At 43.3% G+C, this 72,089-nt stretch overlaps 1 long non-coding RNA gene across 1 annotated transcript; it reads right to left on the reverse strand.

Annotated features, from left to right (window-relative positions):
• Nucleotides 1-6,586: 6,586 nt before the first annotated feature.
• LOC142070897 (uncharacterized) lies at nt 6,587-56,101 on the reverse strand. Its single transcript, XR_012666814.1, has 4 exons — nt 56,016-56,101; nt 17,819-17,997; nt 16,135-16,307; nt 6,587-7,579 (listed from the first exon to the last, which is right to left on the reverse strand). It is a non-coding gene; the product is annotated as an uncharacterized LOC142070897 (long non-coding RNA).
• Nucleotides 56,102-72,089: the final 15,988 nt, after the last annotated feature.

The raw sequence follows: 72,089 nt of genomic DNA on the forward strand, positions 1-72,089 counted from the left end.
TTACATCCCTAATGCGGAACAGAGCCTTCAACTATCAACCCTGTAGCTTTCATCAAACAAACCCCCTTTTCACAGAGGCTGAAATGTTTTAGCACTTTCTCTGATAATCGAGGAACTGCAGGTAATAATATACCACACAGTAAAATAAATCAAATAAACTCTACTGTTGCCTGGAGCAGCTCAATTAGCCATTTTACACTTGCAGCTAAAGTGTTTGCAGTAAGGCCTGACTATAGCAGACCTTTGTGCTCTTCCTTCTTCTGTATTGACAGTAGAATCTCTCAAAAATCTCTCAAAGCCAGCTCCTTTTTTTTTCTTTTTGTACTGAACATTTCAGAACAAATAATCTTTCAGCCTGTAATTATTTACCATATAAATCCCTAATCCTTGGTGGAAAGGGAATGCAATGCTATTTCCATCCTTAGTTTTAATGTCAGAATTAAGTTTTTTTCATATTTTAGCCAATGGGGATTGTATTTCCACATATGATGACCTTATTGTTATCAATACTACTATAGTATTCAAATCCCCCAAGCAAGATCTGGGTCCTTTTGCACTAGGTGGTTTTCAAAGACATAGGTAGACTTAGGACCATAACTTCAATTAGTATAAATTCATGAGGTTTCACTGATATCTATAATAACTTGAATACAAGTCCAAGTGTTTAGAAACGCATTTACAGTGGGTGCACTTAAGTCTCTACTGATTTGAGAGCTATCATCAATTCTGCTGGATCCCCTCACCCACATTTTAAGAATAGTATAGGGAACACAGGTCAGCTTTTCCACTGAGCCATTATCAATGGAGCTATGCCAATATATCTAGGCAGAGGATATGATCTTAGATCTCAAACAGTAGAACTTTTCCAAAGGGAAGTGTGACCACTGTAATAACGTTGTAATAGTCATTCATTCCTAATGTTATATGGAAAAAACAAAGAAATCTGCTCTTTGTGGTTTTTTTTAAAGTGTAAATGAGCATATTTTAATTATTGCCTGAAATCCCTTCTGGCCCCATTTTCATTAAACTAACATTTCTGAAGGTGGGAAGGCAGTATTTGTAATTGGAACCTAAATATTTGTTTTGCTGAAGAGACTTCTGGAAAGAGAACCTTCCATTTCCCCCCCCTTTTCGGGTGTGCTCTAGTTGAGGAGAGAGATTTGATTTAACTGGAGTTTTCAGGTGCACACATTCTTTTATTTCTCCTCACCCCCTGTTTATTTTCATCATAGGTAAAAGACTTTGTACTATTTAAGTGAAATGTTCATGTTTCATTGAATCGTACCTACAATCTATATGTTCTACAAACATAAGCTGATTTGCTTAGCTTACTGTAGTATATGTCGCTCCACAATGTGTTTTTTTATTCTGTTGTTGCCTTTGTGACATTTAAGCTTCTCAAAAGAATTTCCTCCCCACAGAAAAAAGAAAACCAAAGAATTACCTATGGAAGGTCTGTTAAGTCACGGGATGATTGAATGATTTTAGAAAACAGTCTTGTCCTTTAATATTCATACTTAACTACAATTCTGCAAAGGGCTTGAGCTTTCAGTTTGACCTGTTTCAAATCAGTTGAGAAAACAGCACATACCCTCCCTAAGACGAAGCAACTGCTTACTGGAAAATAACAGAGTTTTCCTCTAAACCAAGAGAACCTATCATAATCCTTGACCATGCCTAGGACTATGACCTTGACCATGCAGATCTGTCATGCCATTTTTTTCAAATCAAAAGTCACACAGTAGTCACAGTAAATTTAATAAAAGTCATAAGTTTAAGGGGGAAATGATGTAAAATCACAGGAGCACCATTTAAAGTGTGGGGAGGGGGACACCACAGGAGCAGGGGTGCTGCAACAATTTGTATAGTGGGGTGCTGAGAGCCATTGAACCAAACTGTAAACCCTGTATATAATGGAAACCACTTCAAGCCAGGAGGTGCAGCAGCACCCCCAGCACCACTAGTTCCAGCACCTATGCACAGGGGTTAGGTCCTGCCCCAGGGAGTTGGGAGGCCCCATGTCTGAAGGAGGGAGGAGCTGGAGAGCGAGTGTGTCCCACACGCATCCTGCAGGTTGAGGCAGCTCCCATCTCATGAGGGTTGGCCTGGCTCCCTGCTCTGGGCATTGTAACCTGGCACACAAGGTCACAGCACCATTTGGGTTTAGCCCAGCTGCCCAATTTAAGTAAGTGATCCTGCCTCTCCATCTTCAAGGTCTCAACACCACTCACTCAAATTTGGCCCAGCTACCCAATCTCTCTCTCTCCCATTGTGACAGAGGAGCAGCTGGGCCAAACCTGAGCAGCAGTGTGATCCCATGCAACAGGTTGCACTTCCAAGAGCAGGGAGCTGGAACAGGAGCTGCAGGAGCTGCCACTGCACGGTGAGTCTATTAAAATCACAGACATAAAGAAAATTCATGAGCAAACAGAAAAATCACAGTATCCATGACATTTTTATCACCGTGACAACCTTGCAGCCCTAATCATGGCTCAAGTCTGGAAATGGTACCTGGCTTGAGAAATTTTACTAGGGTATAGAATTTTTTTAATTGTCATTTATTCCCCTATGAGTTATATGGCATTAGCTTATTGTTGGGGTTACTGTTCTGCATTGCGCAAACAAAGGAATAACCAATTTCCCCATCTGTAAAATGGAGATGATGCTTACCCCTTTTTTAAAGTGCTTTGAGATCTACGGATGAAAAGCACAATGTAAAAGCGAGGTATTGTTACTATTATTGAATATTCTTGTTCATTTTGGCCTGCACCAGCTAGCTGATGTTTTATAACTGTTTCATAATAAACAACAAAAACAGTAGTTGGTTGGTTTTGAAAAATTCATCCTGACCTTTAAGAATTATCCTTTGATTTCTTATGTATAGTTAAAGTCTATCCTGTAATTACTGCGTTATTTACATGTACCACAAAACATATAAGCAATGTCTCTCATAAGTATGTACTATACAGTAATAGTGAATTAGGCCTGTGCAATACTATACTACAGTGTGCATGATCTGTGAAATTATTGGCCATTACCACAGTTTTTATTCAGGCATAATTCTTGCTGAAATCAGCATTATGCTTATACATGAGAATCACAGTCTGTATTAATGACTATAATTTACCCAGTGCATATGTACTGCATTATTGTGCCAGATACATTTAATTATGCAAGCTTTTTTCCCCTCCTTTTTATTTTTTAAATAGCAAAATAATCTGGGAGACCAGGTTCTGAAGGAAGTGTGAACCTGAGGCTCAGAGCAGGTGGCAGTTGCTTATCTTCACAGAGGTGACAAACTCATCTATGAAGCTGTCCTTTGTAGACTTAGGATATGTCTACACTACGAAATTAGGTCGATCTTATAGAATTTGATTTTTAGAAATTAATTTTATACAGTCAATTGCATATGTCCACACTAAGCGCAAGTTGGCAGAGTGCGTCCACAGTACCATGGCTAGCGTAGACTTTCGGAGCGTTGCACTGTGGGTAGCTATCCCACAGTTCCCGCAGTCTCCGCTGCCCATTGGAATTCTGGGTTGAGCTCCCAATGCCTGATGGGGCAAAAACATTGTTGCAGGTGGTTTTGGGTACATGTCGTCAGTCGCTCCTCCCTCCGTGAAAGCAACAGCAGACAATCATTTCGCCCCTTTTTTCCATGCAGATGCCATACTGCTGTCAGCAGACGGTGCAGTAGGACTGCTAACTGTTATCATCATCCACCACTTCCGCTTCAACTCTGCTCTGCTGCTCTTGTCTCAGTAGCGAATTTCTCCATGTTGTCTATCATGTGCTTCCAGGTACTTGTGTTCTTCCTTGGGAAATGTGCGCGGTGCTAACCGTCATCCTCCACCGCTTCCGCCTCAACTCTGCTCTCCTGGTGCCATGAATCCACCTGGCAGGTCCTCTTGGTCGTTCTGTATAAATATCTATTCTCATGGCATCCATCGTCATCCACCGCTTCCGCTACAACTCTGCCCTCCTACAGACGCCACACCACGGCAAGCATGGAGCCCTCTCAGCTCACCGCTGCTGTTGCGAGCATTGCAAACACCTCGCGCATTATCCTGCAGCATGTGCAGAACCTGCAAAAGCAGGTGAGGAAGCGATGACAGCGTGATCATGATAGTGATGAGGACATGGACACAGACTTCTCTCAAACCACGGGCCCTGGCAATTTGGACATCATGGTGGTAATGGGGCAGGTTCATGCCGTGGAACGTTGATTCTGGGCCCGGGAAACAAGCACAGACTGGTGTGATCGCATAGTGTTGCAGGTCTGGGATGATTCCCAGTGGCTGCGAAACTTTCGCATGCATAAGGGCACTTTCATGGAACTTTGTGACTTGCTTTCCCCTGCCCTGAAGCACAAGAATACCAAGATGAGAGCAGCCCTCACAATTGAGAAGTGAGTGGCGATAGCCCTCTGGAAGTTTGCAAGGCCAGACAGCTATCGGTCAGTCGGGAATCAATTTGGAGTGGGTAAATCTACTGTGGGGGCTGCTGTGATCCAAGTAGCCAACGCAATCACTGAGCTGCTGCTATCAAGGGGAGTTACTCTGGGAAATGTGCAGGTCATAGTGGATGGCTTTGCTGCAATGGGGTTCCCTAACTGTGGTGGGGCAATAGATGGAACACACCACTGTTGGCAGCCAGTACATAAACTGCAAGGGGTACTTTTCAATGGTACTGCAAGCACTGGTGGATCACAAGGGACATTTCACTGACATCAACGTGGGATGGCTGGGAAAGGTGCATGTGGCTCGCATCTTCAGGAACTCTGGTCTGTTTGAACAGCTGCAGGAAGGAACTTACTTCCCAGACCAGAATATTACTGTTGGGGATGTTGAAATGCCTATAGTTATCCTTGGGGACCCAGCCTACCCCTTAATGACATGGCTCATGAAGTCATACACAGGCACCCTGGACAGTAGTCAGGAGCAGTTCAACTATAGGCTGAACAAGTGCAGAATGGTGGTAGAATGTTCATTTGGACTTTTAAAAGGTCGCTGGTGCAGTTTACTGACTAGGTTAGTCCTCAGCAAAACCAATATTCCCATTGTTATTGCTGCTTGCTGTGTGCTCCACAATATCTGTGAGAGTAAAGGGGAGATGTTTATGGCGGGGTGGGAGATTGAGGCAAATCGCCTGGCAGCCGATTACACACAGCCAGACACCAGGGCAATTAGAAGAGCACAGCTGGGTGCCCTGGGCATCAGAGAAGCTTTGAAAACCAGTTTCATGACTGGTCAGGCTACAGAGTGACAGTTCTGTTTGTTTCTCCTTGATGAAAACCTGCCCCTTGGTTGACTCTACTTCCCAGTAAGCCAGCTGACCTCCCCCCTTAGATCACCGCTTTCAGAGGCAATAAAGTCATTATGTTTCAAAATCATGCATTCTTTATTAATTCATCACACAAATAGGAGGAAAACTCGCAAGGAAGCTCAGGAGGGGTGGGTGAGGAGGGAAACACCGGGTGGGGTGATGGATGAGGGGAGGAGGGAAGGACAAGGCCACACTACAGTTCAAAAAACTTAATGAATGCCAGCTTTCTGTTGCTTGGGCAATCCTCTGGGGTGGAGTGGCTGGGTGCCTGTACCCTCCCCCTCACTCCCCACGGTCTTGGGCATCTGGGTGAGGAGGATATGGAACTTGGAGAGGGGGGCAGGCAGTTATACAGAGGCTGCAGCAGCAGTCTGTGGTCCTGCTGCCTTTCCTGCAGCTCCACCAGATGCCTGAGCATGTCAGTTTGCTCCCCCATTAGACTCCGCATTGCATCCTGGCTCCTTTCATCACGCTCCTCCCTCCTCTCATCACGTTAATTTAACGCTTTCCTGGACTCTGCCATTGCTTGCCTCCATGCACTCTGCTGAGCTCTTTCAGTGCAGGAGGACTGCATGAGCTCTGAGAACATTTCATCGCGAGTGTGTTTTTTTCACCTTCTAATCTGCGCTCGCCTCTGGAACGGAGATGATAGGGGGAGCGTAGAAACATTTGCAGCTGCGGGAGGAAAAAAGGGAGAATAGTATTTAAAAAGATACATTTTTAGAGAACAAAGGGAAGACTATTTCACACTGAATCAAGTGATTCACATTACATAGCACATGTGCTTTTGGTACAAGGTCGCATTTTGCCTCTTATATTGAGTGCCTGCTGGTTTGGTGTGAGACATCACACATGCTCGGCTGGGCAACAGAATTTGGCTTCCAGGCAGCCATGGTAAGGCAAAGGGTTTCGGCTTCTTCAACCTTCATAACATGTGGGAACGGTTTCAAACAGCAGCGCCCATTTTCCCATACCAAGCAAAGCCCGTTGGGCTGGCCATTTAAAAGGAGGGGCTGCAGTTTTAGGGTGAATGTGCAGCACAACTCAACCTCCCCCCCCAATTCTCTGGGATGATTGCTTCTCTCACAAACACACACACCCCACCGCATGGCTAGTATCAGGGAAGATCCCTGTCAGCCAAGCGCAAACAGCTCAGCATGAACGGGCCTCTCCGCACTGTGTGGCTAACAGCGGGGATGATTTGTTTTTAGCCAAAGGCAAACAGCCCAGCAGGAACGGGCACCTCTGAATGTCCCCTTAAACAAATTTCCCATATTTGAACCAGGTGACCATGAATGATATCACTCTCCTGAGGCTAACACAAAGAGATAAAGAACGGATGTTGCTTGAATGCCACCAAAGCCCGGGCCAATTTGCTGCAATACTTTGTTCTGCAATGATTCCAGACTACTTGCTACTGGCTTGGCATGGTAAAAATGTCCTACCATGAAGGACAGAATAAGGCTGACCTCCCCAGAAACCTTCTGCAAAGGCTTTTAGAGTACCTCCAGGAGAGCTTCATGGAGATGTCCCTGGAGGATTTCTGCTCCATCCCCAGACACGTTAACAGACTTTTCCAGTAGCTGTACTGGCCGCGAATGCATCCCAAGTCTTCAGGGCAAATTAATCATTAAACACGCTTGCCTTTAAACCCTGTTTTATATTTACAAAGGTACACTCACCAGAGGTGCCTTCTCTGGCTTCATGGCCCGGGAGCCTGCCTTGGGAGGGTTGGGAGGGTATTGGCTCCAGGGTGATGAACAGTTCCTGGCTGCCGGGGAGAATGGATTATCCGCTTGCCTGCTGTGCACTATCCTCAACCTCCTCCTCATCTTCCTCATCCACAAAATCCTCATCCGTGTTGCGTGGGACTCCCCCCTTGCAGATGTCCACAGACAATGGTGGGGAAGTGGTAGGGCCCCCCCTTAGAATTGCATGCAGCTCATCATAGAAGTGGCATGTATGGGGCTCTGACCCGGAGCGACCGTTTGCATCCTTTGTTTTTTTGGTAGGCTTGCTGAGCTCCTTAACTTTCATGTAGCACTGCTGTGTGTCCCTGTTGTAGACTCTGTCCATCATACCCTTGGAGATTTTGGCAAATATATTGGCATTTCGTCTTTTGGAATGGAGTTCTGCCTGCACAGATTCTTCTCCCCATACAGCGATCAGATCCAGTGTCTCCCCTTCAGTCCATGCTGGAGCTCTTTTGCGATTCTGGGACTCCATGGTCACCTGTGCTGATCAGCTCGCCACGCTGGCCAAACAGGAAATGAAATTCAAAAGTTCTCAGGGTTTTTCCTGTCTACCTGGCCAGTGCATCTGAGTTGAGAGTGCTGTCCAGAGTGGTCACAATGGAGCACTCTGGGATAGCTCCCAAAGGCCAATACTGTCGAATTGCGTCCACACTACCCCAAATTCGACCCAGCAAGGTCAATTTTATTGCTACTCCCCTCGCCAGGGAGGAGTACAGAAATAGATTTTAAGAGCCCTTTAAGTCGACAAAACAGGCTTGGTCGTGTGGACGGGTGCAGGGTTAAATCGACCTAATGCTGCTAAATTCGACCTAAACTCGTAGTATAGAACAGGGCTAATAGGCCATAAGGAACCACTGTGATCATCTAGTTTGAGCTCCTGCATAGCACAGGCCCTAGGACTTCCCTACATTAATTTCTGGTTCAACAAGAGCATCCCTTTTAGACGAACATCCAATCTTGATTTTGAAATGGCCAGTAACAGAGAATCTACCACAGCCTATAGTAAATTGTTCCAATGGTTAGTTACCCTCACTGTTAAAAATTTGCACCTTATTTCCAGTCTGAATTTGTCCAGCTTCAACCTCCAACCAGTGGATCTTGTTACACCTTTGTTTGCTAGATTGAAGAGTCCATTATCAAAATTTTGTTCCCCATGTAAGTACTTACAGACTGTGACCAAAATCATCCCTTCACCTTCTCTTTAGCTTAACAAATAGCTTTAGCTCCTTGAGTCTATCACTATAAGGCATGTTTTCTAATCCTTTAATCATTCTCATGGCTCTTCTCTGAACCTGTTCCAATTTATCAACATCCTTGTTCAACTGTGGACACCAGAAAGAACTCAGCACAGTATTCCAGAGCAATCGCACTAGTGCCAAACACAGAGGTACATGAGAAGACACCTCCTCTGCTAGCCATACAATTGATTAAATTACAGTGTGTTATAAATGTGGCAGTTCCTTCTTGTAGCAAGAGGGAAGGTACTACCCAGGTGATAAAGGTGAGTACAGGAACCAGATGAAAGAATAACACGATTTGTTCCTGGGCCCGTTGTTGGAACATAGCCTTCTGAAAATATATATTAAATCTCAATATAGCCTTCACATTTTTCAACTGTGGAGAAAACAAAGATTTACTGTCTCAATAATGTTTGAAGGAATCACCCACTCTGGAAATAAGAAGTGAGTTTGCCACTGGCAAAAAGGAAGAACTCTGTTTGTGACATTTAATTGTCATCATGCAGTGCAGCCAGGCAGCTTTGCTCACAATAGGAAAATCATGTTAATATTAATCCATAATCTCCCTTGTAGGAGTCAACAGATCAATTGAAATGAAGTGTAGGCTCAAGCTGGTTTCCATGGGAATATCACCAGCCCCACCCCTACAAAAACTAAATAATTTTCCACAGAGTCCATTTCAAAAATCTCATCTCTGCATTAGGAGAGTTCAGGAGTTTTTTCCCTGTCTCTTACAAAACCTCAAGTAGATACTTTCTTTCTGCCTGAAAGGAATATTGTCATATTTTCCTCTTGAAAATGTTTATTCCCTATTAAAAGTATACTACAGTACACACATGTCTATCTTTTATTCATTAATATTGTATTAAAATTGTAAAAAGATCTGAGTGTTGGATTTCTGGGTTTTTAACTCAGTAAAGAGGGGAAGGGACATGGAACTGCATGCGCACCTCTGGAAACGATTTTCAGTGATTAGGAAATTAATAAAAGGATAGAAGACAATCATCCTAAATCTTATAAGTGCTCCTAGTCTGAACAGGACAGATTTTACCAAAAACCATAAAAAAACACATTACCTCTGGCTATCAAAACAAACCCATGTGACTGAGAGTTCCACTTGTCAACAGAGCTGGAGTTCAGAGCTATGCGACATTTATGCCACAAAATCTGAGTATGCTGATGCTTTGCCTTGCCTTACGTCAGGGTAAGTCATACCTCTCACTTGAAGTCAAAAGAATTCAGCCTTCCTCCAGCTCTGCAAATGAGTTTCACCGTGCTTATATAATCCTTTAAAAAGAGCTTGAATGCTCTGAGCCTTTGCTGCTGACATGCTGCGTGACCTTGAGCAATGTTAGATTAATACTGAACTCTGAACAGCGTTGTGAAGCTTTACTAATCAACATTTATATAGTGCTTTGACCTCCTGGGATGGAAGGCACAAAACTTGCAAAATGTTATTTTAAGGTCTTTCCAAATAGATGCTTGTTATTGATACATTTATAGCACAGAAACATAGAGGTGTTTGACGTGCCATGAAGACCTTGTTAAATAAATTGTCTTACAGGTAATCAGCTAACAACTATATGAAAACTGTCTCTTCAAGCACCTCTGGAAGGACACTTGCTTTAGCTCACTCTGAAAATGCTGGCATGAGAAAAATACATCTGTGCTTCACTATGATGACTATATTATTTTGCATGTTTACATTTTGTTTTTAACCCACTCCAAATGCATTTTAAAAACTCATCCTCTCAATAGTCATATGCCGCTCACTGTAATGTGCATGCAGAATGGCTCTCAAAATACAGCCATCCAAGGAGAACCCATAGGATCTAGGTCAGTGCCATGTAGCCACAGAACCATGCAGCTGATCAGCTGAGAATCAGGGGCAGCTCACACTTCTGGGCTGTCACAAACTATGCTGATTTTGGCACTGATGTTTTAAGCTTTTCGTTGTTGAGAAAGCACTGTCAATGCTCATGTCAGTCCATGAAGTAACACTGGTGTGCTATGAACAGTAATCTACTGAAGGGAAGCTTGATAAGGCATTGCTTTCTGCCAATAGCCTTCTACAGCCAAAAGAGTAAGAAAACCTCAGAGTGCCCCCATCTGTCCAATGGGGGTTATTAACTAAAGACTGAATGAAAATATGAACATAGCTGGAGTCATCCTGTCTACCTACACAAGCCTCTCTTCTGTATTTCCTTTCTGCTTCATCTCTATGCCTGTTGGACATCCTTTAGGGTTAGACTGTATGTTGTGATGCCCAGAAAGAGCTCCAATGAGAAACTGTGACTCAGGGTATGTCTCCACTGTAATCAGACACCTACAGTTGGTCTGTGCCAGCTGACTCAGGCTTGCGGGGCTCAGGCTTTCAGGGCTGTTTAACTGGAGTGTAGAAGGTCAGGTTCAGGCTGCAGCCCAACTCTGGCACCCACCCACTTTGCAGGAGCCTAGAGCCAAGGCTCCAGCCCAAGTCTGAATGTCTACATTGCAGTTAGCCCAAGCCTCGTGAGCCCGTCAGTTGGCACGGGTCAGCTGCGGGGGTCTAATTGCAGTGTAGACATATCCTCACAGTTATAATTCCTCTCCTGCTCCTCCCAGGAGAAGTAATTTTCTATTGTCCTTTGCTAAGTGCCAGTTTCTTCCCTCCTCCTATCAATACAGCTCTACCGGACGGTGTGTTGGGGTACATGGAGCCCTGCCTTCACTCCACCTGCTCCCCGCCCCCTCACTCAGGTGGAGGAAGTGGTAGTGGACCCCCTATTCTCTTCCCCCATCCAGGCCAAAATGAGACAGAGCCACACCAGGGGTGGAATCGGTGTCCCTAATCTCCCACATGGGTGCGTTAATCTGGTCCTGAATGTATTTTGTGTTCTAATATCATGGCATCACACAGGAACCATAAAAGGCAATACAACAAACAAGATCATGTACAATAAAGGTGGAATTAAATGCACAATTACAGAGACATTAACAGGGAGAATATATTAAGAAAAGATGATTCCTTAAAATTTACTTATATTCCACTCTTGGCATAAAGAGCACTTGCTGTATAGGACTAGAATATGATAATTTATAGGGCAAGCAGCAAATTAATCCTTGAGCAGATAGGGGGTGCACATGGAGAGCACAAAGAGCTCTCCTCCTACCCTGCCTGTCCCTAGTAGGACAAGCCACATTTATGTTCCCAAAGGGGACAAGAAGAGGATACAGGTCTATGTCATGGCCCTATCTCTCTACTGGGCTGTGGATACTAAAATGCTGTAGCCTATTCAGTCCCCCTGGGCACCAGACCATCTGCGGAGAGATTATATTTCTTTATGGGCAGCACGCCTCTGCACTACTCACTCAGGCCAGTGGCTAAATGTCACAGTGGTGTTTGGGCATGAAGTAAGGCAGCCTGGTGCTTAAATCTAATGGAAAGATATAAAAATCCTAATACTTTAGGAAAATGTCTATGGGCATCATGATTTTCAAATGCTCCATAGTAAACTGCCTCGCTTCCATTGCTGTATGAAAATATTAGACAATTCTAAAAGCCTTCTTTACGTTGAGTAATCTGGGATTATTCATCTGAGTTACTGCTACTCGGAATCTATGGAGCTAGGCTGAGTATTTTATCTGTGCACACAACTGTGGGTTTTATAAAATTTTGACTTCTTGAATGCTGCAAAGCCATCTATGGGATGTCAGTAATTTTGCATATTGGCCATGTAGCTATCCCATATCAGTATGCAGGCTTGGAAAATTTCCTTTGTCATAATCTGTATTGCTTGGATTGATTTTTTTTTTTTTGGGGCAGCAAAAGTAAAAAGCCACCAAAGTTTGCTACATTTGCTTCCATGTTTAACACATTCAAAACAGATGTGGTATAGTAAAGGAATATAAACAACATAACCCTCACTAAGTCGCATAATCATCCCATCATACAGTTTGCAATTAACATCTGGTCAAAAAAATAAAGGCGAACAGGGGAATGCATTCCACATTTATCCTTTCCCCCATTTGCAGTTCTTAGCCTACAAATTAGCCTGATGATCAAATTCTACCACTCTTGCTCACACCAAGTAGTTCCTTGCTCTGCACGTTCTGTTGAACATGACTCACGGTGCAAGGGACTATTCACTGCGAGTAAGGGTGGCAGAATCTGGCCCCAAAGCAGAAAGGGTCATGCCTGGCTCCTTTGGGCAAAACTGATAGCAGCAAGTGAAATTTTTTCTCAGCATATTATTTAAGTTGATTTATGCTCCCACCAGACCCCCCAATTCTGTCTGCATAATTATTCAGGGCTTGGGTTATCCACCAAATCCCTCGAGATTAGAGGTTATAGAGTATAGCAGGAAACTGGATCACTTTGGGCCATGGGTGGCAGGTGAAGCTTCCTCTTCCGGGGGCTAGCCCCCTGCCCCGCCTCTTCCGGCCAAGATTATGCCCCGTTCGCTGCTCTCGGCCCCTCCCCTCCATGACCCCGGCTCAGGCAGAGTGGGGTGGAAGGGCTGAGAGCTCGGCTCCTCCATTCCATGGCCCCAGCTGGGATCACAGCGCCACCCAATGGGCACCACCCCGAACATGGCCCTGCCCCTGTTCCACCCACAGCCCCACCCCATTCTGCCCCTTCCCTCCAAGGCTCACCACCTGCTCACTCCTTTCTGCCCTTCCTTCCTCCCTGCTGCGGCCCCGATACCAGAAAAGCTGTGCCCACTCCGCAGCCCCAGGGCCGTGGCAGGGAGCAAGAGCTCTTCCAGACCAGGGGCCATGGCTGGGGGGAGATTTTTCTGGGGACCCCAATTTGGCTGGGGCCCATGCTGTAATCGGCCACCCTCCCTGCCCCGCAGTACCGCAAGGTTTGGGGATGCTTAGCCTGCCCCCGCCTCCATTATGTGCTGTCTATGCTTTAGGCTGAACTGCAAGCTCATAACTCCCACTGGTGAACAGCTACTTACATGAGTAGGCTTATTGAATGCAATAAGAATGATTTTCAGAAAGTGCTGAGCACCCTCCCTCTGAAATTAGGCTCATTTAAAAGCATCTCTAGCTGAACATGCAAGCAAACACACTTCAACTATTACTTTCACCAAGAGTTTAAGAAAAATGCCACAACTCCGACATTGGCCCGCTGTATGACCTTGCACAAGTCACTTTACCTTCCTTTCCCTTCCCACACTTTGTCTTGTCTATTCTAGTTGTAAGTTCTTTTGGGGTAGGGCCTGTCTTGCTATGTGTTTATCCAGTCCTTACACAATTGGCCCCCAACTGAGATCCCTTGCCGCGGTCACAGTATAAAAACCTTGCCCAAATAGAAAAGTTATAGCAATATTCCTCTCTTCCAGGACTTAAGAGTAAATGTCTGCTAATGTTGACAGTTTATATAATAAAAGAACTAGCATCTGCACCATAACAATTCTTCTGAACATGCTTGTGGCAATGGACATATTTGACAGTTCACTATCTCTACAGCTTAATTATGTTTTCCTAAATTAAAGTAGTTAGACTGTATTGTGGGCTAATCGCCACATTTCATTTAAAAAGCAAAGTCTCTAACAAGCTGTACAGGAGCAAAAATATCATATTATGCTAGTAGATATTTAGGATACGATTCTCCTCTCACTTACAGCAGTATAAGTCAGAAGCAACCATTACAGCCTATAGAGTTACACCATTCGTGTGAGAGCAGAATTAGGCCCCAGGATTCAGGATCCTTTTGAGAGCCTATTAGGTAAGTGTGACTCTGGATCTCCGCAAACTGCAAGAGCAATTACATTGTTTTCCCCCTTTGACATGCAAATCTTAGTTATGAGTGCAATTGAACAAAAAGTGGAGATTTTTAGCTTCCCACACTATTTATATTCCCATCAGACTGGAGTACCTGCTGCACAGTTTGTCAATGGGGACTGAGGGCACTTGGAAGAACTGGACCCTTAAACCCACAATTTGTTTCATATAATGGCTAGAATACAAAGAGAGACACATGGGTCCACATGGTCAAAAGGGAATTAGCTGGCTGCTCTACATGTAATAGTACGCATCTTTCATACATGACATGGGGACATGCTGATTTGCGATGCTCCCTGAGAAACTTAGCGGATTTCCTCTCTGAGGTTCCTTTGTGCTGGAGAACAGCTGCACAAAGGTGAGGGTAAATAGTCAAGTCACCTCTGGAGATCACATTACACTTGGTGAGCAGTTCTGGTCTATGGGGTTTCCTGATATAAAGCCCAAGCCCTGAAGGGCAAGAAGGGGGAACTGTGTTATTAAGCACTGAGGGAAAGGATAGGCCAGTGACTGGGTGCTCACCTGTAACTTGGAAGATTGCCAAAGCAGGAGACAGACTTTGTGACCTTGTACAAGTCACTAAGGCTATGTCTACACGCCAGACCTTACGGTGGTACAGCTGTACCGCTGCAGCTGCGCCACTTGAAGGTCTCCTGTATAGCTGCTCTATGCCATCTCCCACCGACTGTGCTGTCCACGCCGACGCTTTGGTAGGTACAACTTATGTCGGTCCAGGGTTCCACATCCTGACCGCCAAAAGTTTTGCTGACAAAAGAGCTAGTGTAAACAAAGCCAGAGCCTCTCTGTGCTTCAGTTCCCCATCTGTAAAACAGAGGCCATAGCACTGCCCTACCTCACACAGGTGTTGTAAGTACCTTAAATAGATTCCAGGAGACCCAGAGGAGCTCTGTCTTGGTGACAGGTGACTCAGTTGAAGGTTTCCACTAAAGGGAGCTGCCTATGTGCAGCTGGTAGCCTGTGCTGTTCAAGGACTTTTGTAAATAAGCAATTACCCTGGCAAATACCTTGACTCTGCATCACTGATTCTACCTCCAACACAAAATGGACTTTCAAGGTCCCCAAAATTGCTAATGCTCTACAAGAAGCAACAACATCCCATATAGATAAGCTATTACCAGCAGGACAGTGGGGTGGGAGGAGGTATTGTTTCATATTCTCTGTGTGTATATAAAGTCTGCTGCAGTTTCCACGGTAAACATCTGATGAAGTGAGCTGTAGCTCACGAAAGCTCATGCTCAAATAAATTGGTTAGTCTCTAAGGTGCCACAAGTACTCCTTTTCTTTTTGCAAACATCCCATATGTAATTATCTAAATATTGAGGCAGATTCTGCCCTCAGGTGCATCAGGGAAGTGAATGCAGTTATTCCAGATACAAACTGGTGCAGCTGAGAGCCAAATCCAGCCCCCCTAAGTAATCCAGGTTGCTGCAAATAACTTCCATGTGTATACTTTAGCATCTTTCCTCCAGAAAAGCTATCCTGTGATAGTTCACTGAGCAACATTTCACAAAAAGTTACAACTGTCTCTCACATTTACAAAATGTCATTTCCATTCCATTTTCTCCCACATGTGATTCTGAAAGAACTACAAAAGGAGAAGAATATTATCAATAACCCTCCAGAGATGAATTGATTGTGTTCCCCACGGAGTCCCAAATCCATGGTTCATGCTAGGTTTTTGCATTTGGATCCCAAATTTAGCTGGGAGATGTGTAAAAATTTATGTCAACTGACAGCTTCATATTAGCCACATATCTAAAGAGCCAAGTGGATAATTTATTCTTTCCAGGGTCAATTGTAATTTACACTTCCTACATTGGCCCAAATCTGCCTATTTCAGAGGGTACTATATGAATAAACGAGAGCAACTGGTGACTAGTGCTAAACCAGTTAAAGCAAAACACGAAAGCCACAGCACATATTTTTTTAGTTCCTATCGCCAGAATCTTTGTACAGCAGGGGAACATATTGCAGACAGCCACCTGCCTGGCCCCTCTTCTCTGCTCCTGCAGGCCACCCACCTGAGATCATGATACAAGCTGGCAGGTAGCTGCGCAGCCTCCTTTTGCTGGCCAGTTCAGGTGCAGTCAATTAGTTTGCATTTGTTCAGCAGACGGAAGACATTGCTTTCATTCCCCATTGCACAGCGGATTGGCTCAGGAAGGAAGCTTGATGATCAGGATGCAGTCAGCCTCTGAAGAAGGGTGCAAGAGAATGCCAGAAAGATAGGGAGAGAACAGAGGGGAGGAATAGACCAAGAATAGAGAAGAAATTTAGAGAAGGAAACGGGGAAAGAAAAAGATAATCAATGCAGGTCAAGCATTATTGTGTTTCGAGTGCTGATCATATGCTGCTCAGGGCTGTACAAGACACTAATAAAGGCAAGAGGGGGAACTGACCCCACCTACACAAAATTCCTCAGCAGAGAGAGGAGAAGATTTCTGCAGGTTTCCTCAAGTAGTTTCAATGAGGGTCTCAGTTTGCTCTTACCCTCTAAGTGGAATAGGCAGCAGTTTGCCACCAACTCCCACCCCCAGAAGTGATTTGCCACTCTGTAATGAGGTCAGCACCCACTCTCACAAGTGTCCCTCTGGTTAGGTGTGACTGCGTTCTTTCCATTCTGGAGACTCCTTTCCATGGTTCTTAGGCAGTTTTTCCAATGACTGAGCCCTTTGGCCAAGTCACACACACTGTCTGCATTGGAATTAGAACAGACCCCTTCCAGGGTATGCCATCCACCAGAGGCCTATCTCAGTACCCCTCTGGTGGTGCCACTCTAGCCCTCCCAGGCTCAGTCTGTAAGTAGTCCCAGCCCTGGTATGGGGCTGTATCCCCAAGGTTTCCTCCCTGGAGACATTATCTTCCTACATCCCTCCCTGGGCTCAGTCCCTACTCAGTCCTAGCAGCCAGCCAGGAACTTCTCGCTCCCACAGTCTTTGCCAGCAGACTGTCTTTGGTCCTGCTGCTCTTCCAGGCACACAGTCCTTCCTTCTCTAGCTCCAAACAGCAACAAACTACTGCTCTATTCTACAGCTCCTTTTATATGGCCCTCCTTGCCTCCGATTGGCCGTTCCAGCAGCACCTCTGATTCGTTGTTTCCTCACCACCCTCTAGGCTGCTTTGGAGGATCTCTCCACTGCTCCTTTTCTGGGATAGGTGTGCCAGAACCCTGAGGTCTCCAGGACGGGGGCTTTGGGCCTCGTCCACCCTATCACACACCCCCAGGTCCCCTCAGAAACACATAACTGTCTGCACAAATCCAGACCTCTCAGCATACCTTCACACAGACAAACACTGACAGCAGGTTCTCCAGAATCCACCTTCAAGGATGGGTTTCCCAGCAGGGAGGGGAATCCATGTAAAATTTAATACAGTCTCAGGCTGTGTAAATTTCGGAGCTCATTTACTGCTGATATCTCTGAGGAGGAGGGATCTTGTCCCTCTCTTGCCCCAGCTCTGGCCCTCTTGCCTGAGCTCTGTTTGTATGGATGTGTGTGACAGAAAAGTCCATAGCTCTAGCCTATGCATAGAAACTCAGGACCCACAGCATTCTGCACAGAGCCAAAGGAAGAGGGGAGAAGTCATGAAGGCAGCTGATCCCATCCTCTCACACTGAATAGATTCTTTGAATGCAATTTCTATGGAGACATTCCCCTCGCTCCATATCCCTAGAGCTTACCATCTAAAACACAGACACACACTCACCTGAGAAGCACAAAAGGTAGGGATAGCTATGAAGATGCATGTGCATATATCTATATCGCTATCAATCTGTAGAGGAGGTGATGTTGTTACATAGAGAAGCAGCATTATTAGGATTTCTAGAAAAGTCGGGGGTGTTTTCGTTCCCAAGATGGATTTGAACAAAGTACCTGGCACAAACTCTGAAAAAAGAAAGAACAAAAATCAGCCAGTGAAGCCTCTTGAGGGACTGTTCAAAGATCTCAGGGTAAAGAAATAAAAACCTGCTATGGAAATACAAAATGGGGAGGCAGCCAAAAAAGAAAAGAGAATCTGAAGAATCAGGTAATGTGTTCAGGGAAAACATTAAGGCACAATGGAAAAAAAACAAGAAAATAAAACAATACAATGTTCCAAAATGTTGGTCCAGATCCTGATCTATTACACTGCTGTAAATCCAAAGTAACTGCAGTGAATCCAATTACACTGACTGACACCTCTATGTAGCTTACATTAGAAAATGTCTCATTGTGTTAATTTATTTATTACACAGATTTATAATGGTAGCCAACACTGTAGTATCTGGATGCACTTTACATGGTTTAAACTGAGTCATTAACATTTCCAAATAAGAGGAAAGACACTACTTTCCTGCAATTAAGATGAGTCAATGCTAACCAAGTACATTAAGGGAAATGGGAAAGGTCTTAATAAATATATTGTGGAGAAAGTAATATTGTAGGGAGGAGTTATAACTAATGACTACAAAATTGCTGAGTACCTGGAACACCTTGAATATCAGGAAAAATGTTGACAGTGATGTCTATGAGATTGCAGAATAGTCTCCCAATGGAAGACATGGGACACTTGAAACTAACACTGGTCAAACAACAGAATTTCCATTCCAGGAGAAAATCTGACGTTTCAAAGTCTGTTTTCATTCTGAATTAGAATGAAAAGTCAAAATGTTGAAATCTGCCATGAAACAGAAATTCCAAATAATTTTGATTTGGAAACCTCAAAATGTTTCATTTGAATAATGCTGAATAATTGTGTTTCAATAATGTTGAAATATTATAATATAAAATATTGACTCTCTCTCTCTATATATATATATACACACACACACATATTTAAATGGATATGTAATATGAAGGTTGAAACAAAAATAATGAAAATGTTGTGTAAAACAAAACATTTTGACATTTAAAAAAACAAGAAAGTCGAAACGGTCTCTGGTTTGAAATGGACACCTTTCCACAAAATGTTTAGATTTTGACAAAATTGCCTTTTCCACCAGAAAATTGTTCCACTGGAAAAAAATGGTGACCAGCTCTACTTAAAACTAGACATTACTAACAACAATTAAAACTAGACTGGACAAAACAATAGAAAATGTTCTGAAGGGAATAGGCCTGAACCTGTAAGGAAGTGGATTAGAAACTAGATGACCTAATGGCTCTCTCCCTTATCTCTAATTTCTATGATTCTGTGATAAGAGTTAAAACTGAGTAAGGAAAAAAGGAGAAAGAACAAAATAAACCAAGTGAAACATGGTTTGTCAACTGTTTTATAGAAAATATAAATTTAAAATATCACATTACATACAATCAAAAGTCTTCTTGCAGTTTAATCAAGTGACATCAGGAAACATGACAGTGTAGAAGGAAGGGGACTTCAGAAGCCTGGCTATGGATGGGAGCTGGGAACAAGAGCCAAGTGTTCATTTGTACTCAGGGGAGGGAACCTGCTTTGGTATGCTGCTGTTGGTTTTATCCATACATTCATATTAATTTGTATACATGGACATAGGCAAGTGCATTTAAGTCTGCCACTTCCATGCCAAGTGGAAGATGGGGCCACCGGGGTGGAGACAAGGAGAGCCAGTGTCATGGTGTGCCTAGGGCCCTAGATTGCCTATATCCATGTTGCCTACAAGGAGGAGTTGCTTTTTATTTTTGTAATTGGCTGCTTTAGTACCTGATTTAAAACAATAAATAGTTTCCCTTGATGGAACCATCAAGAGATGCAAACACATCAACTGAGTAACTTCACAATCTCATTGTGGTAACACCTTGTCATTCTTCACCCCATCCTGCACTGTTAGCAATGCTCACTCATTGTGTCACGCCTAAAGTAGGCCCTAATCCTGCAGACACTTACACACATGCTTAACTCTGCCACTGAGAGTACTCACGTAAGTATTTGCAGGATCAGGCCCTACATTGTAAATTCTTAGGAGCAGGGACCCATTTCTCTTCATTTGTTCTTCAAACTGCCCAGTACACTTCTCAGCAAAGTATAAATAATAAATGATACAAATGAAATACCTACCTAAATATTTTTGAAGGTGTCACAATTTCATGATTTCTGGGAAATTTAAAGCTAAGGCTGTTTGCTTTGGTGTTAGTGCTCACCACTGTACCGTTTAAAATCTGATTATTATTTTAACATGGTATTTTAGGGATAGAGGTTTAGCTTGAACTTTGCATGTTCTGGTTTTCTGTCAGCTGAAGTCAGCCCCTTAATGTTATTTAAACTTAAATTGCTGTATTTAATTATAAATTATGCATGATCCATGAAGCCAAACAGGTTCTCTTTTCAGTGTTCATTAGCCTGTGATAAATGACTACTGAAACAGAAGCTTAGTCTAGATATCTTAAACATTCTGATTATTCAGGGCATAATGAGCCACATTCACAGCTGTAGTTGAAGAGAGCTCGGAGCACTTGATGGAGGGGGCAGGCAGATGGGTCTCTGAGCCACCTTTGCGCTCCCCCAATCCTGGGGAAGTTGTATTCAGGCCAGCCCCACAAGTTCCTGAAGGTTGCCCTAATGTGCCCCAGTTGCCAATGCCACAAAGAGGCTACTGGGGAAGCTAGGGATTGCTGGAGTGCAGGGATGTCACAGGTGCACTGTCTCTCTCCTCCCTCCCCCCAGCAGGATACAGCAGCAGCGGGGACCAGCTTCCCCCAAGTGGTGAAAGAGAGGCTATGACTACTCTCCTAGCCCCTTCTCAGCACAGGAGCCACCACCTGGAACGAGGCTGTCGGAGAGCTTTCCTCTTTTGAGGAAGGAGTCCTCCACCCCCGCCCTGCTCCCCCAGCCTTTGCCACCACCTTGTCGGTCAGGAGGCCACGTTGCAGCTCTAACATGTTCCTAACTGCTACGTTCAATTTCTTTTCCTCTCTACTCTTCATCTCTTCCAAAGCAGGTCAGAGCAATAGGGGCATCATGACAACACAGACAGCTTTCTTCAAGGAAATGGATGTCTGATGCTATTTCCACTTCCTCTTTCTGCTGGGCTTGATGCTTGCTATCTAGTACGACTGTCACTATGCTTATTATTATTTCCATTGCTGTTATACCACCATGCTTCCAGGACACGCACCACCACCCCAGGAAACTGACTGCTCCAGCTCCACCCAGGACTCAAGCAAGTTACAGCTCCAGCATACCAAGTGACAGCTCCCACTGACCTATGTTTCACATGGTATCTGGTGAACCAGACAACTGCATGAACCAGACATGCATCATCCCATGGCACAATCCACTACATCACCTGTTGCAGTTCAGGTTGGGAGGAACTGTCCAAGGAAACAGGAAAACAGACATAAGAAACCAGATTCCTAATAATTATACACACATAGGCACAGGCCAGAAGCCGACAACTCAAAGCAATATAAACTAAACTTGATGCTGTTCAACATAAGATCTGCCATAAACAAACAATACACAATCTCATCAGCAACACAGCAGCACCCAATATAGCCTGCATCTCGAAGACCTGGCTGGATGACACCACAAGCCCTGTGCTAGCCCTCCACATCCCACTTTCTGTGTACTCAGTACATCACTCATGCAGAGAGGACAAAGAGGGCAGGTAGTGCTGCATTCACCTTCTCTACAAATATCAAATCTAAGTGAGTTGGCCTATGTAGGACAACTCCATTCAAATTCACTCCTCTGATGATAGAAACCAGAGACAAAGCTAACAGATTTTATGCTCATTTACAGATCACCACAGACAAACAGATTCATAAAAGAGCTCATTGATACTTCTCGGCCACGGCGGTGATATACCCTAGGCTTCTTGTCCTCTGAGTATTCAACATGCACATCAACCAGGCCGCAGATACAAAAGCCCATAAACTCATCTCCTCAATTGCCTCCCGAGGACTCTCTCAGGTCACCTCTGGGGCAACCCACCCAACAAGTTGCACTGTGAACCCGATCTTCAGCCTAGATATAAAGATAGAGGACATCAACCCAGCCACTGACTTGTAGTGACCATCACCTCATTAAGGCAGTGGTCAGAGACCTTCCAGCTCTCCAGGGAACAAGGCAGACCAATTATCCTGATTTGACCACAAAGACTCCTGGAATCCAAAGCCAGATAAAGGAAAACAGCACTCCACCCACTGGACAAGGGATTGAGCACCTGGTGAATGACTATTCTTGTACACTAGCCTTGATCATTGACACACTAGCCCCCAAACGGCTCCCTCCTCCCCATCACCACAAAGATCTCCTTTGTTTTCTGACACTCTGCACAGAATGGAGAGTGTGTGGTGGAAACTTAAACACCAGTGGTAGAAAACAAAGGCTGATAAAAACAGGATGAAACATAAATTCCTCCAAGTCTGTGCTCCCTATTACAAGCTAAGATAACCTTCCTAAAAGAGATGCTCTAGGATAGGGATCTCAAACTCAAATCACCACGAGGGCCACATGAGGACTAGTACATTGGCCCGAGGGCCACATCACTGAAACCGTTTCATACAACAATACAAAGTATAGTCAAAAATGAAAAAAAATGAAGAGTAATATAGTATGCTATTAAAAGTCAATGTATTAACTTTAAAACTGTAATGTGAAGAAAGGTTTTAATAAAATATAAACACTCAGTAATGCACCTCACTCAAACGACAAAACACGCATTTACTTTTAGAATTACTTCGGTTAAAGCCCGCCCCTCTGCCCCTGGCCCCGCCCCCACTCCAGCCCTTCCATCAGGCCCTGCCCCTGCCCCGCCTCTTCCCACCCCTTCCCCATCCCCATTCCAACCCCTTCCCAAATCCCCACCCCGGCCCTGCCTCTTCTCCGCTTCCTCCCCTGAGTGTGCTGCATCCCCGCTCCTCCCCACTCCCTCTTGGAAAGTCCTAAGTGCCACCAAACAGGTGTTTGCCAGCGGGAAGTGCTGGGAGGTAGGCGGAGGAGCGAGGACGCAGCATGCTCAGGGAGGGGGCGGGGGGTGAGGGGAACTTGGCTGCCAGTGGAGTCAGCGCCTATGGCAGGCCGCAGGAAATAACTCCACGGGCTGCCTGTTTGAGACCTCTGCTCTAGGAATTATTTGGGGAAAGTTCTACGGCCCGTGTTATACAGAAGGTCAGACTAGGTGATCACAGTGGTCCCTTCTGGCCTTGAAATCTATGAATCACTCTCAGCTGAAGCTGCCAAATTCCACTCCATGGAACTACCTAGGATGGTAAATCCTGAGTGCCTGCAATAGGCATCAGAGCTGAGCACAGTGAAAAGCTATCATTCTACTTTGCTGGAAAGTACACACATATGGGGGATAGCTTCCCAAACTACCGAGATCTGTCCCACCTGCACCCACCAACAAACAGCCCACCTGCATTCCCAGAGCTCAGTATTTCCATTCATCAAAAAGTTCTGGAGACCTTAAATTAATCTCAAGCCAAGACATGTGAATCTGATCAATGCCCGTCCTAGCTGGTGCAAGATAGTCATGAACAATTATTGCCACTGAAATAGCCAACACCTAATTCAGAGAAAGAATCTTCCCTTCCTCCTTCAACCATGCAATTGTCCAACCAACATTTAAGAAATCCACCCTGGTTATATCAGTTCTAGCCAACTACCACCTAGTGTCAAACCTCCCATTCCTCAGCAAGTTCAAAGAGAAGCTAGCCAAAGGCCAACTATAAGATCATCTCATTTAAGCTACTATTCTAAACCCAGCGCAATCTGGATTCAGACCAGGACATGGAGTTGAAATCACTTCAATGGCACTGATGGATGATCTCCTCCAATCAATGGACAGAGGGCAGACTTCCATTTTCATCCTTCTGGATCTCTCTGAAGCATTCAGTGCTGTTGTCCATGAGATTCTGCTGTCTTGCCTGAGACAGGTGGCACAAGTTCAGAGTAAAATGATTTGAGTCCTTCATGGAGAGTCACACACAATGAGTAGTGATCCTCTAGACCTCTCACTTGGGAGTCCAATGAAGATCAATTGTCTGACTGGCCCTATTCAACATCTATATGCAGCTAGCCGGTGAACTGATCAGCAAGTGGCAGCAATATGCAGATGATATATCTATTCATCATCATTATATGATTTTCCCACTACTACCAAGATGACCCACTGCTTGGGCAAAATCAGCTCATGGATGGAGAACATCTGGTGGAAGATGAATCTGAGCAAGACAGAGTTGATGCTAATATGCAGAGGAAAGCACCTGGCAGAGTTTGCATCTGTGGTGCAGTCTCCTTTGGTTGAAGGTGCATGCCCACAATTCATCAGTTCAGTCCATAGTCTAGGCGTGCTCTTGGTTTCCCTGCTGACACTAGTCTCTCACATAGCAGCATCCACAAGTAACACCTTTTACTATCTCTGGTTGGCTAGGAGACTGTCCTTTGGGACAATGACCTCTCCTCAGTTCGATGGCCTGGGCCCAGATATCTAAAAGACTGCCTAAAGCTCTGGGATGAAGACTGTGAGCTACCCTTTTCTTGACAACTACCCTTTTCTGGCACAGCAGAACTCTCTACAGTAAGAGTAAAGCTCATCTGTGGGCAGATCTGAGATCATGGAATTAACTCTCCAACAACTAAGCACCATTGCAATGCTCACTACGTTCCGTTCCAAGTGAAAACATATTTCTTTGACCTTGCCTTCTCTAATAAATACATAGCAACATGTATACTTAAAAAACAAACAAACAAGCCTACCAGAACAAGACACTCCACTGTGCATATTTCTCACCCTGGGGAGAGGATGAGAGAACAAAACGTGACAGATGTTAGTCACAATGGTTCATGCCCTACTGGAAGATGCTCAGATATTACAGTGACGAGTACAGTATACAAGCCTATATAGCAGAGAATAGAATTCTGCTGGCTATACTACCTATGTATGGATCTTAAGAACAATGAAAAAGCAATCAGGTTCTTAAAAGAAGAATTTTAATTGAAGAAAAAGTAAAAGAATCACCTCTGTAAAATCAGGATGGTAAATACCTTACAGGGTAATCAGATTCAAAACATAGAGAATCCCTCTAGGCAAAACCTTAAGTTACAAAAAGACACAAAAACAGGAATATACATTCCATTCAGCACAACTTATTTTATCAGCCATTTAAACAAAACAGACTCTAATGCATATCTAGCTAGATTGCTTATTAGCCCTTTACAGAAGTTCTGACCTGCATTCCTGCTCTGGTCCCGGCAAAAGCAACACACAGACCGAGAGAGCCTTTGTTTCTCACCTCCTCCAGCTTTGAAAGTATCTTGTCTCCTCATTGGTCATTGTGGTCAGGTGCCAGCAAGGTTATCCTAGCTTCTTAACCCTTTACAGGTGAAAGGGTTTTTCCTCTGGCCAGGAGGGATTTAAAGGTGTTTACCCTTCCCTTTATATTTATGACACCAGTAAAGGGGCTGGAAGATTATGGCTACCTTTGCACATAATGAGATGGGGAAAGGAAGGGTTTTCTCTGACCCTGACCTGCAACTACCAAGGGCCATCCATAAGTTGGCCCAAAACATGAATTCTGCCCTGGTTCACACCCCATTATGCCAATTTCTCTTCTTACTCACACTAGCACCACTCTTGTTGGAGTCAGTGGGCTCATGCCATTGCAAATGGAGAATTCTAACACACTGACTAATGAGTTGAATGGCTCAATCACAGCACAATTTGGCCCAAACAGTCTAGCTGCAGAATCAGACTGGAGCGGCAAGCTTAAAAAATGTAACTAAAATTCTATAGAGCGAGGGGAAGTATATATATTTGATATTCTTTGAGCATATCTGAGCAAGTTTTTAACAAGTTGCTTTGGGAGTACTTTACTTTACAAAATATCTCTTTCAGTGGGATTTAAGATAATTCTTAATAGAAAGTTAGAACAGGGAAATTACAATGCATCTTCGGTGTTTATTTTGTTGGAAATATTAACGGAGAAAAAATGCCTGTGGAAGCACTCAATGCTTTTTGAACAGATAGACATCTATTTAATCCTGCTTAATGTAACTCAGGTAGGGTTTTCAGATGACCTTCATGTTTACCCATGCTGTCTGATAGATAAGTCCTAAATGAATAATAATAAAATACAATAAGATAAATGATTTTTCTTTTTAGGTAGCTGGAATTAAATATACAACAAAAATTATTAAATTATTAAATCATATACAGCTATAAACATAAGCAACCAAAAAAGCATTCTATAAACTAATCAAACTATATCTCTTATAAGCTGGGAAGGAAAAAGTAGAAAGAGGATGTTATTGTTCTGGTTTTAATTTATTGGGAGTCACTCAAAAGAGTGATCATATATGTACAGAATAGTTATATATTTATCTATTCTGTGTGGAAGGACACTTTTCCAACATTTCAGTTCATCAACTTCTTTGGGGATGGACCTGAAGGAAAGCACTTGTTTGTTTCCTTTCTTTAGCAGAGAATTTGGCATTTGGCTAGTCTTTTCTATATGTATATAAACTCAATACATATAAGGAAGGAAGGAAGCTAAGCTGAATCTTGACCCCATTTTCACCAACAAGTATACAGTTCCCCAGTGACACCTTTTTTGCACATACACTCATGATAATTGTGTGTGCAGTTGCACTTGCACAAATATTGGTACACGTTAACGTTCTGAAGAGCAATATCTAAAGATGCCCTAATATCAGGGAGGAAGCACAATGTGCACTAACTGCCACTGATTTCATTCCATTCCACTGCACTGGTAGAAAAGCCATTTATCTTCATGCTCCAGATTTGACAAGAAAACATCCAGCTCCCACTCACAGCTGGGGAAGACTCACAAGTCAATTGGACACTGATTTTAATTTCATTGCACTGGATGGAGAGCCAAGTTATTTATGTATAAAAGGCAGTTTCAATAAAAGAGACATCTGCCTTGCATACCATCGTAGCTGGACATATTTTTACTGAATAAGACCCTTAAAGACAAATGATTTTGCTGTCAGTACAGTGCAATAAAAATAAAATCGATGGCAGACTGTCTCCGATGTGCCTTGCCCAGACACTTTAGAATAAACACAGTGAATGTCAGTGTGACAATGGATATAAACATCACCGACAATGAGCAATGTTTTTAGGTGTCTTGTATTCCTATCCCTGTTTTTAAAGCTCCCTGTAACCTTGCAAACGCTTCCGTAGCTTAACAACCACCTTTATTTTCCGTTTAGAAATTGTATTTAAAAATAAAATAGTATAGTAAAAATATATACATGCAAACAAAACTTTAAAAAATAGAAGCATAATAGAATCCACTTCCCATACAGAAAAAAGGAGGCTAGACTAAGTTTATACCATATGTCTATTATTTTATCATCCAAAGTGCTAGTGAGGTGTTGAATCATCCAGTGTTTGGAAATATATTTCTGAGCATCAGGCCTGAAGTTAGAGTAGAATGGAAACAAATTTATTTTTCTTGAGTCCCACAGTTGCAAGGGCTAGATTTATAGGACAGAATCCTTCATTGATCTATTTTATATTTCACTGAAAGCAAAGCTATTTACCTTTGTTAATAAAGGCACTGTAAGAGATAAAAATATATAGATTTTAATATTCTGTAGTGTCTATGCACAGTTGAGCACTGATTTAATTTCACAACTTTACCACAGCTAACTCCAAATTCAATCAGTTGCCCCAGCAAAAAAGCTGCCAATGGTACTTCATAGTAATGAGTAATGAGTACATTAATTATGTACTGTGTAACAAAGTATTTTCCTTTATCAGTTTTAAAAGTATTTCCTTTCACAGCAAGTTCCTTTGTTCTTGTTTTATAGAGATTAAACATGAGCGCTCTTCTCCATCCCATTCATGACTTTTTATAGTGTTATCATCTCTCCTCTCAGGTTCCAGCCTTTTCAGTATCTCCTCATGTCTTCAACTTTTATCATCTCTGCTAAACAAGTGTCTGGTTACAAGCCAGTGGTCTGCTTGGAGCAGCTACTCTAACTCCAGCCTCCAAAACTGAGGAAGGAAGACAGCTATATATTTGAAGGTCCCAGCACATTTCTTCACTTCCCCCTTCATCCTCCACTTCCTGTTAGGGAAATCCCACCAAATGTCCTGGGTCCTCCCTTTCCTCCATATTTATGAGACAGAAGTCCCAGATTACTGGGTCAGCATTCCCTATTGAGTGAGGAAGGAGACTCCCCTGCTATACACACATCATCTTATTAAAAACTATTTTGATGACCCTTGTTTCCCATTAATTCCCTTATTTCCCTTGGCTTTCAGACCAAACCACCCAGCTGGTAAGTTAAGTGGGCATCAGTGGAAAACAGCAGCTATACCATGATGCCGTTGACATCAACAGAAGCAGTATAAAGCCCAAGAGGAATTAAGGTTGTTCAGATTAACCAGGTGGCATTAAACACCTTGAGGGGTATCTGGCATCTTGTAGGATCAGAGGCAGAAGGAAAATCTATTGACCCTCCTTGTAAGGCTACTGCTCGGTCTGGTGTCTATGTAGTGCAATCCATAGAAATAACACCACATTGATGTCTGTCCATGCTGTCTGCCAACAGTGGAAACAACTCAACCAACCAGTTTTATTCCCTTCTCCACCATGTAACAACATGGGTAAAGACCAAGTTCTGTTGTGAAGATAACAGCCAAAATCTTGTAACAAGTGGTACACTCATTCTGCCACATAAGGCAGGCCAGCTGTTCATGTTCAGTGGTAATTCCCAATGGCTATCTATGTGGTCTGGAGAAAACTACACTAACAATAAAAACCCAATACACAGTCAATAAACAAGGCAGTGAAAAATGTAATGAAGGAGATTAAAAAAAGAATAATGAGAAATATAAAATATTGGGTCTAGATTATGTATACAGGGCCTGTGCCTTTATTTAGGGCCACTGGTGCCCAGGGAGGGGTTCACCAGGCGCTCACAATCCCCGCTCCCCCAAATGGCCTTTGACCAACTAGTGCAATTAGACTGCAATTAGAACTGGTTGAAATGTGTCCTGTTTTTCTATCAGCTCTGTCAACAATCCTGCAAAGGCTGGAGAGGAGGGGTTTGATCCAGATACCTGGGGAAGGGAGGGGGGTGCAGCTTCAGAGCATTCCCTGGGTAACCTCTACAGATACCTCTCTAGAATCCCAGGCCACAAATCAAACTACCATCTCTGGTGTAAAACTTCAGGGAGAACAAAGGATCAAACACTGCCTTCTCCCCACTTGCGGTGAATCTCCCCCCCACCCCGGGGTGAACCCTTCCCTGCTGGCATTGAGCAATATTGTTTGCACCCCTGCCACAAGAAGAATTCTGCAAAGAATACAGAAAAGTGGATTAGCTTGTTTTCCTTAACAGGCTGGCTGCTGATTGTACATGTCTGCATTTTTATTCCTCAGATATGACAGAAACATTTATACTGTGCAGCAACTACATTAGCTAGTGATTGTTGGGTGCTCAGCCTTTGCTTTACACAATCTCCAAAGTCAACGAAGCAACGAAAACACAAATCTCCTTACCAGAGATTTGCTTGCAGGCAGGTATTGCACAGAATTTATGTATGTGCCTTTCTCCCTCCATATTACCTAGCCTGGGGCTGAATGCATTTTCTCTTTCATCATGATGTGCAATGCTGCCACCTAACTAGGGCCTGTGTCCAAGCCTGTCTGTAGCTGTCTCTCTAACCTTACTGCCTTGAATGTTATTGTCTCCCCCGCCCCGCTACTGCCCACACAAAGTCCTTTATTCACTAACCTCTTTTACTTATCTAATGTTAAAAGGAAGAAGATGATGGATGTGGGTGCCAAGCAATCTGAAACAATAGCAGAGGCACAATCACATCAGTAAAACTAACTGAAAATTGTATAATACATATCACTAAGGCTGTAAAACAGTTGTGGGGTTTTTTTATTCAAAAATTGCAGCTACGGTTTGTTAAAGTTGCAGTTCTGGGCAACAGCACAGAAGAGACACCACGTGTCCCCTTTGGCTCTCGAATGCAGGCATGACAGAGGGCCAGCCAGGCCAAATTTGAGAGGAATTCTGACCCTGTGGGCCTGGTCCAATGCCATGCACTCAAATGTAGCCCAGACACCCTTCCACTAGGTGGCCAGGCCACACCTGAGTGAGTGGCTGCGACAGGGTGTGCCAACCCCACACTGGGCCGATGGGGATGGACCAATCATTGTGGGCCCAGGAGGCCACACCCCCTTTCCCCTGCTGCACATGCTCCAAGTGGAGAAGACACACAAAAGGAGGCAGCCCAGCTCAGTCTGCGCTGGCTGCAGAGGAGGAAGGAAACGTCCTGGGGGCTCCTCCAGAGGTACAAGTGGTGCTCCAAGCAGCAGAGCCCATGGATCTGGACTACACTGTGGATAAATCACTGACTACAGAGACTGACATTATGCCGGATCACTGCCAGCCAGAGGAGGCAGCGTGGTATTGTAGAGAGGCTGCAGGGCTCTAAACTGTTTGCTTTGCCCTGCTCAGTGGCTGATTGCTGCTTTGCTCTGCCCAGAGGGCTGGTTCCCCAAATGCTACTGACTAGCCCAGCCAGTAGACTGCGGGGCCCCAGACTGTTTGTTTGTTTTGCCTGCCCTCAGACCCATGGACTATTCATCAAAGTGACCCTGTCAGAAAGCTGGGACCCACTAGACCAAAATCACCCACTTAACGGGGAATCCCGATGACCGTGTGACAGGGTGTACCAACCATGCACTGGGCTAATGGGGGCGCTGCAGCTGGACACACACAGTGTGTGGCACCCGTCACAGTGGCATTGTGCCCTGGTGCACCGGGTCACAACCAGTCAGACTTGCAGCAAGTATAAAAAGTTGTGATGTGTGTTAAAGTTGTGATTTCTGCAATAAAAATTGCAGCCGGCAATTTTCTTAGTCTTGCATATCACCCAGCATAAGTATGGATAAAAGAATGTCATAAAAGAAAGATGTAGTTTTGCCAACATAACCTCCCGTGTAGATAGGGTGACCAGATGTCCTGATTTTTTGGGACAGTCCTGATTTTTGGTTATTTTTCTTATATAGGCTCGTATTACCCTCCACCCCCATCCTGATTTTTCACATTTGCAGTCACCCAATGTGTAGATGTAGCTCCCATGTCAATGGAAAAATGCTTCCATCAATGTAGCTACTATCATTTGGGGAGGTGATGTTCCTACACAGGTAGAAAAATCCCTTCCATCAGTGTCGGCTGTGTCTACACTACAGGGTTATGCCAGCACAGCTACGCCAGGATACTCTCCATAGCATAGACGTACCCAAAGGTACATAGTTACTCCCTCTGTAGAGGTCCTAAGGTAGAAGTGCAGGAAGGTAACCTGTTCCTGTGCTCCACAGCTGAGGAAGCAACCTGTCCATGGAGCTACTTAAGCTCTTCCCAGACAGTAGCTCTGCTCTGCAGGCGCTTAGGATGTACACAGGACAGTTGCCTCCCTCTGCAAGCTTTGCCAGTTCCCCTATTTCATTTGGCAACTGTTGGCCTCTTACTCTTGTTCTCCTTCAAATCCTCCTGCCTCCACACTCAGCATATAGACTGTGACTCCTTACAAACAAGCCAACCAACCAACCAGAAAATGATATGACCATGTAGTGATGTTGTACAACAGATCTTGCTGGACAGTTAAACCTTTGTATAGCTTGAACTGTATTATACCAAAATCTGAAAATATTGATTAGTGTTTTGCATATCATTGCTAATAAAAGCAATAGTGCAAATATAGTTTATAAAACAAAGCTTCACCACAGAAATACATTCATTAGCTTTCATTCATTATCACAATTCTAATAACTCACCTAGCAGTCATTCCCTTGTTCTCAGCATTATTTCTTATCCTGATGACTACTTCATTCTGGAAAAACAAAATTCACTCTCAAATAGCCAGCACAAAGCCAAAGCACTACTTAAAGCCTGCTTAAGCCCTTCAAAATGCAGGGCAGTGTAAACATGTACAACATGTGTGTGTGAGAGAGAGAGAGATGGAATACCCTTTGATTTATTTCAGGCAGAGACCATCTTTTTGTCCTGTATTTGCACAGCCACTAGTACAATGGGGTCCAGGTCCATGACAAATAATCATAAAATAAAACATGAGAAAGTTAATAATCGTGGTAAATTTAGATATCCAAACATTAGTCCTGTGTGTCAAAACCATGAATATCATACAAGTAATTCCAAATAAGTGCCAATAAAACCTCTATATCACACTAGTATGTATTCTGTACATGCCACATATGGCACAGAAACTATATTAGGAACATTTGGGGATTTTTAAGTTTTATTACTGGGACTATTTTTTGCGTCCATCTCCCTGTCTGTTTTAGCTACCAACAGTCAAACTATACAGGCCTTGGAGAAAGCCATAAAAATCCTCTAAAAACAAACTTAAAATGTCACCATTTCAAAGCACAATATCTCAGGCCCTTCCTGAGGTGGGAGTGAGTATTAGGTCCCATTGGGATTCTCTACTTTCTGATGGGATCCAGCACTCGCTTCTAGCTCTGAAAGTTCTAAAAGACTGGACATTAAACTCATGACATTTTAATGTATATAGAATCTGTCACTGAGCCAGGACTGCACATCATCTGTCTGGGAATTCAGGCATATTTAAAATTGGTCGGGGAGAGGAATTTGAGGGGAAAAGAAGGAAACAGTTCTCTGACTGATAGATTTTATGTTTAAGATGGCTGAAGCTGCTCAAGGGTCTTGACCATTAGAATAAATGCCAGGGAGATGGGGTGGTAGGCAGAGTGAAGGCAACGTATCAAAGGAGTGGGATAAATACTTCTAGCACCATGCTCGGTAATTTATCAGATGGACACCACCTCCACATATATAAATATATTTCATATAAATATATGAAATCAGAGCTCAGCAATCTACAGTCCAAGGGTTACGAAAAGAAACCTGGCTATCTACCGTGCCAAATGTCACAAGGAGAAAGGTACACTTTTAAACAGAGCTATTTTATATTTATGAAAGCCTTGGTCCTGCCCATTTTTCATTCTGAGCGGCAGGGTGTGCAAGCTTGTTTCACCCCTGGACAACTGAAAATAAAGACTACACAAGTAAGGTTAAGTGCTGAACAAAATCCTTCCGAGGGAACAGTACTAAACCACAAGTCTCCTGCACACTGACTCTCTCACATGCAAGTGTATGTGATAAAGATGGCAGGGACATGGGTGGAAATCTCATGTAGGTGAGAAGTCATGGGCTAAGCATAATCCTCGCCATATTAATGAGGCTTTTAGGGTATGTCTACATTGCAAATGCACACTTGGGGATGGCCCGGGCCAGCTGACTCAGGTTCATGGGGCTCAGGATAAGGGGCTGTTTAACTGCAGTGTAGACATTCAGGCTTGGGCTGGAGCCCGGGCTTTACGACCCTGCTAGGTGGGCAGGTCCCTACGCAGCCCAAGCCCAAATGTCTACACCACAGTTAAACAGCCCTTTAGCTCAAGCTCCACAAGACAGAATCAGCTGGTGCTGGCCAGCCATGTATGTCTAACTGTAGACATACCCTCAGTTACACATTCCTTCTTAGGCCTTACTCCCAGCAAGCAGCCAGGAGTCATTTGGTAGCTTCATTGCATTTTCATCGATTCGTGCTCATGTGCCCATGTATTTCCTGTCCTCCTCACCATACTTTTATCCAGACTGCTCTCCACCTGCACTGAGAAGGATCAAACCCTAAACATGTTGCAATTCTGAAAAACATGAACAGTTTTACAAAAGGACTTTGAAAAATCAAATAGCTAAGAAGCTAATTTATTTGAGATGGACTTTAGGTCCCTCTAGTGGTTTGGTAGGGGTGAAATTACATAGCAAAACAAGAGAGAAAGGAAAATTATAACATCCAAAAGGCCTACAAGAGACTTCTATCCCACCGACACCAAACCACAGAGTGGCAACACAGCTGCTCCATGGCCATTACTGCAATTGCAACATCACATTCTTCTTCCACCCACCGCAACTTGCAGAGGGTGTAAGCAGCAACTTGTATCCCACTAACGTTTTCTGAGACACCAAAGCCAGATCTAAATCTCAGTTACAACAGTGTAAATCCTGAGTCACTCCACGTCAGTAGTGTTTTACATGAGAGACTTTGGACATTTATGATGCTGGCTTGTAGTGGGTCTTTACAAAATATTCAGTGTTGGCCTAACTGCTCTCATTCAGATCAGTTTCAGTATTGCCAAACATGGAAATATCACAAGTCTGCCTCCTCCCCAAAATCATGAGATGTGTTTAAAAATAATAAGTTGTTTTTAAAGAGTTACATTTTGAGTTCTGCTTATTTCTCTTCTGGCTTTTGAGCCTTTAGAGAGCACTTTGGTCATTTTTCAAACTTTTTTCTACACCCTAAGGGCTAGGAGCTTACCTTTATTTATGTGAGAATCACACCTCTCATTTTAATCACATGATTCCAGGAGCTGGGGCTTTAAGAAAAAACACCAACTGACATAAGACACTCAAAACTCTATAGGCAACTCTGTATGAAACAAGTGGCCAGCATAAAATTAAAGATGCAATGTAGGCAATCTGGAGGCATTTCTTATTTTAAAAGAAATCATGATGCAGCCAATTAGTTCATTTTATCATCCATTTATCATTGTGTTATTTGGGGTTATGGTCAATTCATATGCTATTTCATATACAATCAATGTATACTAAATAGATTTAAATTGTAGGATTATAGACGTATAAGACTGATAAATATATAGGAGCGATGAGCGTATATTAGGTGTGTAAGTAAACAATGACTAGAATGCAAGGCCTACAGCAGGGATCTCAAACTCAAATCACCACGAGGACCACATCACTGACATCTTTTCATACAAAGATACAAAAGCTCTCCCCATCCTGCTCCTGGCCCTGCCCCCACTCCACCCGTTCCATGAGGCCCCCCCCCTGCCCTGCCTCTTCCCACCCCTACCCCGCCCCCCTTCCAACCTCTTCCCCAAAGTCCCCAGCCCAACTCTGCCCCCTCCCTGCCCCTATTCCAACCCCTTCCCCATATCCCCGCCCTAGCCCTGCCTCTTCTCTGCCTCCTCCCCTGAGCATGTCGCATCCCTACTCCTCCCCCACTCCCTCCTGGAAAATGCTAAGTGCCGCCAAACAGCTGTTTGGCTGTGGGAAGCGCTGGGAGGTAGGCGGAGGAATGGAGAGGCGGCATGCTCGGGGGGGCGGGGGCGGAGGCAGGGGGTGAGGGGAGCTATGGCAGGCCGCAGGAAATAACTCTGTGGGCCACGTGTTTGAGACCTCTGGCCTACAGGTTGAGACCTGTAAGATCTTAGCGTAGTCATAGTAGGCCATAAGCTGAAGAATGCTTGACATGAGTGGGTGACCTAGGAATAACCCTGTGCCAGTAAGGTCCCAAGATTACTGTAAAAGCTGACCCAATAGGTGATGTTACAGAAAACTAGATTTCAATAAACCACAATGTATGTCTAAGATCCATGAGACACCTGATTGTAACATCACAGAATGTCCTGTCCTGACCACAGGGTACATGTTGTGCCTAGATGCTAATGACAATCAGAGGAACTAAGAAACAAGCAATGAAAACTGGGGCACCACAATATTCATGGAGTGTTGAAGTACAGATAAGGAAAAGAGGATTGAAACCCTTATGCATATGCATAAGGTGTTACGTGTGGACAGAACAATATAAAAGAGGTTTCCTGGTAGGGTAAAATTGGGAAGTTCTTAAGGGATGACCTCACAGGAAATCCCAGCAGGAACCATCCCTCTATCAATGATTGTCTGTTGAGAGGGACATTGGACCCTAAATCTCTTTGAAGATGTGAATATGATCACAGTCTTCGTTATTACATGGGTTTTTGTAGGATTTCTATATGCATGGGTAATTGTAACTTTACTTATTGCTGTAATAAAACTTGTGGTACAGATAAGACTTTGTACTTGTGATTGTGTCTGTGGTCACTATCCTTGGTCTTCAGGTATTCCCGGAGTCTCCAAACTTGAGAAAAGCACCAAAGGTGATATTCACTCTGTTGAGCTTGTAACTTTAGCAACAGGAGCTGAACCCATAGTAGTTTAATACAAAATTACAAAATTCAAGTTAAATAAAAAAGGCTACAAGGGATATTTTAATTTAATATTGATGCCACGTTTCAGGGGAGATATAAAAAACCACAACACATGCTTCGTAATACATTAAAATGCAACTATAGAGCTCCCGTTTTGCTAAAGCACTTCTCCTAATGTGGGCTGCAGCTCTCACTAATCCCTGCTTTATCACATACACCAGGAACTGTGGGATAGGTACCTCAGGAGACCCATAATGCACTGGTACGATGACAATTAGAGGAAGTGCTGTGTGTGGACACAGTGAAGTGGCTTACACTGACACATAGCAGAGTGACTATGATTTAATAACCGTTGTAAAGGAATCTTGAGAGGCCAAAACTTTTGAGATTATGGGCCTCATTCTCCACTTCCTTACACTTTGTGCAAGTCTTTTACTCCCATGCAAAGATATGCAACATACAAAAGGACTGTCTATACTACAGAGCCTTGGCTGGTATAGCCAGGTAGGCAGAGCTCCCATTAGTGGAGATGCAGAGTAAGCAGATGGAAGTTCTTCTGTCAGCATGACTTTATCACCGCCCCAAATGACTTTACCACCACTATGCTGACAGAAGCACGTTTATGTTGGTACAGTTGCATTTGTCAGCACAGTTATGTCAGCTACCAGCTGTGATTTATTTGGGACCTAACCAAAATAGCTATGCCTGCAAAACTTTGTACTGTAACATGCATTCTGATTTGGCTGCATTTTATACACACACAGTTCAAAAAGAGTTCAAACTTCACGGAAGTGTAAATGACTACACAAAGTATGAGTCAGCAGCAAAGGAAGCTCTCTCTCTCTCTCTTTAATGAATGAACTGTTCCTTATTTTCTCTTTAAAACCTAGTCTACCTTCCCCCCCGCCCCCCCGGAGGAGTTTTTGAAGTACTCCTTTTCCTGATAACTCGTTACCATCTATTCCACCCCTATTGTTGCCTATGCTTAGATATTAAAGATTAAGTTGCTATTAAAGATTAAAGATCATCAGCCTCCTATGGTGCTTTTTTGACACTCCATTCATTTACAAGGACCATAAAACTAACCTAATTAGCCCAGTGTAGCGCAAATCCCAGAGTGACATAGGGCTTATCTACACTATGACGCCACAGCTACGCTGCTGTAACCCCACAGCATAGATGTACCCGGCAGCAATGGAAGGGGGTTTCCCACCGCTGTAAGAGCTCCATCTCCCCGAGAAACCATAGCTAGGTTGACAGAAGTTTTCCATTGACGTAGCTGCATCTACACCAGAGGTTAGGTCATCCTAACTACAGCACTCAGGGCTGTGAATTTTTCATACCCATGAGCAACATAGTTATGTGAATCTAAATTTTTTAGAGTAGACTAGGCCATAGTCTCTGTACATCACCTCTCTCCTGAATCCCAGGGTGAAGGAATATCACTGAGGAAAAGGGGCCACAGCATCACTGCAATCTTCAGCTGCTGTAATGGTTTTGAGCCCACTGCATGCAATACATAACAGCCCTGAGGCAGCTATAAGTGGTGCCCTAGGCAGAAATAGCCCCAAAACTGGGGGCAGAAAGGCATAAAGGTGGCTTAGGTATATCTTTGCCCCTCACCCCTTCTACAGTCCTTCCCTGAGCACAGCTCAGCTGGAGTGGAGAATCTGGTCTCACATGCCTTAGTTCAAGTAATTCTTTCTTTCAGACAGCAATCTTAATGAGAAACCCCCTGTACTGTAATATTAAATCCATTTATATTTGCATTTTCACAATTACTGCATTCTAGGAGAATACTGTTAATGTCACCTGTCTCTAATATGTAAAAAAGTGATTGGTCAATACAATTGTACACATATTTTATTTAAGTTTTAGTGACAATACATAGAGCAGCATAAGGGACTAATGACAGCAATCAATACCAATTAAAATAAGTGTCATTTTCTGCAGGGTTCTGGCATCTGTTTGGACTCCAATGGAAACCTAAACCGAACTGAAACATGATATGGGAAAAGCACATGTAAGGAGTCTGAATGGACCACAGTTAGGTGAAATATACAACATTTTACATTTCTCTTGCACTGATAGGGGAAGAAATGAATCTGTGGGATATCTTGGAAAATGTTGAGTTAGTTGACATTTCAACCTACACAAGATATTTTCTTTTTAAATCACCCATTCAATGACAATGTTTTTGGTCAGTGCCTGTAGCAGTGTATTGTTTGTAACATTCTTTTAAGGACTTCATCTGGAGCCCACTTTGTTTAAAATTATTTCCTTTTGCTTGAGATCTTACACCATACTGTTTTGTATTTTTTCCTGAGTCCCTATGTTCCTTGTTATCTTCATTGCCAATTTCAGATGATGTGTTAAGAGATGCTGTGATAATCACTCTAATTGGAAACCTCCACATGCTGTCAATTATTGTTATTTCTCAAAAGTTAACGACTGTACAGTGATATTTAAAACGAAGATTATTAAAATGATAAAGAGCAGGAAAGAGAAAACTTATTTTAGAAAATATTCTACACAAAATATATACTAATTGGGCATGGTTTTGCATAATGTCCATCATGAGAGCTTAGGGCCTGATAGAAAACCCACAGAATGGCAATGGAAAGTCCTATTTATTTCAGCAATATGTTCTTCCAAAACATCCAGTTCTTGCCACTGCCATAGACAGGTTATCTGGCTGGATGAATCATTGGTCTGATTCCCTATGACATTTCCTATGGTCGGAAAAGCTAAAACACTGATATTCTACAATGCTGACCACATGGCCATTTCAAGTATGCTGCTTTCTGGTAGTGACAGAACATGAGCATATCCAAAAGACTCTCCTGAAAACCTTTGCTCAATGTGCAACTGCCAGCAAAAGAATGAACAAAATGCTATGGTATATGAAGATTGGGATGGAAAATAACACCAAAAACATTAATCTTACCTTGAATAAAACTGGCCACTTAACAAAACTGGCCACCTAACCTCCAAATGAGTATAGGTGATTATAAAAGGTGTCTAGAGATGGACAACATAAATAATTAGAGGCATGAAAAGACTTCTGCATGAGGGGAGACTGAAACAATTGAGACTTTAGGGAGAAGACAAAAAAAGTAGACTTGATCCAGGTATTGAAAATAATGAATGACAGAGAGAAAGTAAACTGGACTCTCCAGTTTACTCTCTTTCATAATACAAGAAGAAGGGGATTTCTACTGAAACATGACAATTTAAAATGGACACAGTGAAATGCTTTTTATGCCCTGCATAATTGAATGGTGGAACTAATTGCCACCCCATTTTACATATGGGCAACTAAGGCACAGAGAGAGATTAAGGCCTGAATGCACAAAAGGAGGCAGGCGTTGTAATGCTCAGGATGATAATGCATAACTTTTAGGCTGGGAAAATCACTGCAATTCACAAGGCCCGAGTTAAGTGCCTAAGTTCCTACACAATGAATAGGGAGAGATCTATGCCTTAGACTGCAATTCACAAAAAACAGTATGCTAAACAGGGAGTCACCTCAATTAGTCAGTGGGAGATGAAAACAAGAGGGGTGAGCGCTAAACCCCACCCCTGTCACTGGGCACCGATATCTGCTTAGCAAGAAATGTGGGGAATCCTTCACTCTCTCCTGTTGGAGCTGTTGCACTGTGAATAAAAAATTAAATAACCAACAGAGTAGGGGGACTGGATCCTGGGTCTCCCAGGTCTCCCTTTCACTCTGGCTCAAATGACTCCTGAGAGAGAAGAGCATAAGAGAGAACACACACATGAGAATGAGTCTTTAGCCTGGTGGTCAGAGCACTCACCCAGGATGTGGAAAACCCAGTTCCCCTGCTTCAGTGATGCTAATTCTTTTTTCACAGTGCAATAGCTTCAGCAAGGGAGACTAAGGGAGCCCCACATCAGAATACCCCACAGCCCAATGGTCATGGCGTGCACCTTAGAGGTGGCAGATCCCTGTTCAACTCCCTTCTCCCCATCAGGTGGAGGGAGGAAAGACTTGAACTGGGGTTTCCCACATCCCACATGAGTGCCCTAACCACTGGGCTAAAAGTTATGAGTGAAGATCTCCTCTTTCCCAGCCCTCCCGGGCTGTTTTGTGTGAATTTGCCTGAGGGGCCCAATCCAGTGGGCAAGTTAGATCTCTGAATGACTATCTTCCCCTGGTTTGTGAATTGCTCTGGGACTTAGGCAGGAAATAGGTACCCAGGGTGCCCACAAGGAGGCAGCAGTGTGAATGCCCAGAGGCAGAGGCAGAAACATAGGTGCCTAGAGAACTTTTACTGAAAAAACGTAGGTGCTGAGTAAGTTGCCTACAAGGTTTCAGCAGGAGTTTTGTGCATCACAATAGTCCCAAAACTAAGACTCAGGCACCTAACTCTTTTTGTGCATTCAGTGACTTACCCGGGATCACACAGAATATCTTTAGCACAGCATGAAATTGAACTTGTGTCTCCATGTCCCAGCGAGTGTCCGAACCACTGAACCATCCGCCTTCTCTTATAGCACATACATTAAGTTATGATATAACTTTAAGCATGTAAATATTCCCATTTGAAGTGACTGGGGCTATAGAAGCAATTAAGGACCTGATTTAATCCAGGTCTACAATCCAGTGTTGCTCCTCACACTCTACCAGGACTACACTTTCTGCCCTCAGTAAAAACCTATCTTTATTCACAGCATGTGCCTATTTACGTAATGTGGTTTACCATCCTCTTACTCTGCATTACTGTTAGAAAAAACACAAGAGCCCCATATGGAGATTTTTCTCTCCAATCATCTCTCAGTCGCTCTAAGCCTGAGGCTTGTCACTCAACCCTCATAACCAAGTCATATTCATTGTGAGGTAAAAAAGGAAAGAGCTGACTCTTTGTCCAAGTACACTTACAAGCGTACGTTCTCAATGACTTTTCAGCTCAAATGTCCATGTTTTCTTCAAATATGTTCCTCAGAGTAAGCTTGGTCATTTCCTTCAGGAGATCCAAGAACAAAAACCTTGCAAGATTTTATTTAAGAGAAGTCGAAAAATGGCTTGCTGCAGCTGCACTAACTGTAAACCAGGTTTGTGGAGATAGGAAGAAAGCTACAGAACAGGATTTCAAATGGGTGTCTGTAATACGTACATTTTAAAATAACATACTACAAGTTCTATGTCTTGTGCCAAGAATACAGACTGAAGCTGAGAGATTAGAAGCCTGAATGTGTGGCTAAAAATATCAGTACAGATAGGAGGGTATTATAATTCATGATGCTTCTTTTGAAACAGATGGAGCATACGCAGTATTGGAACTAATTTTTTTGGAAAATACTAAGCCATGCAACTCTAAATTAAAGACTAGGCACAACAATACATGCAACATTTCATTATTTCAGTAATCAGACTTTTTTTGATAGACAAATATAGGAAAGCATTTAAAGCCATTTCTTTAGGAGCTTATCTTTGCTCTCATGAGTAGTCCACAAAGGGCACTACATCCACAAAGGGCACTTTCGGTGGTGCAGTGCCTAACTTTAGGCATTGCAGCCTGTGTTAAGCAGAAATGAGGCTTTGGCCTAAGTGTAAAGGTGTATGGGAAATGAAGGTTCCTAATGTAAGAAAAGTTAGAGATAAGCTGGAGACAGTAAGATGGGAAAATTGAACTTAGCAAAGACATGACCCTAGGTTATGTTGTGGCTATATTTTGGTTATAGCTGGTTTTAGAAAGGTTTTTAAAGAGCATTTTTAAGAATTATGAATGTTTAATAAAATGCTATTTATAGGAATAGTATTAGAAGGACATGGGTGCTGATGTTAATTTAAATAATGTGTTAATATAAAGAACCATCAATGAGGTGGTGGAAATGTGAATATGGTAATTAGTATATTAATTAACATCAAAACTACTACTGATTATAAAAAGAGTAATTTTGTTAAAATTAGAGAGAACGCCAATTAATATCAAAGGGGTACTGTTAGCTTCTAGGTTTAAGTATAACTGTAGTATTGTGTACGTGGTAACTGCATGCCTGTTTGCTTAGCTAATCATTTTTCTTCTGAATAAAGTTTGGTTTTATCATTTGAAGTGTCACCCAGTGGTCATTTACTAAAACAAATTGCTCTCCTATATCCCACATGAGTGCCCCAACTACTGGGCTATAGGGGATTTCAGGGTAGAAGAAGTATCAGAAGGGGAGCCGTGTTAGTCTGGATCTGTAAAAGCAGCAAAGAGTCCTGTGGCACCTTACGGACTAACAGATGTATTGGAGCATAAGCTTTCGTGGGTGAATACCCACTTCGTTGGATGGCCCACTAAAGCTTATGCTCCAATACGTCTGTTAGTCTACAAGGTGCCACAGGACTCTTTGCCACTAAGGTAGAAGAAGGTTTCCCAGTCTCTCCTGTTGAAGCTGATCAACTTTGTACAATTACTTAAATATTCACTGGAGCAAGGAGACTGGATCCTCGGTCTCCCAGGTGGGTGCACTAACTGAGCTATAGAGCCATTCTCCCTCTCTCACTGGCCCAATGACTATTTCAGTTTTTCATACAAATTGGAACCATTTCAACAGGAGAAAATGAGAACAATTCGCCACAGACAATGCCATAGGTCAGGGAACTCACCCGGGGGGGGGGCAAGGAAGGGGACCTGGGTTCAAATCCCTGCTTAGAATTAGGCCCAGGGGGGACTTGAACATAGATTTCTAAGATCCTAGGAGAGTTCCCTGTTCATGAAGGGTATAAAAGCCATCCCATTACCATTGTTTTGTGCAGGGTCCTGTCTGGTAGCTGTTTCTTGAGAATACCTACAGATTAGGTCTTTCCAGCCTATCTTGCCTACAAGGCCTAGTTTCAGTAACCTGCTGGGGCTTAGGCATGAGTGAGGTGCTGGAAGTCAGAACTGATATGCTTTGCGCATGTCCACCAGCAGGAATTTAAATGCTTATAGGGTTAGACAGCAACTGAGCTAAATTTTGAACTTACAGGCCTAAAGTGGTAGTTAGCTCCCTAAATGTCCCTAAAATTACACATATGCTTAAGTCTTTGCGGGACCAGGACCTTAATCACCCATTAGCTCCCTTCAAGCATTAACAACTATATTCCTTTTTTTTTTTTTTTTTAAATATTCCCTGACTCAGAACTTGCCTCTCAGCCTTGCAGGGTGATTTAGGGTTTGATCATGAAGGATAATATGATAAAATTTGGAAAGGAAAACTAAATGTTAGTTTGGCAGAAAATCTTGAAAAAGCTTCCTGATAATGAAATCTTTTTGACCGTAAAACAGTCTCTTGTGGGAATTAATAGGAACACCAGCCCCTAGGACAAAGCACTAGGCAGAATAAAATACTGGCATACGTCATACATTGTAGGGAACATTCAGGGCTATGAAATAAACGATGTAATGGGTTTTTCCCATCTGGAATGTCTGTGATGCAGTGATTACCATTCCAAATCTGGCTACAACCTAGTGACACATAAGTATGTGACCCCACCAAGAGGTATCATAACAGGCATCATGAGAAACCCAGCTACAGCAAAATGAACAGAATGCCTTTGTTTTAAAGCTATGAGAAAAATCCTTAAAGCTAGGGCTGGCGAATCTAGCTAAGGGCAACACTGGGGAGCCTGGAGTCCTCCCTCTGTTCCCTGGATGGGGGTACAAAACTCAGGGCTTTTCCAGACCAGCATTATGGATAAACAAACCAAATTTTCTTCCCACCTGCACTCCAGAGATGAGCTCCCTGATGAGCTCCTACAGACAGCCTGAGCGGCTCAGCAACTGGTCATTAGTGGGAAAGAGGAAGGAGGAACAGCAGCCTGTGCCATTCCCCTCCCCAGGTCTAAGGACTGAAGTAGTCTCTTCCCCCTGTTATCTTCTTCCCCTTCAGCCTTGTGATACAGAAAAGCTGCATAACGGCATCTTTTCCATCCCTCCCCCGAAGAGATACTGAACAGAGAACCACTCCAGGGATATGGTCTATAGCTATAGCCATATAAAGAACAGACCTCCCTTGCATGGGTTCCTAGCACTATGCTCCAGCCAGCTTCCAGGACTGCTGTATCAGGGGGCTACAGATGTGAACCAGATTTGGGCAATAGGGCAACATGAGCTGGTGAAAGGTGATTTGCTCAACCAAACTCATAATTTTGGGGTTTGATTTATCCTACTCATTTACAGCTTGTTCAAGTGGCTCAGAAAGATCCTGCAGAACAGATGCATATCGTCCATTTGCCATTATTGGTGCCATGAAAGGAATCATTCTGTGGCACAGTTAAAGCAAGAGCCTAAATGCTGAAGTGCCAAACTGAAATACCTGCCCAATTTGATAAATCTCTCACCGTTTCAACTATGATCAAACAGTTGGTAACTGATTAAACTATATTAGAAAGAGAATTCTTCCATCTTAAGGTGTTCGGGTCACCCTACAGTACATGTAAGATTAACTTTTCATTATGGTATTTGGCCTGCAGATATACCTTTTTCAAAGTTATTTCATCCATTACTAGTCTCCAAAGAAGAATGAAGGCAACATGAGTTGATTTTTGCTCAACTTAATTCTGTAATTAAGTTGAGAAAAATTCTGCTATTTAATTAAAACCTTTTGTGATTAGATTTTTTTTAAGATTTGCCTCTACCTATAGAAAGATGTGAGATATTCCAGCCCATTCAGATTACTCAGTTGCCAAATCAACAAACCATTATTTAATATAGTAAATATAACCCTTTGTGCTACCCTTCAGATTGTCACATGCCTCTTTGCCCTCAGGACACATGGCTGTTAATAAGTATAGCCACTCATGTCTTACTGTTTTCTGTTCACTGAACCATTGCTATCATTCCGGTCCTGATAATTGCTGGGAGCATTTTGCTTACAGACACACTTATTGCATGAATACAACTACTAGTGAGTTGCATCTGAAATATGGATTGGATGACTCATTTGTTTGTGTATTTGTCAGGAACAGTGGCATGAACAGCTTTTCTAGAAACCTCATCATCCAGATAGATATCTTATTCCTTTCAAGGATAAATAATCATTTATGCATTGGGCAAATAATCTGATCTATGGGATATCTGTGATTCAGCAATGACAATGCAGCACCCTGGATTTAAAATAAATAATTCATAACTGGAACTGCAAAAAATGCTAGAAAGAGAAAACTAAAGAGAATACACAGATCCCTAGAGAGCATCATACAAGGAAAAGGAAATGTACATACCAGTAGAGCTGGTCAGAAATTTCAAATGAAAGTTTTCACTGAAATTTCAACCTTTTTTAACACAATAAAAAGAAAGAATTTGGGACAAAAGTATTTCAATTTTAGGGAGATTTCCTATTATTTGAAGTTTGACAGAATTTATTTTTAAATGGCCTGTTGGTTGTCTTCCAATGTTTTTCCTTTGTTTTGGTTTTCGCATTGCCAGCTTTGACTGGTCAGCTGAGTCACATGATGATAACATTTTCAAAAATTAAAACATTCATTTTTGAAAGTTTCTCATTTTGAAAAAATCATTTTTGTTTAGGAAAAAACAAAATAGGATAGGAAGCTGGCTAGATTGTCGGGCTCAATGGGTAGTGATCAATGGCTCCATGTCTAGTTGGCAGCTGGTATCAAGTGGAGTGCCCCAAGGGTCGGTCCTGGGGCTGGTTTTGTTCAATATCTTCATAAATGATCTGGAGGATGGTGTGGATTGCACCCTCAGCAAGTTTGCAGATGACACTAAACTGGGAGGAGAGGTAGATATGCTGGAGGGTAGGGATAGGATACAGAGGGCCCTAGACAAATTGGAGGATTGGGCCAAAAGAAATCTGATGAGGTTCAACAAGGACAAGTGCAGGGTCCTGCACCTAGAACGGAAGAATCCAATGCACCGCTACAGACTAGGGACCGAATGGCTCGGCAGCAGTTCTGCAGAAAATGACCTAGGGGTTACAGTGGACCAGAAGCCAGATATGAGTCAACAGTGTGCCCTTGTTGCCAAGAAGGCCAATGGCATTTTGGGATGTATAAGTAGGGGCATTGCCAGCAGATCGAGGGACGTGATCGTTCCCCTCTATTCGACACTGGTGAGGCCTCATCTGGAGTACTGTGTCCAGTTTTGGGCCCCACACTACAAGAAGGATGTGGAAAAATTGGAAAGAGTCCAGCGGAGGGCAACAAAAATGATTAGGGGACTGGAACACATGACTTATGAGGAGAGGCTGAGGGAACTGGGATTGTTTAGTCTACGGAAGAGAAGAATGAGGGGGGATTTGATAGCTGCTTTCAACTACTTGAAAGGGGGTTCCAAAGAGGATGGCTCTAGACTGTTCTCAGTGGTAGCAGATGACAGAACAAGGAGTAATGGTCTCAAGTTGCAGCGGAGGAGATTTAGGTTGGATATTAGGAGAAACTTTTTCACTAGGAGGGTGGTGAAACACTGGAATGCGTTACCGAGGGAGGTGGTGGAATCTCCTTCCTTAGAAATTTTTAAGGTCAGGCTTGACAAAGCCCTGGCTGGGATGATTTAATTGGGGCTCGGTCCTGCTTTGAGCAGGGGGTTGGACTAGATGACCTCCTGAGGTCCCTTCCAACCCTGATATTCTATGATTCTATGAAAAAAAGGAGAAAATGAAGAAGTAAACTATAATGAAAACACTGAATTTGCTAACATTTCCACAGGCTGGTTTTTTGCTTCATTTATGTTTGTTTTTATTATTATTATTACTCAGTCAACATTAATTAGCAGTGACACATTCCTCCCAACATACTGGGTGACTTCCTGACCCCAGTGAAGTCAACAGAGTCAGGATTTTAATCACTGCTTTTTCATTGCACACTGGAGGAGTTATGTGTTATGCTTCACAAGTCCCAGAAGCATTTTAAAAGCAGTATACCATGGAGGCATGACCAACTCAGTGCCCAGCAAGATAAACTGATCTTCTAAAAGCCCTGGGAGATTTTTTTCTCAAGCTGCTTGAAACTTCAATAAATTCGAAAGAAGCAGAGTAGAGTAAGTGTATGGACTATATATTCTGAAACTTCCAGTTATTGGTAAGTAACATTCCATTCTCCTTTCTGATCAGTTCAGCACTGTAATTAAACATGTGACCATCCTCACTGAATCAGTGGAGCTATTGTTATTACTTGTATTGCCATATGCCTCAGTCATGGAACAGGACCCCATTGTGCTAGCCACTGTACAAACCCAGAACCAAAAGACGGTCCTGCCCCAATCTAAGTATTGTAGTCTGTAATCTAAGCATAAAATAGGACACAGTAGATGGATACATACAGACCTTGAGAGAGTAACAAGACAATATCAGTCAGCATGATCAGCTGTGGTATCAGTGCACCAGCAGTCTACTGACATGCTTAAAGTTAGGTATGTGTTTAAATACCTTGCTGAATCGGGACCGTCTTGATTTGCCTTTCCAGAGCCATAAAAGGAATCCTGTACTTCCTGATTCCTACTCCAGTGCTTAAATCGCAAGACAACACCTCTCAAGGGGGAAAAAAAGGAATCAGCTATTGATAAAATCTTACTTTAATGAGCAGTCTGTACGCTTCCTCAAATATTGTTGCATACAAAATTGCCACATGCTTTACCAAGTGAGAATCTTTTTGCCCACAGACAGAAGAATTTACTGCATCTTGTTTGTTGGAAAAGAGCAATATGCCTAGGACAGACATGGCACAAGCAGACATTTCTCCTTTATACCTGCTCCTCTGGTTGCTCTCTTTACCAGAAGTTCACTTGCAGCATCTAGTATAATTTGTTTGTCCTGTCACTTGGTGCTGCCTCTGTTAAATTAAGACATTTTTTGTAGGTTCCATGTCAGTGCTGTAGGAAAAGATTCTCATTTCCCCAGGCCTTGTTTCCCCCATTTATCCTGGGAGGAATGCACTCCTATGCTGCAGCCATTATGAGCCAATGGAACATACACAAGGGGGAGAGCCCTGGTACCAGAACTGCAAGTGTTCTAGGGTGCACCAGGGACAAGAAGGCCCATCATGGAGCAATCTTTTCCCTGGCTACTGTTCAATTGCAGCAAGTCCTACAGGAACCATTGCAATCATGCCTCAGGTTAGGATAGTCCTTGCGGCTGGTGTATCCTGCTCTGAGAATGTAACTGGTCCTCTACAGGCCCACGATCGGGGATGCACAAGCCACATCCTTTCTGGCCCTGCATCAGATAGGAGAATGAATTCAGCCCTCTCTATTCCTTGTGTAACCCTTCTGCCAGGTGGAGCCAGCAGCAACAAGGGCCGGGTTCAGTATCTAGGGGTTCTGTTTCAACACTACAACACAAAACCGGCTCAAGCCCCAACCCAGTGACCTGGGACAATTACACATCACCCCCTGGGTGCCTCTAAGGTGCCCCTGCCCATTTGTGTGTGTGACAATTAGTACTGCCCAGTCTCCCAAATTTACTGGGAGCTTTCACACCCCACATCTGCCTATCCCCCAACCAGCAATAAATCCTGTCCCCCACCAGTACAGCCACAGCCCCCTCAGTTTGGCGCCCACACCATCAGTTCAGCCCCCAACTCCCATTCCCATCAGGCCAGCCTCATTCAGTTCAACACACCCAGCCTCACCACTGCTCCTCCTAGGGTTCTTCATACCTGCCCCCCATAGGCCGGGGGTGGGGGTAGCTCAGGGGATCTTTATTCCCCTCTACCTCTTCCTAGCCAGCTGCTAGAGGCAGGAGGAGCAGAGGCACCAACTTGGCTGTCTTTCTCACAGAAGAGTGGGAGGAGGGAATGGTGCCACACTGGGTTCCAGACTCTTTGCTCAGGGGAGAGACTCTGCTGGCTTCCAACAGGGTTGAACTTTGCAAGGAAGCTGGAGCTTCTCCCATCATCACAAGATGGGCTCCAAAACCCTTTGAAATTTCATCACTGGTGATGGAGTCCCCAGAGTTGGCAATACAGTATCAGGGTAAAGAGAATTTATCCCTTAGTTCCAGCTTCCCCACCCCTCCACTGCTTCCTTTTTGTTAACTGGTCCATTGCTCCAAAGTCATCTTTGTTAGGGTTGAGAAAATTCAAAACTGCATCAACTAAAAGCAAAGTTTTACCATTTTTGTGCAGTCAGATAAGACAATTCACCAATTTTTCTTTGCATGTGGAGCTTTGCCCCACATATTTTACACACCCCAGTTATGGTTTTTATTCAGTGGGAAAGTGAAAGATGCTGTTCCTCCTTTTAAGAGTAATTAATGATCAGCCAGTCAGAATTCCCCAATGTTCCTCAGCCCTTATTTTGCTAAGAGGACCAAAGATGCAAGTTTTAAAGCAGTGGGGGGTGGGGTTGTCCAGATTGGCTGTTTATGGCTTCTGTCGTGATGATCTGGCTAGATTTGGTTTTGATGTTGATGTAAAAGCAATGTGTCAACTCCCAACAACAAACAGCTGGGATCAAAATTGTTAGAATAATAATATTCCATATACCTGTTATGCTTCATGGAGTCAGCTTAAAGGACTTACCAGTACGCCAGAATCCTGAGCGGGGGCGTGGCCTCAATGGAAGGGGCATGGCCTCAACCGGAAGAGGTGGGGCCTTTAAATCACCCCCCAGAGCTGCAGAGGCAGCTGGGAGCTCAGGGATGATTTAAAGGGCCCAGGGCTCCAGCCACCACTACCACAGTGGAGCTCCAGGCCTTTTAAATCACTGCCCGAGCCTGGCTGCCGGAGCCCCAGGGTAGCAGTGGCAGGGCTCAGGCGGTGCTTTAAAGGGCCTGGGGCTCCTGCAGCTGTGGGGAGCCCTGACCCTTTAAACCACCGCCTTAGCCCCACTGCCTGAGCCCCAGGGTAGTGGCGGCAGGGCTCCAGCGGAGATTTAAAGGGCCCAGGGCTCCTCGCAGTGGCTGGAGCCCTGGGCCCTTTAAATCACCACCAGAGCCCTGCCACCACTACCCCAGAGCTCTGGCAGCTGGGCTCAGGAGGCGATTTAAAGGATCTGGGGCTCCGGCTGCTGCCCTGGGCCCTTTAAATCGCCAGCCTGGGGAAGCCGGTCCAGTCCGGCACAGTGTACCGGCTGTTGTTGGTACGCTGTACCAGACTGGACCAGCTTACTTTCACCTCTGCATGGAGTGATGGGTATGGGAGTTAAAGGGGGAAAGATAAAATGGTTTTTAACTATTCTCTTATTTTCAAAAGTGTACTAAACAAAAATCTCAGGCTTTAGGTCCAACTGTACCCCAAGCAGGAACTTTTTTTCCCCACTTCAATCCTTGTCCCCCAGAGGATGGTGTTCTGTGGGTGCCAGAGCCAAACTAGCAGATGTAAGCTGGATCCACTGACTTTGTAATCTTATTGAAATTGATTTGGGACCTTTCATCCAGCTCCTGTTTCAGACCTTTCAGCAATAGTTCAGTTACGAAGAGACCAGCTGCTTCCTTGGAGGGGCAGAGCACAACTGCTGAGCTGCAAAGTGTCTGTAGTGTGTCTCCAGTCAGTGTTTTAGAAAGCAATTACCACATCCCCTAATAGCCTAGGCATGGTACTCTGCAGTACTTGAGAAATGGCCAGGATGCCTCTAATTGAACTATGACTTACAACAGTGTGGGCTCATAAGAAATTGGAGAAGCAAGAGATATGAATAGTCTAGAAAAACTAAAGAAAAAGAAAAATGTTTAAAACAAATCAGACATTCAGAATAACAGAAAAAGATGTTTATAACCTTTCCCGTAGCATTTCATTATGAACTATTTTTCAAAGTGGAAACATCCTTCTGCATAACCACCCCTCTTCACATAATGGTTTTAGAAAGGATTTTTAAAATTAAAGAGCTATTCTCTAATAGCAATACGCCTCCTCAGCATAGGTATTAATAGGTTATTAGTGAACTTAGAGCTGAAGAAGCAGTTTATCTTTGCCTTGTGCTTGACCACACATAAAAGGTGCACCAACAACTTACTAACACATACTGAGCCAAACTCAGAGGTGGTGGGTAACTTACATATTGGTAATTGTGTGTGAGGCTATAAATGTTTAGGAGTCAAAATTAGTCTAACATACACTTTGTTTGGTGGGAGGGAGGGCAGAAAAAGGTGCAAGTTATTCTAATTTACACGCATCTCTGAATTTAGCCCGGTTCATGCTCATTGCTATATTAGCTAAGAAGAAGCTACAGTCATTTTTATTTCCCAGATGGAATGTTCCATTTCAATAGGTGAATTAGGTGTGCTCTCACTTTTGAAATGATATATGATTTACAAGTTACCTAACAGCCAAGATATGTTATCCAGTGTAAAAGTATTGATTTGTTCTGTTCTCACGTCTGTTCCACTCACAAGATGACATTGTAATACTGTACGAAATAACACTTAAGACTTCAGACAGTTGGATCCATACAGGCATCCCTGTGTTTGAGTGATGCTCCCAAGTCAGCCCCAACACAGAATTTGCTCACAGAAAACCAACTGCAGGATCAGAATTTAAGAATTTATATCAATGAATGATCACTGGGAATATTTTAAGAGTATTTTTGTTAATAGATTGCTAGCATCAATAGTACAAGAATTAACTAACATTTGTGTGTCGTGCATTTGTGAAGTGCCTTTCTATTATAATGAGACTTCATGCAAAAACTGTACCAGAGCATTTACTATACCACTAGATGGTGCACTAATAGTGGTTATACACATCATACAGTTATCATGAGATCTTTCATCAGGCATAATATGAAATATTACTTATTTGTATATGTACATACTAACAGAGATTTGTAACAGTATAGGCCAATAGTACTGAGGAATAGTAGTTTAATATTCTTAATTTGTAAGATTTTACTATCACAAATAAAACACAGCTCTTGTGAGGTAGTATCATAAATGTCTCTGGCTCTAACATGGCACCATTTACCTTCCTCTTGTTTTTGATCCTATCATAAAACCACACACAGCCTTCATGTTTTTGAGTCTAAAGATCAGCGAGATTCATAGAGTACTTAATCTAAGAATAAGTGGGTAAATTAAAAAAAATTACCACAAGGCAACTGAATTAAGCCCATGTCATAAAAGATTTTGTTGGAAAGTGTGACGACAACATTGCTAACAATCAGAGTCTATTACAGCACATTCATATAGCAGAGCATGGGTTCTAACAGAGTATTATTAGTGAATTAGGATAAACTTTGATACTCAAGATTGCACTCAGCATCTTCCCCATTTTATTGTCTTTTGAATTCATATATATGCAGCAGCTCCGGAGAATCATATAAAGTAGAGGGGGGCATGGTGCCCTCCCCAATCATACCACCATCCCCACCCCCCACCTGTCCTTCCTCTTCCCCTCTCGGCTGCATCTCATCCTACCAGTTGCCTAACCCCCCCCGCCCCCCCCCCCACACACACACCCCATGAGCCTTTATGCCCCACCCCTCCCAGGAACCTCAGCCCTCAGCCCTCGAGGGATGCCCCCTTACTGTCCCTTCCCAAGAACCCCTGCTTCTCCCACCCTGCTCCTTACCTTATCCTACCTCCCTGCTGGCAAGCCTCACCCTGGGGTGACAATTCTGACCAGCTTCACAGCCAGTCCCCACTGCTGACAGGAGCCTCTGTGGTTTTTGCACCTGGCAGGTGAGAGTCTGGCACTTAGCACACTGCAAACACTGTAACTTTAGAGGCGGTGTGACACCATGATGTGTTTGGTCACACTGCCACTCACTCAAATTTGGCCCCACCATTATGATCATCACTTGACTGGCATTGGGACTCCACATGCTAAGCCACAAAGCCACATTATAACCTGACCAGGCCAAAAAGCATTTGGGCCATGGCCCTTGTGGCCCACCGTGGCTCTGCAGCCTATGAAATGTATATTTGGGTTGTGTACAGTATACATGTTTAATCTAATAATTGTATTCCTCCAGGGACTTGGAAGACCTCTCAAGTGGGCCCTCAGTTCTGCCATCTCCTCCCAACCAGGTGGCCCGGACTTCTATTCAAGTTATTTGAATAGTATTTCTATTTTCATTCTGTCCTCAGTGAATGTAGTATAAGTCTCCTGCTCTTCTCATAGCCTAGCTTATAAGGTTAAACAAGTATATTTTGATTCACAATAGCACAAAAGGTTAAATATTGTTACCCTTTTTGGCCCATGTCGTTGGCCAATATTTGGGATCTTCCGAGTTGTTTCTGCTGGGAGGAAAAATTAATGATAGAGTCAAATAGCATTTCATGAGTGCAATCCTACTTGGTTACAAAGAACGTGTGCAAAGTCCTGTTCTCCTGAACACAGCAGGATCAAATGTTAGGAGGCAGTTTTCTTGCTCACAATTCTAAGCCTTTCTTTCCAGCCAGCACTCTGCCCGAAATGCTCTCTCTTGGCTTTCTCTGAGACCCACACTGCCAGTACTTCTCTGGCTGTCTCCTCACTTTCTAGCTCACACACAGCTCCACCAATTAATCCCCAGCCCTTGCTTTTGTTATCAGTCCCCAGGGAAACCACTTAGCCTGCATGGCCCAGCCTCTGCCCAGGCCTTGGGTGGTTGTTTCCATTGTTTCATCTGTCAGTAAACAAAGGTGTTGTTGTAGCCATGTAGTTCACAGGATATTAGAGAGACAAGAAGGGTGAGATAATATCTTTTATTGGACCAACTGCTGTTGGTAAGAGAGACAAGTTTTTGAGCTTACACAGCACTCTTCTTCAAGTCTGGGAAACTAACTCAAAGTCTCACTGCTAAGTACAAGGTTTGCTAAACAATCTGTTCAGTTCAAGCCTTGTATTTAGCAGTGACACTTTGAGTTAGGAAACATCTACATTGGCAAAGTTACAGCACTGGAATTTACAACGCCTCTCAGAGAGCACCAAAGGAAAACTGCTGTTGTGTGTTCACACTGACAGCTGCCTGTGCAATAGCGTGTTCACACTTGCGATGCTATTCGTAGTGGTCAGCTATCACACAGAGCACCTCTTTCTCTTTTGCCGCTAAGACTTGTGGGAAGGTGGAAGAGGTCACAGGGCACCCTGGGTCCTGTCCCAATGCCCCGTGATGCATTGCTTCACATCCCACCGATCCCTGTGCTTCTGTCCATATTTGGCGCCACCTTTCAATAGTTTGTGTACTGCACGCCCTGCCCTGCCTCTTTCTGGCTGCAGGAATGGATCCCGAGCTGTTGACAAGAATGCTGTTTGCACTGACCAACACGTCACGAGTGGCAGTGGAGTTATTCCTTAAACTACAAAGGCAAGAGGAATGCGACATTGATCTCGCCACGCATAGTAGCTGTGATGCGAGAATGCTTGTGGCATTCACGGAGGTGCTGACCATAGTGGAATACAACTTTTGGGCTTGGAAACAAGCATTGAGTGGTGGGATCACATTGTGATGCACTTCTGGGATGACGAGCAGTGGCTGCAGAACTTTCGCATGAGGAAAGCCACATTCTGGAACTGTGTGAGGAGCTCGCCCCAGCCCTGCAGCTCAAGGACATGAGAATGAGAGCTGCCCTGTCGCTGGAGAAGCGCGTGGCGATTGCACTGTGGAAGCTGGCTACCTCAGACTTCTACCGATCGGTCGCTAAACAGTTTGGAGTGGGAAAGTCGACCGTTGGAGTTGTGTTGATGGAAGTGTGCAGGGCCATTAATCGCATCCTGCTCCGAAAGACCGTGACTCTGAGCAACGTGCATGAGATTGTGGATGGCTTTGCAGAAATGGACTTCCCTAACTGCGGAGGGGCGATACATGGCACGCGCATTCCAATTCTGGCACCAGACCACCTAGCCACCAAGTACATTAATCGCAAGGGGTATTTCTCTATTATTACCTGGAGCATGTCTGCTTGGCACTCCATAACTGTTAAGAGCTGCTCTGTGGCTTTTCTCTGGTGTGTCGCTTTCTCCTTTTGTTCCCTCTTCTCGCTGTCCTACCACTCCTTCAAATTCCTTTTTCTCGGTGGCGGAGTGCATCATAACCTCATGCATAAAGTCCTCCTTAGTTTTTCTTGGACGCTTCCTAACTGTTTAAAAAAAAGGAGGACTTATGGCACCTTAGAGACTAACAAATTTATTTGAGCATAAGCTTTTGTGAGCTACAGCTCACTTCATTGGTGAGCTGTAGCTCACGAAAGCTTATGCTCAAATAAATTTGTTAGTCTCTAAGGTGCCACAAATCCTCCTTTTCTTTTTTGCGGATACAGACTAACATGGCTGCTACTCTAAAACCCATCTAATTCCTAATTTTTTGCAACCATTCTGCTGCCAATCACAAAGAGGGAGGCTACGCTCCCAAGGTCATCTCTGTGAAGTTTAAATACAACGTTTTACAGAGCAGTATTGTTTGCAACAGAGACAACACTGTTTCAGTGCTTTAAAACACAGCCAATACTCACACACCTGTCACTAACTGGCTGACCCCAGGCAAGCACACATAAGCCACAAGACCCCCAATATAGTGAGTAGCCACAGGGACAGGATACATCACTGTTCTCTGACCCTGCTGTACACTGGGCACATGGCTCTTGGGCACTTAGGGAGAGCCAGCACTGTAGGGTGGGTCTGATAATCATTCCTGTCCCCACACTTTCCACAGGAGGTGATCATTATGGAAGATATCTCGCTGCTGAGGGTGAGCAGGGAATCAAGGGAGGGTCTTCTCCAAGCCTGCGGCTTGCGCCCTGGCCGCTATGCGGCTAGCCTGTGCGCAGCTATGGTTCCCTTCCCATGACAGAACATTGGTGCGGGAGAATTACCCTTAATGGGGCAAGAAACAAAGCAGCTCTGCTGAGGAACCTGCGGGAGCAGATTGCCCAGTATCTCCACGATAGTTTCCTGGAGATCTGAGGGAGATTCCCGCAAAGTGAGGGCGTGTATCAACGGCCTGTTCCGCCGCTCAAACTAGGCATGAGGTGGGAGACAAGTCTGCTTTCTGCAACCCTCCTGCCCCTAACAACTCACTTCAGCAATTCCCCAAATCAGATCCACTTACCAGGGGCTTCCACTCCTGTTTGCGCTTCACCAAGATCTGACTGCTGTGACAGGCTAGGCTCCTCCAGGGTAAAAAAGAGCTCCCTGCTGCATGCATCTCTGGTCTCTGAGTCATCCTCTGCCTCTGGTTCCCCCTCCCCCTTTTCATCCAAGATTGCCTCCTCCTGGCTCAGTCCACTCTCAACTGGCATATGAGCCAACGAAGTATCCACAGGGGCCTTTGCAGAGGAGATGGGGTCACCACCAAGTATCATGTCCAGCTCTTTGTAGAACCAGCAGCTCATGGGCACAGCACCGGAGAGGCAGTTTGCCTTCCACACCCTGTGGTAGGTGTTCTGCAGCTCCTTCACTTTGACCCTGCACTGCAATGTGTCCTGGTCATGGCCCCTTTCTATCATGCATCAAGAAATCTGTCCATAGGTATCATAATTCTGATGGTTGGAGTGCAGCTGTGACTGCACTGCCTCCTCTCCCCAAATGCTGATGAGGTCCAGCAGCTCGGCATTGCTCCAAACGGGGGATCGCCTCAAAAGCTTGTTTCTCACCAACAGAAGTTGGTCCAGTAAAAGATATTACCTCACCCACCTTGACTCAGTAAACAAAGGCATATTTACTTGTTCCCTCAGTTTAACCTGAAGGGAATGTGGTTAGAATGCCTATCAGTTTCATGCAGTGTAGCTGTAGCTCTGTTGGTCCCAGGATATTAGAGAGACATGGTGGATGAGGTAATATCTTTTATTAGAGCACCTTCTGTGGGTGAGAGAGCCACACAGAACTTTTCTTCAGGTTTCTGATTGCTCTAGTTCAACAGTTCTCAAACTGTGGATTGGGACATCAAAGTGGGTCGCCACCCCCATTTTAATGGGGTCGCCGGAGCTGGCATTAGACTTGCTGGGGCCCGGGGCCGAAGCTGAAGCCCAAGCCCCACTGCCCAGGCCAAAGCCAAAAGGCTTCAGCCTGGGGTGGATGGTCTCAGGTTACAGGCCCCCTGTGTGGGGCTGTAGCCCTTTTGCTTTGTCTTTGGTCCCCACGCCCAGGGCAGGGAGGCTCTGGCTTTGGCTTTGCCCCCCACCTCCGCCCAGGGTGGTGGGGCTTGGCTGGACTCAGGCTTTGGTCCCATCTCCTGGAGTCATGTACTAATCTTTGTTGTCAGAAGGGGATCGCGGTGCAATGAAGTTTGAGAACCCCTGCTCGAGAACAAAGACACCTGCCTTCCAGCATAATAACATTCTTCCGGGGCTTCCTTTATAATAGGATAAGGTTTCAAGGCTTTTAAAAAACATAATACCTACTTTACAGTTGTGGACTGCAATAAAAATGCTCACAAACAAATGACTAAAATTATGGATCAGGGGTTTTTTTTCCTCCCTTGGTAGGATTTTTAACAAAATGTTAGATCATTGATACAGCACACAGGGGCTGTGTCTTCTTGTACGTTTGGAAAGTACATTATATATTATGAGTGCTACCACTAAAAAAATCATACGGCATTAAGTGAGCTGAAGTTGGGTTAAAACAATGAGATTGTAATAGCTTCAAAAGCTTGGACAACCTGAATCTTTCTGGTAACTGCAATTCACATTAACCTCTACTTGAATGTTACTCAGCGCACCAGGGAGTTATTTGTATGGTCTCCTACCACTGTATGTCCCTGCAGGATTTTGAACTCTTCTTGATCAGTGGAAAATTCCATGTCCTTGCATAAACTCTAGTACTGCTTTCCTTTGGTTCAGTACTACTCCGTACTATGCTAGATAGAAATTTGCAAACAATACCCTCACAGACTGGAATAATTCCAAACCATTTAGCAGGCTTTTAGTCAATCTTCCTTTGTATAATGAATGAAGAATGCAAATGTAACAACTATTCACAAAAGCCATATTGTGAGACAGTGATGGCTTACGTGCTGATGTGATCCATTGTTCACACACAGAGCACAGTGTAACATGTTTTATAGGGGAGTTTTGTTTTCTGTCAGTGTGTTTCCTTACATCTTCCAAGAAAGAGACTTCTATATAGGTATCGAAGCCTACAGAGAACATAGTACTACAACTACAATATAGGAGATTAAAACTGAGATTAGTTGGATAAATATACGAAAATTAATGAAAATCCAGTGAAGAGATTAGCTGCACAAATACACAGAAATCTATGAAAGGTTGTCAAGTTTATTTGCTCATTGAAATAATGTTAATCTGGTTAATCTGGTTGAGTTCATTGTGGGTAACTGTAACATGTAATACTGTATATTGTAATTTAGCATAAGCTTGGATGAGCAGGTACCATCTAAAGCACTATTATGAAGTAGTAAAATACAGCATGGTAACAAAATGTGCAGATTAAACCTGGTTGGGAGGAAAGAGGGAGACATTTTCACAATTTCCCACCACCTTTTAAAAAAATTCTACCGTCTGTCATTGATCCAAAAATGAGGATTTTTTGTCATTTTTAATTATGATTAATTATCATTTATTATTATTATTATTTCAAATTTATAAATGTGGATACTGTGAGTAAAGAGAAACAAATGTCTGCCTAACAAGAACAACAGTGGACCCAATCACACCTTCTTATGCAAGCAATCCCAGGAAGGATAGTCTTGTGATTAGGGCACTGGATCTTGAGGAGGTTCTTTGCTTTCTATGTGCCTCAACCCAGCATCAGTAAAATGGGGATATTATTTCCTTTCTCCCAACCTTTGTCTTTTTTCCCCTCTATTTACACTGTAATCTCTTTGGGGCAGGGAATCACTCTTATTCTTTTTCTAAATAGGGCATAGCACAATGGGGCCTTGATCTTGATCAGGACCTCAACCATACTATTATGACAGTGATGGCAAAGGAAGAGGAAGGGGATTTGAGGGAATAAACTCTGCTAAATAATGTTTTAGTTAAATATTACTCTGTTATTGTTTTCGCTTTCTTTTATAATTACTTCCTATTGTGGGCTAATCTTACTCATGTCTGTAAATCAACTGTGTAGGGCTAGCATGCCTGTATTATATTTACTGCCTTGCCTTTATTATGTTCTGCCTTTATTATATTCAGCTGTAATGCAGGAAAACTATAATGCGGGCCTGTACCCTGTAAAACTTTTAGCTTAAGCAAGCTAGCATATGTTTGCATAAGTGTGGTTATGTGGGTCTGTAACCTTTGGCATAGATAAATGGTTTAACGGTTACCTTTAGATTTTAGGAACTAAGGATAGCTTGCTCAATTGGTAGGAGTTAGAATTTACCAGTAAATGCTACTGCAAGGAAGATGGAAGTAATTGCTGCAATTTGGGGTAAGCAAGAAGTGACAGGCATGACAATGAGTTAAGATGGCATTTAGACACATCAATATGTTAACCTATAGAATAAGTACATCTCAACATTATGTGAGTGAGGAAGCTAGATTTGGGCATGGTGGGTTGGACAGTAGCTCAGGCCCGATAACAGGACCACCTACCATGTGGAGGAGATTTTTTTGCAATTCTCCATCTTTTGCTCTGCGCTTTCTACCATCTGACCCTTCAACTCATTGAGGAACTTGGGCCATTGGAATCACTAGTATACGAGAGACAGGGCAGGTACTTTGTCTCTTCTTACCAGGTCCTCAAGGAAGGGTGTGAGTATGCAGATCTAAGAGCTTATGCATAGAATGAAACCACAGAGAGCCTCAGTGCTGTATTCCTCTTATCTTCTGATGAGGCTTGGAGCTTTTCTGGCTTTGTCCATTATTCTAAGAAAGATATCTAAGGCTTTACTTTGTCCTCAAGGTGAGTGTCCTTGCCATCCACCCCGAGGCTCCCCACAAGATATTGAGCTCTGTAGTTTTAGTTCTGTGCAGCCTGATTCTGGAGCAGTCAGGTCAATTGGCCAGCAGTACAAACATTATTAACCTCTAAAATGTCAGGCAACAACTGAACTCAAAGGAACTGTTACAGGGCTATAAAAATCAGGAGACTATGGCAACACTTGGATTAGTAAAAGAAGTAGAGTTTAATCCATAATTAGACTGTAAGCTCTTTGGGACAGAGGCTGGGTTTTTTTGTTCTGTGTTTACGGCACCCAACACAATGGGGTCCTAGACAGTGATTGGGGTTCAAAGGTGCTATGGTAATTCAAATATTATTATAATTATTACTTTTTCCTTTCATTCATTAGAGGATAAGACTTGTACTGCTACTGTAACTCCTGCCGATTTTCATGCTATCCATTGCAAGAATGGTCATAGGTGTATTTTACATTAGTTTAGTTCTGCACAAAACTATAACTTCTGCCTTCAGCCACTAGCAAGCACTGGTAATATATACTCCCCTATGCCTTCTGCCAATCAGAAAAACACTGAGTGAGGCTGCTTCATTCTTCAAGGAGGAGAAAGGATTTTTGTGATGCATTAAGTTCCTTTATCTGTGAACATAAACGTCTTTCGGTAGCAACAGTATTTTTATTTTAATGTCTCAATTGTTTTTTTAACTGCTTCACTCTTTGACCTAATGTTATATTTTTTTTCCTGTAACACAACAATTATTTTATTTTTTTCTCCTCTCTCTGGAGCCATCTTCCTACATTTACTTTTCAACTCCTGAAACTTGAAGGTTAAGTTACTGTCCTTATTCTCTCCTCCCCTTACATGATATTACCTGCTCTTCAAATGAGAGAACATCACAGAACCAGCCTGGATTGCAAACTATACTCACTTTCCTCCATCAAATCCTTGGCATCTCGAAGTAGTATAAATATAAGGCAGAGAGAGAGGGAAATGACCATCTGTGTACAACTTCCGAGGGCAGTAGAGTTTGGTGTGATCCAAAGACAAACCACTAACATTTACTGTCCAAACACAACTACTTCCTGGAATGCAGGAAGCCTGAACAGACCAATAAAAAGATCCCAAATTCTTCAACATCTTTTTTTTTAAAAAACTAACAGATAATTATTTACTATTATATTCCCAGAAACTTTCCTTTCTCCCAAGAAGTGAAGTAAGAATGTGCTAAGTGGGCTTCCCAAACTTTCCTTCATACAAACAGTGGAGCTGTGGCGTTCAGATAATTAGAAACACCCTGTTCAAGTATGTAAATAGCTGGTACCTTTGTATTAGTTGAGGCATCCACAAATACAGTGTACATGATCACTGGAGGCATCTACAATCCCAGCAGAATTCTCACCAACATTTTCTAGAAAACAGAATAGATAATGGTCCTCTAAAGGAACGTTTTGGTAGGTACTAGAATAATATTGTGGACCGATTTACAGACCACTCCAAAACCCCTCCAGAAAGTATTACTCCTTCTCCTCATTGACACATCATGGGAATCTGTGAACTTGATTACTTCCTGCTAATAAGCAATCTGTTATCAGCCTTTCAATCATTATTTAACTATGTCATCGGTTGGGCAAGTTCTGAGCCAAGACTTCAATTTTTCTGCTAAATTCTGTTCATTTTGTCCCTGGGGCCAAATTAAGTCCTATGTCTGGGACCTCAGTCCCTGAAGTCAAGCAAGTACATCGGGAGAGAAGCTTTTTCACTTAAAAAAAAAAAGCAATTTTCATGGGTGCCGAGAAAGGCTTAGACCAAGTCTAACCGATATTGTAGAGTATTCCTGAGTCTGCAGACAGCCTGGACCAAAATCTCAAAGAGATATGAACTACCCCACTCATCTTCATGGGATATCAATTCCAACTCCACTTTTCTGGGGGCCTCTGCCAAACACACCCTTGCAGAGGACTCTGAATAGCAGGAGAAGGAGAAGGAAAATGCAGTGGACCCAGCCCTCTCACTCAGATATATTCTTGCTGCTGGAGTAAAAATTGGTGCGGGTAGTGGTATCTGTACAGAGAAGAAGGGGAACCCATACTGCTTCCCCTGCTTCTTGGGCACAAGAGGAAACCCTCTGCCAACACCACTCGAAGCAGGGGCATTGGCATAGGGTGCAATGGTGGGGCCCTAGGTGAAGGGCCATAGGGGACCTCACAATGCCTTAATATGGCACTCTTTGTTATCTCATCTTCCCACATTCCTGGATTCTGTCTGCTTTGTCCACTAGTTGTATCCTGTCTGATACCTAGACTGTAAGCTCTCTGGGGCAGGAACTGTCTTTGTTATTTATCTGACCAGTGCCAAACACAATTCATAGATTCATAGATATTTAGGCCAGAAGGGACCATTATGATCATCTAGTCTGACCTCCTGCACAATGCAGGCCACAGAATTTCACCCACCACTCCTAAAAAAGACCTCACATCTATATCTGTGCTATTGAAGTCCCCAAATTGTAGTTTGAAGACCTCAAGGAGCAGAGAATCCTCCAGCAAGTGACCCGTGCCCCATGCTACAGAGGAAGGCGAAAAACCTCCAGGGCCTTCCAATCTGCCCTGGAGGAAAATTCCTTCCCGACCCCAAATATGGCGATCAGCTAAACCCTGAGCATATGGGCAAGATTCATCAGCCAGATACTACAGAAAATTCCTTCCCGGGTAACTTGGATCTTACCCCATCTAAAAACCCATCACAGGCCATTGGGCCTATTTACCATGAATATTTAATTACCAAAACCATGTTATCCCATCATACCATCTCCTCCAATAGGGTCCTGATCCTTCATTGGGATCTCAGGTGCTATCGTAATAGAAATAAACAACACCACCCTAATAATCTCTGGCCAATCAGCCACATCCAACGAAAGGGTGACAAGCTGTGTTATGCCTGGGTTGGACGGAGTCTTGGACCAGCTTCAGGTAGCCAAAAGCCAGCCCTTTGTAAGGGAATGACTTCTCTGCCAGTTCATCTACAGGGACTGCAGGCAAGCTGGATGAATACTGTGCTTCAAAACATTCCAGAGGAATAGTTACCCATACAAATGTATCCATACAAACGTACTTGCATTTGGGCCTAGAACACTCAGAGTTGCATCTGTAGCTTTACAAGGCATATCGGAAATGGGTAGGATCACACATGGATTTGTTAAGGTGCCACATGGAGTCTGCCTGCCACAATCAAGTATTACCTTTCCTATGGTCTCTTTGGAGAGCGGTTTCTCTCTTTCCATGGAAATCGTAACCCAAAGCCACTTCTTAGACAGCCTTCCAATGCCCCTCTCATTACCACACTCAATGCTTTGGGGTACTCACTCTTTTAAGACAGGTACTGCCACATCAGCCTGTACTAGAGGATTTAGGCCAGTGGGTTTCAACCTTTTTTCATTTGCAGACCCCTAAAAAATTTTGAATAAAGGTACAGACCCCTTTAGAAATCTTAGACATAGTCTGCGGACCACAGGTTGAAAGCCACTGACTTAGGCCATTTGTCTATGGCAGGGATTGGCAACCTTTGGCACACGGCCCATCAGGGGAATCCGCTGGCAGGCCGGGACAGTTTCTTTACCTGCAGCGTCCGCAGGTTCAGCCAATTGCAGCTCCGACTGGCCGCGGTTCACCGTTCCAGGCCAATGGGGTCTGCAGGAAGTGGTGCGGGCCGAGGAATGTGCTGGCCACCGCTTCCCTCAGCAATTTAGTAGATGAATCAGATGTTAGTAAAGTGAAATAGGACAGAACTACACACAGGCATCTTTCCCTTTGTCCCAATGTATTATGATATTATTCTAGATTTAATCTAGATTTAGGTGATGTCCCTAAGTATCTTTTCTCATCAGCCCTGCCTGATATTGTTTTAAACTCAGAAAAATAACTAAAGTGTTTAGCCAGTTTCTCCCTCAGAAAGTCTGAACCTTCATAGGGATCACAAAATAAACCTCGATTATTCCCCTGAATCCAATAGTGAGAAGAGTATAAAACTCTAAATTCTCCATTGATATGTTTTATTTCTAGTTGAAAGAACCAGAACTTTTTCCTATAGGTTATAGTTGCTTGAGTCACATCAGAGAGCACAAAAACTTTATAGCCTTAATTAAACTTCAGCATCGCTGTCTGGTTTGTTAATCTTAAAAATGCAGTCACAATCAGATGACACTACAGAAGACAAAATAAAATTATTCTTTAAAAAAAATGGACTAACCCTTGCCAAGCTGGATCAATTTCAGACAGTAAATCCACCTGTGCTGACCTGCATTATTGGTGTAGATTGCTTTGAAAGTCTTGTTAGAAACCTTTTGCTGTCAGTGGAAAGATTTCTCATTGATTGCTAGTACTTCTTCAAGTGAACTGTTAAACATCTCCAGAGGCAACTTATCACTGACCTCCCCCAAATACCTGTGATGATTTTCCAAATGTTCTCTATCTCTCTCTTTTGAGGGTTCATGATTGAATTCATTGAAACTCTATACTGGTACAAGGTGTGACGGGTTGGGTCACAGAGATGCCCTGCCACCTGAGACTACCTCTGAGCCCACTTTCCCTGGCAGCTTGGGACTTCAGTACCCTGTCTGGTTGAGCCAGACGTACTAGCCTGCTACAAACACAGACCCAGGTCTGAACCACGTCCCCCACAAGCTGCAGACTTAACTGAAAACAGCTTTAGAAGTGCTCCTGTCTCTAGCACTCAGACACCCCATTCCCAATGGGATCCAAACCCCAAATAAATCCGTTTTACTCTGTATGAAGCTTATACAGGGTAAACTCATAAATTGTTTGCCCTCTATAACACTGATAGAGCGATATGCACAGCTGTTTGCTCCCCCAGAAACTAATTACTAACTCTGGGTCAATTAATAAGCAAAAAGGGATTTTATTAAGTATAAAAAGTAGAATTTAAGTGGTTCCAAGTAATAACAGACAGAACAAAGTAAATTACCAAGCAAAATAAAACAAAAACACGCAAGGCTAAGCCTAATACAGTAGGAAACTAAATGCTGGTAAATCTCACCCTCAGAGATGTTCCAATAAGCTTCTTTCACAGATTAGACTCCTTCCTAGTCTGGGCCCAGCAATCACTCACACCCCCATAATTACTGTCTTTGTTCCAGTTTCTTTCAGGCAACTCTTTGGGGTGGAGAGGCTATCTTTTGAGCCAGCTGAAGATAGAATAGAGGGATTTCCAGGGCCTTTTATATTCTCTCTCTTGTGGGCATAAACCTCTTTGTTCTCCTGTGCAAAATCACAGCAACAAGATGGAGTCTGTAGCCACCTGGGCAAGTCACATGTGTATGAATGATTCAGTTTTTTGCAGGCTGACGTCATTGTTTACATGTTAGTTTGAACGTTGCCAGGAAAGCTCAGATGTGGATTGGCATCTCCCAAAGTCCATTGCTGGTTAAGTACTCCCAATTACTTGAATAACCCCATTCATACTATGTTGACCAAATCTGCCTTATGTGTGTCCTACATCAAACACTTTAAATACAAGAATAACTTGTATTTAACTCATAACTTCAGCTATAAAAATGATACATGCATGCAAATAGGATGAATATATTCAGTAGATCATAATCTTTGCAAAGATATGTTACATGGCATATCTAGCCTAAAACATATTCCAGTTATGTCATATTTACACTCATAAGCATATTTCTATAAAGCATTATGGGGTGCAACATCACACAAGAGTCCATCCACATGGTTCTGATTGTGGGATCAGGGCCTTAAGCTCTAGTCTTGTGACATGATGCCTGCAGGTGGATCTCCGGGCCCTGGTGAACCCCAGTGAATTCCGTGGATCTCTGCAGTTACAGTCTTCAGTGGCTCTGCCCACATGCAACTAGTTGCAAGATCGGGGCCTTGGTTTGTTCTTATGTAGAAGAACTAGGAGGATATGTCACTTTTTTTTTTTACAACTCTTGAACTTTTCCCCAAGAAACCAGCTATATACTGACACCTGCTTCTGCTTTACTCAAAGAAGGACAACAGACACAGGACCTAAAAATAGACCATTAAACTGTTAGACTAAAACTATCAGAAGTTTCTGTTTCTTGAACTTGTCAGAAAGATGAGGGGCACAGTCTATGTGTCCAAATTCCTCATGGAAGCAGGAAGCATGAACTGGGATAATTTGCAGGATGGGACTGGGGCAAGAAAAGAAGACAATTTCCTCAGAAAAAGAAAGTAATACAGCAAGAAATTGTATTACTTTTTCTACAGAGCCCTTGCTATAATAGGGATACCTGGGGCAGTTCAGGTTTGATTAGACTAGAGATAGATGAAGATTTGGATTGGTTCTTATTTTATCTGAACCAGCTGGCTCTGCTCTAGTCGGGACATGATTTTGTTATTCACTCAGAGACAGAACTGTGCAACATTTTTCACAATTTTGACAATTTGTGTTTTAACAGTTATAAAGCTTTAACTTATTGAATCTCAATGTCATTAAATAATTATTGTCTGACCTCCCCCATAATTTCTCACCACTGTGAAAATTTCAACTGATAAATATTTTTAAAAATGATTAAAACTCATAATGTTGTACAACTGTGAACATTTAAATAGATGTAAATTTTTAAACAATGCTTAAAATAAATTGTGATATTTTCCATCAAAATTGTTTTTAAAAAATGAATTCTGCCAAGTCTATAAATAAACCATGTATATGAGAGAAATTCCCACACCATTCATGATGACACAGCTGCATTCATGTCTCACTGAATTAAAAAACCACAGGAAGCTACAACAAGCAGCAATTCCAATTTTTCAGTATATGAAAAATTTGAATCACTTTGATACTGTCAATTAAAGGGCTATTTAAAAAAAACCTTTACAATTTCAACCAGCTCTACCCAGCTGGTTCTGGTTTGACATTTCATAGATTCATAGAGTTTAAGGACAGAAGGGACCATTAGATGATCTAGTCAGGCCTCCTGTATAACACGGGTCATACATTTCATCCAGTTCTCCTGTATTGAGCCCAATCACTTGTGTTTGACTTCAGCATAACTTGTGTTGGCTAAGGCATAACGTCCAGAAAGATATCCAGTCTTCATTTGAAAATATCAAGAAACTGAGAATCCCCCACTTCCCTTGGTAGTTTATTCCAGTGGTTAAATCATTGTCACTGTTTAAAATTTGTGCCTTATTTCTAATTTGAATTTGTTTGGCTTCAGCTTCCAGCCATTAGTTCTTATTGTGCTTTTCTCTTCAGGATTAAAGAGCCCATTAGTACCCAGTATTTCCTACCCATGAAGGTACTTATTCATTGTAATCAATTCATTCCTCAGTCTTCTTTTCCATAAGCTAAATAGACTGAGCTCTTTAATAGGCTCTTCCTGTAAGGCATTTCCTCCAGCCTTTGAATCATTTTTGTGGCCCCCTTCTGCGCCCTCTCCAATTTTTTAACATCCTTTTAGAAGCATGGACACCAGACTTGTATGTATTCAGTATTCCAGCATTGGTCTCACCACTGCTGTATACAGAGAAAAATCACTTCCCTACTCCTATTCCCCTATTTATGCATCCAAGGATCACATTAGCCATTTTTGCCCCAGCATCACACTGGGAGCTCAACATTGAGTTGCTTGTCCACTATGACCCCTAAATCCTTATCAAAGTCACTACTTTCCAGGTAGGGTGACCATAGCCAGTGTGAAAAATCAGGACAGTGGGGGGGAGGGAGGCATAAATAGGCACCGATATAAGAAAAAGCCCTGAATATCGGGACTGTCTCTGTAAAATTGGGACATCTGGTCACCCTATTTCCAGTATACTGTCCCCTATTCTGTAGGTTTAGCCTGAAGTTCCTCATTCCTTAGGGTGACCAGATGTCCCGATTTTATAGGGACAGTCCCGATTTTTGGGTCTTTTCCTTATATAGGCTCCTATTACCTCCCACCCCCTCTCCCAATTTTTCACATTTGCTCTCTGGTCACCTTATCGTTCTTAGATGTATAAATTTGCATTTGGTTGTATTAAAATGCATTTGGTTTGAAAGGGCCCATGTTACCAACTGATACAGATTGCTCAGTATAACTGTCCTGACATCTTTATTTACTACTTCACCAATCTTTGGATCAGCTGCAAATTTTATCAGCCATGATTTTGTATTTACTTCCAGAACACTGTTGAATGTTCTGTTTGTTCGCATCTCTGTGAGGAGCATGTGGCTCAAACCCTTGGCTGTATGATAAGACCCCCTGTTTGAACTCAGAGATTAATCTCTCTATGTCAGCAAAGGGTTGGAGCTAAGCAGCAAGGTTTAACATATAAGTCAGTTGCCAGGTAAACAGAGGGGCAAACAGGACAGTTTCAGAGAAAGTTTGGAGATGGAGTGTTCCTTCTAGATATGGCTCTGCACCAGGGAGTGGATATGGATGATGAGGGAACCACTGCTGCAGCCTGCCTTGGATGTGCTATGTTTTCCTTTCTGCCAGAAGACCTGAAGAGTTTTCTGGTATATGAAGTGCAAGTTGGTAGCCATATTGGAGAAGAAGGTATGTGGTCTGGAAGTGTAAATATCAACACTGTGCAGCATCCACAAAACAAGACTTTCTAGGCATCCAGATTCAGAAATCCCTGCTACAGGCACCACAAGAGGAAGGATCGATATGAGAACTAGAGAATGTTGAAACCAAAGAATCCAACTAGTAATTTGTGACCAAAAGGGCAAAGAGAACCAGAAGGCTTTCAACCTGACAAGAAGCACTGAATTATTATCAGATAGTAACCTACTAGGAACCACGCTCTGGAGGAACAGAACAGAAAGTTAAAGGGGACATATTGATGGGTGTCCTTGTGGTATGAAGGAAGCAGCTATCTAGAGAGGTTTTTCAACTACCCTTATTTTCAAGAACTCAGCATCCAAAGGTCTCAGCTCTTTTGAAAATCTGGCCCCATATATTTAAAGTAAAATTAGGGACCATATGTCTCCATTTCAGTCTACTTTTGTTGAGAGTTAAAACAATAGAAATCAAATAGAGTTTTTGTTTAAGCTAGAAAATAGCAATACAAATTTAGGGCATGGCTAATCTTCCTTTTTTTTTTTTATCTGCCAGAAGCAGTCTTCACTGATTGGGGTGTAGCTATTAGCCCAAGTAAATTTAATTATGTGTTTAGTATGATTTAAAAAGAATCTGCAAGGATCAAAACAGATAAATAAGACTAGAATAAATATTCATTTTTAAACATGGTTATTCATGGTACCATGAAAGATATGACCTGCAGTGACCAAGCTCTTTAATCAGTATAGCAAGATGAGAGCTCTAATTTAAATGAAAGAGTCAGTGATCTGAACTCCACAGTCTTTATTGCTTTGCGTAGGGATACTTCTCTTTTAAACACTGAAATAATTTGAGGAAAGGAAATTGCTAATGCTCCCCCTTTTTTGCAAATTCCATATAAGCCCAGATATTTTCCAAGACAGTTGCAAAGATCCATTAATGGATTTGAAATAGGATTAGTTATATTTTAAAAACATAGTATTATGAACATATTGTACAACTTTGTGTGTTATACCATTAACTTCTGTAACTCCTACCATATTGCTTGGGCAAAGAATTCCATAGTGACAGTGAAAAGCAGAGGTTGAAACTGTAAAGATTTATACTGAGACTGTAAACCCTTCATGGCAGGAAGAAAAAGAGTACTTGTGGCACCTTAGAGACTAACAAATTTATTTGAGCATAAGCTTTCATGAGCTACAGCTCACTTCATCGGATTCATGGCAGGGACCATCTCTTTGTTATGGCTCTGTGACACTGGGCCCACGTGATGGGGTGAAAACCTAATCATAGGATAGAAAGATTTAACAACCAATTAGTTACATCTACTGCACCTGTGCTGTAATTAATTAGTTCCTTCTTAGCCAGAGGGGCTGGAATTGAGGCATCAGGTAATAACTTAATGGCCACCTGGGCCTCATAGAAGGGAGAGAGTTCAATTTGAAGAGAGGAACCACAGGAAGCAGAGGGACTCCTGTGAAGGAACCTGAGCCAGAGTGTGCAGGAGAACAGATACCTCAGGGAGACTCAGTCTCAGAGGCCAAGGCTCAAATATCAGAGCTGGGGAGAAGACTCCAGAGTAGTTGACAAACAGAAGTGGCTTTAGTGTGGGTTCACAGGTTCAATTGCACCAACAGAAATCATGAACCCCCCTGGAGTGGCAGCTCCTGTCCTATTGGAGTGGGCCCAGCTTCATGCGTTGCAACCTGGTGCACTGGGTCAAAGTATCACTGAGGGATCGCTGTGCCAAACCTGAGTGCCACTGTGACCCAATGTACCAGCTCACAATGCCCAGAGCAGGAAGCTAGGCCCAGCCCTTCTGACAGGAGCCACAGCTATGGGGTAAGCGCAGGGCAGGCTCTCTCTCCAGCCCCTCCGCACACACACCTTGGGGCCTCCCCTCTTCACCAGGTCAGGACTAAGGTTGCAGTGCCTGGGTGGAGAGTGCCGCTGCAGATGGTCGTCAGTCAGTCACTCGGCAGTTTAGTACACTACACCCATTGAACTGGGAGGCTACCTGCACCAATGCTGAGCAAGGAGTTTGAAAAGTCCAGAGGAAGGGCTGATGTGTTGAGAGACTTAGGATATTAGTCTGAACATCTGTTACCCTGAATTAGATGTTTCTTAGCTGGCAGGCTGAGCTGCACACAAAGACAGACAGCCTACCAGGGTGAATCATAGAATCATAGAATATAAGGGTTGGAAGGGACCCCAGAAGGTCATCTAGTCCAACCCCCTGCTCGAAGCAGGACCAATTCCCAGTTAAATCATCCCAGCCAGGGCTTTGTCAAGCCTGACCTTAAAAACCTCTAAGGAAGGAGATTCTACCACCTCCCTAGGTAACGCATTCCAGTGTTTCACCACCCTCTTAGTGAAAAAGTTTTTCCTAATATCCAATCTAAACCTCCCCCACTGCAGCTTGAGACCATTACTCCTCGTTCTGTCATCTGATACCATTGAGAACAGTCTAGAGCCATCCTCTTTGGAACCCCCTTTCAGGTAGTTGAAAGCAGCTATCAAATCCCCCCTCATTCTTCTCTTCTGCAGGCTAAACAATCCCAGCTCCCTCAGCCTCTCCTCATAACTCATGTGTTCCAGACCCCTAATCATTTTTGTTGCCCTTCGCTGGACTCTCTCCAATTTATCCACATCCTTCTTGAAGTGTGGGGCCCAAAACTGGACACAGTACTCCAGATGAGGCCTCACCAATGTCCAATAGAGGGGAACGATCACGTCCCTCGATCTGCTCGCTATGCCCCTACTTATACATCCCAAAATGCCATTGGCCTTCTTGGCAACAAGGGCACACTGCTGACTCATATCCAGCTTCTCGTCCACTGTCACCCCTAGGTCCTTTTCCGCAGAACTGCTGCCTAGCCATTCGGTCCCTAGTCTGTAGCTGTGCATTGGGTTCTTCCATCCTAAGTGCAGGACCCTGCACTTATCCTTATTGAACCTCATCAGATTTCTTTTGGCCCAATCCTCCAATTTGTCTAGGTCCTTCTGTATCCTATCCCTCCCCTCCAGCGTATCTACCACTCCTCCCAGTTTAGTATCATCCGCAAATTTGCTGAGAGTGCAATCCACACCATCCTCCAGATCATTTATGAAGATATTGAACAAAACCGGCCCCAGGACCGACCCTTGGGGCACTCCACTTGATACCGGCTGCCAACTAGACATGGAGCCATTGATAACTACCCGTTGAGCCCGACAATCTAGCCAGCTTTCTACCCACCTTGTAGTGCATTCATCCAGCCCATACTTCCTTAACTTGCTGACAAGAATACTGTGGGAGACCGTGTCAAAAGCTTTGCTAAAGTCAAGAAACAATACATCCACTGCTTTCCCTTCATCCACAGAACCAGTAATCTCATCATAGAAGGCGATTAGATTAGTCAGGCATGACCTTCCCTTGGTGAATCCATGCTGGCTGTTCCTGATCACTTTCCTCTCATGCAAGTGCTTCAGGATTGATTCTTTGAGGACCTGCTCCATGGGTGCTTGGAGTGTTTCAAACAGCACTACATTAAACTGCACTAGGAAATCTTTGGTAGGCACCAGCAGGGCCTATGTGGACAAATTAATGCACAACATGTTTGTATGCTTTAGAAATCACACTCCCGTAGTCCACATTACTACTCTATCTAGACAAGCCCTTAGATATAAGTAATCATTTCCAGTGTTTTTCCAGTGTTTATTGGATAAAACTGAAAATCTGAAGTCCTACATGTTCATCACCATAGTACCTTTTAGTAATGCATTAAGCAAC

The sequence above is a fragment of the Caretta caretta genome, chromosome 1, assembly GCF_965140235.1.
Source record: "Caretta caretta isolate rCarCar2 chromosome 1, rCarCar1.hap1, whole genome shotgun sequence".
Classification (NCBI taxonomy): domain Eukaryota; kingdom Metazoa; phylum Chordata; order Testudines; family Cheloniidae; genus Caretta; species Caretta caretta.